Source organism: Siniperca chuatsi, linkage group LG23 (genome assembly GCF_020085105.1).
Source record: "Siniperca chuatsi isolate FFG_IHB_CAS linkage group LG23, ASM2008510v1, whole genome shotgun sequence".
Classification (NCBI taxonomy): domain Eukaryota; kingdom Metazoa; phylum Chordata; class Actinopteri; order Centrarchiformes; family Sinipercidae; genus Siniperca; species Siniperca chuatsi.
The window spans coordinates 1,743,717-1,814,702 of record NC_058064.1 but is presented as its reverse complement, the minus strand read 5'-3'; the positions used below and the strand labels follow the sequence as shown (position 1 = coordinate 1,814,702).

General features: G+C 40.6%; 7 protein-coding genes and 1 pseudogene across 9 annotated transcripts in view; 2 read left to right on the top strand and 6 right to left on the bottom strand.

Moving 5' to 3' along the window:
• The window catches only part of LOC122870944 (calcium-activated potassium channel subunit beta-4-like), a 37,327-nt gene extending 24,251 nt beyond the window's left edge, over window positions 1–13,076 (bottom strand). The window contains exons 1-2 of the mRNA XM_044185378.1: window positions 12,510–13,076; window positions 6,510–6,680 (exon numbers count right to left, since the gene is read on the bottom strand). Of these exons, the coding sequence (XP_044041313.1) occupies window positions 6,510–6,680; window positions 12,510–12,884 (546 nt within the window). The 5' untranslated portion in view covers window positions 12,885–13,076. The remainder of the gene's footprint in view (window positions 1–6,509; window positions 6,681–12,509) is intronic.
• Window positions 13,077–24,905: 11,829 nt separating this feature from the next.
• LOC122870943 (CCR4-NOT transcription complex subunit 2-like) lies at window positions 24,906–41,118 on the bottom strand. 3 transcript variants are annotated; one of them, XM_044185375.1, is made up of 16 exons: window positions 40,865–41,118; window positions 38,310–38,441; window positions 37,484–37,556; window positions 37,189–37,281; window positions 36,191–36,338; window positions 33,651–33,875; window positions 31,815–31,894; window positions 31,438–31,563; window positions 30,318–30,448; window positions 29,938–30,058; window positions 29,651–29,807; window positions 28,931–28,992; window positions 28,555–28,604; window positions 28,176–28,276; window positions 26,533–26,677; window positions 24,906–25,687 (listed from the first exon to the last, which is right to left on the bottom strand). In XM_044185375.1, the coding sequence occupies exons 2-16, from the start codon at window positions 38,427–38,429 to the stop codon at window positions 25,601–25,603; spliced, it is 1,719 nt and encodes a 572-aa protein (XP_044041310.1). In that variant the 5' UTR covers window positions 38,430–38,441; window positions 40,865–41,118; the 3' UTR covers window positions 24,906–25,600. The 3 variants fall into 3 exon arrangements, with proteins under 3 accessions (XP_044041310.1, XP_044041311.1, XP_044041312.1); XM_044185376.1 differs by lacking the exon at window positions 40,865–41,118 and adding an exon at window positions 40,116–40,809; XM_044185377.1 differs by lacking the exon at window positions 37,189–37,281 and having other exon boundaries at window positions 40,865–41,116.
• A 5,920-nt stretch (window positions 41,119–47,038) lies between these two features.
• LOC122871254 (histone H2A-like) lies at window positions 47,039–48,046 on the top strand. The gene has a single exon (XM_044186152.1). It carries the CDS (start codon window positions 47,058–47,060, stop codon window positions 47,445–47,447), a length of 390 nt encoding a protein of 129 aa, XP_044042087.1. The 5' UTR covers window positions 47,039–47,057; the 3' UTR covers window positions 47,448–48,046.
• Window positions 48,047–48,345: 299 nt separating this feature from the next.
• LOC122871422 (histone H4) lies at window positions 48,346–50,629 on the top strand. The gene has a single exon (XM_044186524.1). The coding sequence runs from the start codon at window positions 50,069–50,071 to the stop codon at window positions 50,378–50,380; it is 312 nt and encodes a 103-aa protein (XP_044042459.1). The 5' UTR covers window positions 48,346–50,068; the 3' UTR covers window positions 50,381–50,629.
• A 149-nt stretch (window positions 50,630–50,778) lies between these two features.
• On the bottom strand, window positions 50,779–59,257 carry LOC122871603. The gene is made up of 5 exons (XM_044186920.1): window positions 58,864–59,257; window positions 57,547–57,614; window positions 53,390–53,775; window positions 52,406–52,409; window positions 50,779–52,206 (listed from the first exon to the last, which is right to left on the bottom strand). The coding sequence occupies exons 1-5, from the start codon at window positions 59,168–59,170 to the stop codon at window positions 51,787–51,789; spliced, it is 1,185 nt and encodes a 394-aa protein (XP_044042855.1). The 5' UTR covers window positions 59,171–59,257; the 3' UTR covers window positions 50,779–51,786.
• LOC122871421 (histone H2B 1/2-like) lies at window positions 53,299–53,789 on the bottom strand. The gene has a single exon (XM_044186523.1). The coding sequence runs from the start codon at window positions 53,761–53,763 to the stop codon at window positions 53,386–53,388; it is 378 nt and encodes a 125-aa protein (XP_044042458.1). The 5' UTR covers window positions 53,764–53,789; the 3' UTR covers window positions 53,299–53,385.
• A 9,350-nt stretch (window positions 59,258–68,607) lies between the features above and the next one.
• On the bottom strand, window positions 68,608–69,744 carry LOC122871463 (histone H2A). Its single transcript, XM_044186624.1, has one exon. It carries the CDS (start codon window positions 69,722–69,724, stop codon window positions 69,335–69,337), a length of 390 nt encoding a protein of 129 aa, XP_044042559.1. The 5' UTR covers window positions 69,725–69,744; the 3' UTR covers window positions 68,608–69,334.
• Window positions 69,745–70,771: 1,027 nt separating this feature from the next.
• The window catches only part of LOC122871462, a 3,194-nt pseudogene continuing 2,979 nt past the window's right edge, over window positions 70,772–70,986 (bottom strand).

Below are 70,986 nucleotides of genomic sequence, written 5' to 3'. Positions count from 1 at the left end.
CCTTCAGAGATCCAAAAGAGACAAAACAGACAGCATGTCCAGTCAGACGCTCGGATATTTGTTTTCACACCTACTGATTCCAATGAACATGGTGCTTCATTTACGTAGTGTGTGCATGAACACACACACACATTGCTGTACTTCTATCTTTGTGAGGACCGTCATTGACATACTGCCTTCCCAACCCTCTTACCCTAAACCTAACCTTAACCTAACTGTAACCTAACCCTTAAAACCAAGTCTTGACCTTCAAAACAGCCCTTTGACGTTGTGAGGACCGGCCAAAAATGTCCTCACTCTGTAGGTAAAAAAAAAAAAAAACGTGTTTCACTATGTAGCAAGTACAAACACACACATTAGTTTGATGCGTTTGTCACGTTTTAATTAAAGCAGCAGATTTGAGTCGTTATCTGATCTGTTCATGTTTAGAGACCAGCAGAGTGCGAGGTAGCTCGATGGATGTCTGACACACACACACACACACACACACACACACACACACACACACACACACACACACACACACACACACAGCAGCTCAGCCGTGTGTAAAAGCTCTGGTGGTCCATTTATTTGTTCTTCTCTCCGCTCTCGTCTCCACAGTTCATTTTTGTTCTTACAGAAATGAAATGAACTCCGACCCCAATATCTAGGTGGTTCAGGAGGTGTGTGTTACTGTGTGTATATTTGTGTGTGTGTGTCTCTTCCACAATAACTTTCTGGGAGTTTATCACACCGACGCATCGATGTGGCTCATCTGCTCAGATCCACCCGTCTCTAAAGAGACATTTTGGTAATATGTCGTTTATTAAAGGACTATCAGGCTTTTTAAATCATGATTTACTGAAATCCCGGCGCCGTCTCTTAATGCTAACGCTAATGGCACGCAGGTAGTTCTGTGTTTTTATTACTGCTTACTGCAGAATGATGCAGGGACAGAAAATTATTAAAACACACCCGACAAAGTTTCCTTGCATGATGTATTCGACAGTTTATGTCAAAAGAAAGCTCTATTACATGGAACATAACTCAAATCAGAGGTATACAAAGCAGCCGGAGTGGCCTCAGAACGACAATATGGTAAAAACAGCCAAAAAACGTGTGAACCCTGGTGTAGCTTCGCAGTGTTCACATGTACCACAACACCCTGATGGAGCGTGAAAAAGTAGTTTCCATACATTTGATTAAAAACTATTTCTGTGACATTACAGCTCTGTTTCAGTCGATGTTTGTTGCAAACTGTTGGCTTTTTCCTAATCAAAGTTGCTTAATAATCATCTTTTAAAAAAAATAAGTATTTATTTTATTTTATTATTTTTAAATTTTATTTCTCTTTTTAAAATTTAATACAAAATTTTTTTTAATTACTTAAAAAAATCTTCTTCATTTTTATTTAATTTAAAAAAATATTTTTTATTATTTATTTTATTTCTATTTTTTTATTTTATTTTTATTATTTAAAGTTTTAAAACAATTCTTATTTATATATATATATATATATATATATAAAAATAAATAACCCTACAGTAAGTACAGCAGATGATCTTTAAACCGTAATGGATGTTTTTACGACGGACATTTTGGAAAATCATTTTAACGCTTGTCTTTGTTTTCTCTTCTTCATAAGTTTGTCTGACCTGTTGGTTTGCTCCACAGACGTCGGCTGTTAACTCGATGAGCACAGAGTTATTATAACTGACAGAAATGGACAAAAGGACAAAACTACCAAAATACGACCCCAGAATTACCCTTTAGCACCCGCACATATAAACGCAGAGACAGTCGGGGTCCCTCCTGCTGCTGTTGATCTTAATGTCATGTCAGTCATCTGGTCTACAGGCGGCTCCATTAACTAATCGCCCCCTATAGACACAACACCAATTAACTCCAGGTCTCTCTCTCTTCATCTGTCTCTCAGCTGTTCTACAGGCAGGACGTCCATTTTAGACACAACTGCAATTAACTCTCCCTGTCTGTCTGTCTGTCTGTCTGTCTGTCTGTCTGTCTGTCTTTAGTTGAAGGTAAGTTTGACCAGAGGATCTCCTGAAAGGAAAATTACATGTTTCCCTTACCTGAGTCTTTCATTATTCGTACCAGCTACGATAACATTTTTATTAACGATGGATTTAGCAGTGGTGGAAGAAGTACTTTAAGTAAAAGTAGCAATACTAAAGTGTAGAAATACAATTACAAGTAAAAGTCCTGCATTCAAAATCTTACTTAAGTAAAAGTATCAACTTAAAGTACCAAAAGTAAAAGTACTCATTACGCAGAACGGCCTGTTTCAGAATAATATATATTATATTACTGGATTGTAATTATTGATGTATTAATGTGTTCATCACTTTAATGTTGCAGCTGCTGAAGGTGGAGCTCATTTTAATGACTTTATATACTGTCTGGGCAGTTTAATCTATAAAAATATATACTGTAATTAGATGATTTATATTTTGTAATCTGAATCTGCAAAGTAACTAGTTACTAAAGTTATCAAATAAATGTAGCGGAGTAAAAAGTACAATATTGGCTATTGTAAGTGCTGGAAGTAGCGATGAAACAATTATTACAATTTTGATGATTTATTGATTTATCAGGCACAAATAGTCTTTGGTTCTAGCTTTTAGTATTATTTGCTGCTTTTCTCAGTTTTCTATCTTTGAAAACTGAATGTTTTGCTGGTCGGACAGAAAAAGACATCTGAAGACGTCACGTGTTCATTTCATATTGCGATGACACGATCTTATCATGTTATTGATCTACAAATGTCTGACGTCCAAATTAATCCTTTATTTATTTATTTATCTAAAGTTATTTAAGCATTTGCTCTAAACATACGAGCGGTTTGGTCTCGTGTAATAAACAGTGGGATACATCAGAGCTTTCAAACAAATATTTGATTTTTAATTGTATTTACCACAAACGTAAACGTGCGTATAAGTCAGAAAATGTTCTTACAGTAACTTTCACAATATGAACACGGACCACGTATCTATACGTAGGTATTCACACCTGTGTGACACTAAAGACCAATGGAAACACAGCTTTGTCCTTTTGCCAACATGTTAATGTTTTCATTCTTAAAATTCAGACCTCATTAAAGGCCCTCTGTGTGACGCGTGACCCCCTCCCTCGCCCCCTCCCCCTCATTATTTATATATAAAAGGTCACATGAGTGAGACAGTGTGACATCCATCCTAATATTCCACCTCTCTCTCTCTCTCTATTAGACATTAAAGGATTTCTGAATGAAGCGTGACTTGTCTCTCTCTCGCTCTGTCTCTACACATCATCTCAGCTGCGGTCGCCATGGCGACTGAGCGGCATCGATGACGCGCCGTCTCTCCCCTCTATATTTACCCTGTTGCTGTAGCGACGACCCAGACGTGCACTAAAGAAGAGGAAGATTAGAGGAGGAAGACGTCCCTCAGAGCGACAGACACACGGACACCGACTGTACCCGCCCATCTCCTCCTCCCAGTCTCTCTTATGAGGGGTATTCCCTACACTACATGGCCAAAAGTATGTGGACACCCGAACATTTATGTGATAGTTGAACATGTCATTCTGAAACCATGTTCATTAACATGCTGCTTTCCACTCCTCTGGTTTCAGACTTCCCTCCGGATTCTGCAGAGATTTGCTCCCATTCAGACACCAGAGCATCAGACTGAAAACAGCCCTGCGTTAAAACGGTGCAAGGGTTGGTGGGGGCGTGTTGCTTCAGGTACTGCAGAGACAATGAAATATAATCCATAAAGTCCAGTTTGAGTAACAGATCCATGAGTTAGGCCTAATACTCTGAGACAGGATTTTACACCTCTGACTGACTGGAAAGTTATCACAGCGGAAATGATTTTTCTTTTTGTGGCGACACTTGTGAGGTAGAAACATGGCGTTCACTTTACTGTGTAATGTGTACCTGCACTTATTTGGCTAACGCAGTTCCTTGCCGGGTGATGTCGCGTTGCGTTGCTGGACGGCACTGCGTTTTTTTTTGTGTCAACGGACTGGTCCTACTCAAATGAATGAGGAGGCTGCGGTTTTTGTGGGGTGACTACTGCGAGTTGGGCGGTGCTTGGTTTTGGCTCGTTGGTTTTCAAGCAGGAAAAAATGGCGGCCTGGTCACAAACTTTCCCGTATTACAGCTAAAGAATACACTAAAATATGTTTCGGAAAACATTTGAGGCGAGAAATAAGCAATGCAGTAACAGAATCTTGATTCATATTTCATCAGCGCTGTCTAGTTTGATAGTTTGATCTGAGTTTCCCGAGCCTGGTGCGGAAATAACACTTCCACATAACTGTCGAAAGATTTACTCTGATCTTATATTGATTATTATACAGAAATCTAACTAAATAAATGTAACCTGCAGCTGTTTTTTCCTGTTACTTTTCATGCTAAAATGGCAGTTTACAGTTCAGGTGTGTATTAGATTAAGTGAACCAAACAAAGTGCCAAATCTATAATCGAAACTATGCAGACGTCCATCCTGATTCAGAGCAGTAGGGTCGATTCAACAGGTGGAGCACAGAGTGCAGAAGATCACCCAAACTAAAAGAACGATGCTCACAATCCTCAAACCACCGAAATAACACACCGAAACGGCTGCATGGGACGAATATACCTCCCCATCCTCTGCACACTGTAAACACCTCAGGTTTGCCCTAAAAGATGGCTCCCGTAAAACAGCTCGGATGTGAAACAGAAAAGAGGACATGTTGAAAAACAGGATACTACTACTACTGTGCACTGTGTGCTACTTTTATTGTTGTTCTGCTAAAAATATGCACCACATAATCTAATGACTATGAAAGAATATATATACTGTATATATATTTATGAAAACATTTATAAACAAAGAAACAAAATTAAAAAAAACACCACCATTTTATGAGACGTTATCCTGTTTTTGGCTCACAGTCGGTGCTCCAGTTCATCCCAAAGGTGTTGGATGGGGTTGAGGTCAGGTTCTTCCACACTAAAGCATTTATAAACAGGAAGTGGACAAACACAAACTGCTGCCACAAAGCATTAAGATTTCCCAAACCAAGAAAAACTGACCCAGACAAAAATATGACGGTGTCCATATACTTTTGGCCATAGTTGTGGTTTTGCTGGCGGTTAAACAGAGACTACACACACACACGTATGATCACACATGGCGTCAGCTGCGATGTGTTTACTTACTGTCAGCTGTTTGTTAATGGTGCGTCATTCACAGACTCTTAATGGTCTTAATGGTGTCTCTCTGCTTCATTCTCACTCCATCTATTTCTGTTCAGCTCATGACTTCAGGCAGCTGCGATACAAAAACCATTCAGCCTGAAACTCTCCTGATGCTCACACAAACAAACAACAGCATGTAATTCACAAGATTGCTGCTGCGCTTCCGTTTTCATCTTTGCATGGTTTCAACATTCAGACATTTAGCTTCTGATTCACCCGATTTCACATTTTGATGCTTCGTACTGAACCCTCATCCTCAAAACACAATGATTCAACCAGTCTAACCAGTTCAACAGCATGTTTATCTGACCTATAACCAGTATGAATTACTCAAGTTCAACTGCCCGACATTAAACATATATAAATAAATTCATTAATCAACTAAAATGTAATATTCTCAGGTTATTTTTGTAGGGAAATCCATTTACTCTCCAGCTAATTCTCCAGTCGTTGCCATTAAACCACCACAGAAGAAGAGGACACAACGTGATGACGTCATCGAAAGAGCTCAGACGGTGGAAAACATGACGTTTCTGTTAGTTTCATGTGTTAATGTGAGGAAGGTTACAGCCTCCTCATCGCTCCATCTGATGTTTTCAAAATGCAGGACTTTTACTTGTAACAAAGTATTTCTACTCTGTGGTATTAGTACTTTATGTATTTATACTGGGGACATCGTGGTTTCATAGTAAGCCTCTTAGCAACCAGGACGCCATATATATTAAATTATTAGATTATAATTATTGATGCATTCACGTGTTCAACACTTCAATGTTGCAGCTGGTAAAGATGGAGATAATTTTAACTACTTTATATACTGCTAGCTTGTGAATTTCCCCCTTATCTTATATAATAATACATCATATTTTATTTGTTGATGATATTTTAATTAACATTTTATAAATAAACGTAGTAAAACAAAGTAGCAGAAAATGGAAACACACAAGTAAAGTACAATTACCTCAAAATTGTACCTAAGTACAGTACTTGAGTAAATGTACTTAGTTACTTTCCACAGCTGGATTTAGCTAATATTAAACATACCAACGCTTAGCTAACATTTGCAAGGTGTACTATCTACTTTGCACCAATGTTTACAAATATCCCGTGAAACTTTTGTTTAGAGTAAAATCTCAATATGGAACTTTTGAAACACACAAAAAAAACATATTTGTTGATGTTGTAGTTTCCTACAGCTGCCACTGGATTTTACTAAATAGCCACATTTCGCTGATAACACTAAGTTTAACATGCCGAACAATACAAAGCTGTTTTATTGTACCTTTGGGTTGAGGACCAGTTGTTGCTCATCAAAGTGCAGCAGAGCCACAGAGTTTGACTCCGAGTTGTTGACGAAGATCTGCAGGCAGGGATAAAGGGACGTCCCCTTACAGTCTGTACCGCACGTAAACACGCACTCGAACATCTCCTCCGGACGCAACACCGACACCACCTGGAGGAAGAGAGGATGGCATTTTTAACTACATTTAATTTAGTGTTTTTTTCACCTTGAACACACTGCTTACTGTTCAAAAACATGTAATCAGTTTTGTACATATATTCATTATTATTTTGTTTGAAATCACTCAATTGCTAAAACCCTCCCCCGAACTGCAATTGTCCAATATTAGCTTAGCAACCATTAGCAAGGCACAGCAGATCTGTCATGAGAATGCTATTTACCATTTTTAACTATACTTAATTTACATTTTTTTCACTGTGAACACACTATGTACTCTTATATTTAGTTGGTAATCGATTGATTGCTAAATCCCACCACAAAATTAGCTTAGCAACCATTAGCAAGGCACGGCAGGTCTGTCACATGTTGAAGTGGTGTAGGCAACATGGAGCTGTAGTCAGAGAGAAACTCTATTTATAGAGTTTGGAAGGTGGTGTCTTTTTTAGCCTTTCCAAAACCAAAACAAACAAGAGCAAAAGTGTAAGGAGTGGATTACACAGTGTGTTTATCTGCTCTAATGTATGCTGCTAGCGTGTCTGGCTAACTAGCTTACTACCTACAGTAGCAACTGGGAGGTACTTCCAAGGCCAAGGAGCATTCATTAGCTAACTACATTAGTTTGTGGAGGTTAAGTTCAAAAAAGCATGTAGTATTTCCCCTTTGCATGGAAAGTGGTCCTGTATGCTATCAGAGTTTAGGCTAACATTAGCTCTGCCCTGCTCTTTATTGGATTTTGGAGAAGTTTACACTCCAGCAATAGCGTTACATTTGCCAAACACATAGGTTAGTCCTCATCCTAAAAGCCTGTTTGAAAATGCGAAAAAGTATGTAAGCTAAGCTAAGCTAAGCTAAGCAGCCAAACAAGGTCACGCTAACAATCTGATACTTATAATACTAGGTCTAACTAGCTCACTGCAGTACAAGAAAAATGCTCTTTAATGTCTTCTACATGGATCAGGGACCTGTTAGCTTTAGCCTCAGTCATTTAGCACGATATCACGTTTGTAGCCATCAAGTGCATATTTAAGCTCTTTTATAGTGTTTCTAGTTTTAAAATAAGTAAGTCTAAAACATTAGTTGGCTGGAGATAGCGGTTTGAACCAACTCATGGAGCTATTGTTAGCTTAATTAGCTAGCTAGCTACAGCTGAAGAAAATCTGCCAGCCAGTTGTTTAGAAATGAGAAGCTGCTTTAGTCTACTTATGTCTCAAATCGCTATCAGTTTTGATGGTAAATCTGCTGCGTTATCACTGTAAACTAAACTGCATATGTGCCGTGTGAAAACAGAAATCTTGACATATTAGCAACAGTAACTAGGCTCAGCGAATAGTCAATTTACTGGAAACATTTGCTCAGACATGTAACTAATCAAAATGTGTGTGGACACAGAATAAGTCCAGGTAATAAGTTTGGATATCGAGCTTGAATATGTGAGCGAACGTGACCCTGAGGGATTTAGATCTCAGATGGCTGCATTTCTTTTACCTGCTCATTAACAGACTGAAATAACAGCTGCAGGCATGAGAATAAATATCAATACATGGTAAATACACAATCACTCTGTGATTTCATAAAAGTCAGACATTTCTTCATCACTCAAGAGGTCAGGGAACTGCAATAAAGTCCAAGTATTATGATTTATATTACATTAAGCCGTGGATTAGTGAATGACAGAGTGGACTCTCTCACTGCCACATGACTTTCGATTGCGTGATTTAAAAGCAAAAAAAACCCCTAAAAACAAAAGTCTTCCACTCTCTGTAATGCACGAACATTATTTAGGACGACGCAATAAGCTAACAGCCAAATAAATCAAGTTCATCGTCCACAGTGAACAGCCAGGAGCGCAGGCTGTAATTTATATAGTGAAGTGGCTCTCAGTGGCTTTAAAATGCTGTGCAGCTTCAATAATCCGCAGTGGAAAGCATGAAGGAACCAAATGACCTGAAGGACAAACCCACTTATATTTACAACAAAAAAGATAAAAATAAAGCACTCAATAAATTAAGGTTTGTTGAGCTGTAATTTCAAACAACATTTCATGTTTTTCTTCTGCTACGTAGGGAAAGGAGATGACTGGAATATATACCAAAATATAACAATTAAATTTAAGATTAAAATAATTTAGTACTTATGACAAGGATTCACAACATTTATTGGTCTGTGACCCTGTTTTTAGCTTCCAAACTTCTCTGCTCTTAAGAGAGTGGAAGGAACTCCGGATATGTTGTGATATATTTCAAACCTACGAAATGTATTAACTTTGGTTTTAAAGATATAAAAACCAAGCCTGTTAATCAGACTGCGGTGCAGGTTGCATAATAATGTAATTATAATAATAATGGAAAAAAAATCACAGATGTTGGCAACAATTCAGAGGCTTACAGAAACCTTCTGCAAGCTCATTTGCAAATAAAGAAACCTCCATGTGGACTATCTGACTTAACGCCCTCCCAAAGGAGAACAGACACCTGAGAGGTGTAGATGAGGCTGCATTTTTACACTAATTAGATGTCAATGCAACCTTGTAGCACTGTTATGAAAAGCAGGAATGTCGCTTTTCATCGCATGCGATATGAAAAGAAATGTCAGCATATTTGGGCTCAAGGAAGAGAATCAGAAACCGTCTACAGCCAGTCATGGAAACTTTAACCTGCTGGTGGCACTACATGAAAAATCAGGGGATCACTTGGCCTCATTTGGTCCCAAAAGCTCAGCGAAGACGCTGTTCGCAGCTCTTTATCAGAGGTGGGGAGGTTAACCAGACGTACGTTTGCTCAACCGACCAGTTAGTCTTCATCCTTGAAGTCTTTTCTCTTGTAAAACAAGAAACATCCTGTTTGAAAAACACCTCCAATAAAGCATAAATCTCAATAAATCTTTGTGTCGCTTGTCACTGTTGAAGCCATTTTATTTAATGAGCATATTTTTGGCTGTAGTTGACTGGCTGAGACTGATGCCAGCTGATGACGATGAAGAGACGCCGCAGAGAAACAGTTTTTCGTCCGCACGCTCTTAAGTTTGTTGATTATCTTTTATTACCGTTTGTTGTACCGTTTGAATTCATGTGAATAATTTTCTTTAACTTGATTTAAACTGGACGTAAGGCTGCCATAGATATACACATTTGCACAACATATGTAAACATTCATTCACCTCATCTGTACAACGAGACCCACAAGCAAATTCATCTCATAGTAAGAGGATAACGCAAATGTGCGAGTGGGAAGTCTCGTAAGGCGTCTGACTGGCTTCGTTTGAAGAAGAGCATAGAAAGCCAGCACACTCGCCAACCGTCAAGTCCCAGCGGGTGTTTTCAGGCCTCTGGCCTCAGGAGGCAGTAATGAGCCCATTAAAGCTTGGCACACCGCAATGAGGCGAAGAAGACGCTACTTCGGAAACTTGGACAAGCGACAGAAAGGTGAGATTTATACTTTATCTGAAGCGTTTTCACTGTATTTTTCAGATGAAGACTAACTGGTTGGTTTGGTAACTGTACGTCTGGTTAACCTCCATCCATCCATCCACCCATTTTCTACCTCTGATCCGGGGCCAGGTCACGGAGGCAGCAGACTAAGCAAGGTAGTCCAGACGTCCGTCTCCCAAGCAACGTTTCCCAGCTCCTCCTGGGGGATCCCGAGGCGTTCCCAAGCCAGACGAGATATATAATCTCTCCAGCGTGTTCTGGGTCTACCCCGGGTTTCCTACTATTGGATGTGATCAGGAAAACCTCCAAAGGAAGGCGCCCAGGAGGATCTTGATCAGATCACATACTGATAAAGAGCAACGCTTCCCTGAGCTTCTCTATTGGAACCATCCGGAGCTGGGGAGTTATTGAGCTTCATCCTCTGGGGACCGTGAACGTCTGAACAAACTTTCATGACAATCCATCCGACATTTGCCGAAATATTTCAGTCTGGACCAAAGTGACGCTGCCCTTCCTTTGAGTCACGCGGCTAAAAAACAGCAAGAAAATAAAAGAAATGACACTAGACGCTAAAACCAACAGTGACGTTTCACTGACAGTGTGACTGATGATCGATGGCTCAGTGTGAGCGATCCTGTCAGACCAGAGGACAGACCGATCACCTTCACTGTCCATCAGCCCCACTGATGCGACTGATCTGTATTAGCTTTTATGAACACTTTACTCTGTCCAAGGAGGGAGATTAGCACAGATTATCTCAACCTAAATCACAGAAATCATGCAATTTTGATTTTAACATCATTTTCTAAATGAGAAGAATCATAAAGTACCAGTACCTCAACAGTATGCTTATCACCAGTATCTAAAGTATAATTAAATGCACTCTTTAATAAGGATCTATCTTCCAATATTGATAAATATCACGGTAAGGCACGTATATGCAAAATCACATCTAAAATAATCAAACTGATGTTCAGAGCAATTAGTTGTATTCAATGCAACTTTAGATAAATAAATAAAGAGCTTCCTAGGAAGGATTCATTTGGACGTCAGACATTTGTAGATCAATAACATGATAAGATCGTGTCATCACAATATGAAATGAACACGTGACGTCTTCAGATGTCTTGTTCTGTCCGAACAACAAAACATTCAGTTTTCAAAGATATAAAACTGAGAAAAGCTGCAAATAATACTAAAAGCTAGAACCAAAGACTATTTGTGCCTGATAAATGAATAAATCATCAAAAAAATCAGAGATTAATTATCTGTTTATTAACTAATTGTTTCAGCACTAATCACTACTTCTAGTACTGCTAATAAACTCATAAAAATCCAAATAGTATGCCGTCCTAGTACCTCCTAAAGGTAAAACTGATAACACTACTATTACTACTTAAAAGTTAGTCTTAATATTATAAACATAAATACATCCAAGATTTAATATAGCTGCAACAACTACTAATAATAGACTTAATAATACTGATAATAAATATCACAACAAATACTCATTTGGACAGCAGTAACAACACAACAATGATGCTACATTACGAGTGGTGGAAAGTAGCTCAGTACATTCAGTACTGTACAGTTTTGAGGTACCTGAGTAAATGTAATGTGATCCTACTTTATACTTCTACTCCAGAGAGAAACCTGTACTTTTTACTTCATTTGTCTGACAGCTTTAGCTTTTCAGATTCAGATTATTATCCTAAAAATATAACCGACAAATAAATAATTGTACATTATTATGAATTAAGCTACCCAGCAGTATATAAAGTAGCTCCACCTTCACCGGCTGCAACATTAAAGTGATGAACACACTAATGCATCAATAATTATAATCAACTAATATATATTATTCTGAAATTCTGCATAATGAGTACTTATTTTGTATATTTTGATGCTGATGCTTTTGTACTTTTACTTAAGATTTTGAATGCAGGACTTTTACTTGTAACAGAGTATTTCTACACTGTGGTTTTACTACTTTTACTTAAGATCTGAGTTCTTCCACCACTGCACATTACCAATACTGCAGCTGCTCTGAATAACAACAGTACCACCAGTACAAATTATACACTATATTAATTTTAAACTAGAGGCTAGCCCACTAATAATAACAGTAATAAAAATACTTCTAGGCTATTACTAGCCTACCAGAAGCACAAGTACTGTAATAAGTTACACCACTATTAATGTGAATGACACTGCTAATAATAACAATAAAGTTGTGCTTCTGTTTTAACTAATTCTGCCTCCACTAACCCTCCAACTACTACAACAACAACAACTTCCACTACACCATCAACTACTACTACAACTAGTGCGTAGTACGGATCTGAGGCTCCGGCAGGCGGCAGCGGCTGCTCGGAGCTCGGAGCCGGGCTCACCGTGCAGTTGGCCGGCTTGCTCTGGAGGCTCTGCAGGGTCGGGCTGAGCCAGCAGAAGCCCAGGATGAAGAGGCTGAGGATCCCGCAGGCGATCAGGAACAACCCCAGCCGGATGCTCTTGTCCTCGGCCTCGGAGTACTCGTACGACACCCGCATCTTCGCCATGGCAGCCCCGCGGAGACCTCCGCCGGCATGGAGAGGAAGACCAGAGGAGGAGGAGGAGGAGGAGGAGGAGGAGAGGAAGAGGAGGATGGATGGATGGAGGATGAAGGAGAAGGTGGAGGCGACGCTGTTCGACTGCTGCTGAGAAACTGTTGAGTTTAAACACCAGCTGCTTTCTTTCTCTAAACCAGTTTCATCTCCCTCTGGCTTCATTTATCCTCCCTCCCTCCTTCACTCTCTCTCCACTTCTATCTCTCTCAGTCTATTTTATACTCTACTGTCTCTATTCATCCTCCTTCCGTCCTCCCTCCTTCCCAGTTCTTGTCCTTTATCAGTCTCTTTACTTGAGTTTTTCCATTTTCTGCTGCTCCACTACATTTTGGAAGCCAATATTGTACTTTTAACTCCACTACATTTATTTGATAACTTTAGTTACTTTGCAGATTCAGATTAATAATACAAAATATAATCATATATATACACACACGTATATATACACATATATATAAATTCTTTAACACATCGACCTGATGGTGGCGCTATATGAAGCGTCAGAGGATCAGCAGAGTTATTACAGTTCATCCTGAGGGGAGCATGAACGATGAAGCACGTCTCATCACAGTCCGTCCAATAGTTATTCTGGTATATGAGATGTTTCAGTCTGAACCAAAGTGGTGGACCGACCATCAGACATGGTGCATGGCGAAACTAATTCCAGCGTACAGGTCGGTTTTTAAGAGCTTTTTAAAATGTGTCTCAGACTCAGCTGAGGGGATTTTGTTCCACGCTGTTGGAGCTAAAACACTAAAAGCATAACAACCCCCCCCCCCAGTCTTGAGCCTGCAACATGGAGCTTTTAACATTTGGTTATCAGACTTCAGGGGTCTTGGTGCAGAATTAGGAGTTAAAAGATCAGAAATATCCAAGCTAGACTGGAGAGAGATGTTCTCTGTATCCAAGGGGCCAGTGTTCCCAGTCAATTCAGTTCAATGGGGCTTTATTGGCATGGGAAGCATTAACGTTAACATGGCCAAAGCAAGTGTGAAATTGTTGTGAGCAGTTTCATGTAGGAGCCATCTGTAGAAAGAAAACAGTTCCTCCATGAAACTGCTCACAACAAACCTGTGGATTATCTTCAGTAACCGGGTCCTGATTTGTGCTTTGAGCTCCACAAGCCGAGCGCCATCTTTTCCCGTTATATTAAAAAAGATGCAGACATCTCTACGGCCGATATCTCCAAAACTCAGCAGCTCGCACCAAAACAATCTAGATGGATAAACAGCTCTACAGGTGAGAGGAAACACGTGTTTTTTGATTTTGGGGTGAACTGCCCCTTTAATGGCTGTGCAAATAACAACCCTTTTCTGTCAGGAACAAAGGAGCAAGTAGTGTGACATTGATATAGACACACAAAAACCTCTGGACGGCTGGATCAACAACATGTGCGACTTTGAGGCCACATTGGTTTCTTTTAACCACGACAACAAAAATTCCCTAATATCAACAAAGTAGTTATTTGAACCCAAACTATTGTTTTTCTCGAACGCTAACCTTCTCACCACTGAGGTGTCAGATTAGAAACAAACGTCATCCTGCCGCCAGATCAGACAATTCTGTTAAAAGCGATTAAAATGTTTTGTCCTGTAGTTTGGAAGACTTGTTTACTGTCCAGCAAAAACTAAAAACACGTATCTCCAAATTTGGTGAATTTTTCAGACATCAGGATTAAGTATTCTTCTATGGGTGGAGAAAATCCTATTTCTTAAGATTAAAATCCATAAAAACCCATTGGATTATCTGAAAAATGCAAGTTTTTTTTTTTTTCAGGAAAAGTTGACTTTTTGGAGATACGTGGTTTTCACAGGACAGCAACATAATACTGGGAGCAAATTCCTGCAGCCAGGTACGAACACCTGGTGGAAGGCCTGAAACCAGAAGGTTGAAAGGTGTTCTAGCAGCACATTAATGAACATGGCGTCACATATGGCTGCAACGTTCAGGTGTCCACATACTTTTGTCCATGTAGTGCAGCCTGCAGCTATCTGGGATGTTTCTATGGTTTCATCTCCCGCTCGCTCTCTCTCTCTCTCTGCAGGTTGAGTGATGCTCGGTCGCCCCGGTGGCCTGATGATTCAATCCAGATTTGTGTTTTGTTTCGCCGGCGGCCGCTTGTTGCTCGCTCACTGTTACAGGCTGGATGAGATAAGCCTCTTAGCCGAGGGAGCGCACATACATCAGCCTCTCTCAGGAACATCCTCTGTTTCTCAGGACAAACATATTATAATTCATAGCAGTTATAGTTATATCAAGCAGGCACCGATTAAACAAATACTAAAAAGGTAATGAAGTGAATATCATCTACACTTTGAATCATTAAAATCAACATATTTAATGTCAAATTGTGACAAATATGTGCCGATATCTACAGTAACTTTCTCTACACTGAGGACAGATTTTTAGATATTTATTTAAATAAGTTGACAAAACAATCTCCATTTAGAAAACTGGAGCTTTCGATCGTATGTCACATGATCTCCATCGACAGATGGAGCATTTTAAGGATTTCTTCTCATCCATTTTGGCTTCAAAGTTGAGTAATAAATAGTAATAAAATTGTGAATGTAAATTCTACTGTTTACTGCTGTTTCCAAGGCCAAGAATGAACATAATGAAATAAGTTTTCCACTGAGGTGATGGTGTACTTCAGCACACATTTTGAGGTACTTTACTTGTATTTTCATTTCATGCTACTTTATACTTCTACATTTCAGAGGGAAATATTGTACTTTTTACTTCACTACATTTAATTAACAGCAGTAGTTACTTTGCAGATCAAGTTATTATAAACAAAACCTATGATGGACTAATAAATAAATACAATGCACTGCTATATTATTCTACCCAACAGTATATTAGTTAAAACATAAAATGCTAATAACACTGACAAGAACCACTTTTCTGCATAACAAGTACTTTTACTTTTGATACTATAAGTACATTTTACTGCCAATACTTATGTACTTTTACAACACAATGATGCAAAAATAAAATCCAGTATTGTGCACAATGACCTAATACACCAAGTATTAGCTACCACGGTATGAACGATAATGTAAAACGGTAAACACTACATTGCCTCACAGTATCATATCGCCAAACCCTAATGGTGTATAATTCATGTGCTATGATAATTATTCAGTCTTAGAAATCTAATGTGCTGTTGTCTTTATTGCATTATGTTTTTAAAATCCTCCCCGTTCGCTGTCTTCTCATCTATAGGGTCTATTTTCTTTACTGTACTTCATTACTTGCTGCTGCGATGACACAGTTTCTCTACATGGATCAATAGAGTTTAATTTCATCACATGTGAGTGTGGACTGTCAGAGTCTGATTGCTGTTAAAAATGCAACCAGCCGTCCAAAATGGCCTCCAGGGACTAAATGATCAATGAGCTGACTGAAACGTATTGATTTCTCTCCCTCTCAACCTGCAGTGAAGAGTCCAGTGAGTGGAACAAAAGGCACCTGTTGACAAGCCAAAGACCATATCTAACAACTGTTGCCAGAGGTGGAAGAACTCAGATCTTTTACTCAAGTAAAAGTAGCTTTTACAGAGTAACACTCTGTAAAAAATACTCCGTTACAAGTAAAAGTCCTGCATTCAAGATTTCACTAAAAGTAAAAGAAGCGGTGGAAAGTAACTAAATACATTTACTCCAGTACTGTAACTTTATACCAGTACTCCACCACATCGAGGCAAATATTGAACTTTTTACTTCACTACATTTATCTGACGGCTTCAGTTACTTTACAGATCACAGTGTTTCATCCCCTTCCTGTCCAGTGAAAACCTCGTATCTCCAGGTGTTTGTGACGAGCTGAAGGATGAAGAGTTTCCTTCATGTGCTGAGGAAACTCTCCTCCTCCTGAAGCTGAATAAACTCTTTAACCCCCCCTCGGATCAGCTGGGAAACGCATCGTCACAGAGCTGAAAACAGGCTGTTTCTCTGAGCTCAGGGAGACTTTTTAGAGATACGTGGTTCTCACAGGACAGCGACGCTGCAAACACGTGATGATCTTATAGACCATGATGCATTGCTGCAGATTAAACTACCCAACAGTATGTAAAGCAGTTAAAATGAGCTCAACCTGAAACATCTGCAGCAGGAATATGCAACATACACATTAATGCAGCAGGGATATGAATCCAGAAACATCAGATATAATAAAACACTGACAGGAGCGTTTTACTGCACTATGAGTACATTTTGCTGATTATACTTACATACTTTTACTTAAATAAGAGTTTGAATGCAGGACTTTTACTTGTTGTGGAGTGTTTTCACAGAGTGGTATACTTTTACTTAAGTAAAGGATCTGAATACTTCTTCCAAAACTGTGGGCAGGTAGAGTCCACTTGGATTGTCCGAGCTCGTTTCCTGTAAAAAGCTCCTTATAGTTTTATATTGGGGTGGGTGAGAGCTTAAGGGACTCAACTATACAGTCTATGTGCTGCCAGATAACCAAAACAATGAGCTAAAGGAGGCTAAAGGCTAAAACTTGGCTGTTCATTCTCAGTGGGATCAGCACTATGACCAACACTTTCATATTACGGAGGACACAAGAGCTGAAATGATTACCCAATAAATCTGCAACAATTTTGATAATCACTCATTCTTTAAAATCATTTTCCAAGCAAAAACACCTCAAAAACATTCTCAAATATGAAGATTTGGTGCTTTTCTTTGTCTTATATGAGAGTAAAAGGAATAAAACTGGATTTTTGATTGTTTGCTGGACAAAGTGTCACCTAAGGCTTTGAGAAATGGGGATGGACTAACAAACAATTAGTGCATTAATCGAAAAAAATAATCTGCAGACTAATCAATAATGAAAATAATTGCTAGTTGCTGCCCTACAGGATACAATTTAAAGCATCAAAATACAAATATAATTTAATTGATAAGACCCCAGAGGAAAAACCCAAAAAACCCATTTCCCAAATTGTTTAGTTTCATCATCTAAAAGCTGTTTAAGAGTTCAAGAAGCTTTTTCACCCTGAAATAAAGCGAAGCAGCTCAGTAAACGCTGAATACTGGAAGTGTTGTTTTGAATTAAAATGGTCAAATAAAGACATTCAAAGACACTGAATATCAGCGATAACGTCAGCTTTCTGTAGCCGCACAGTAAAAATATCACTCTTTAAACAATGATATCCTTCAGCCTCTAGTACAGTCCAGCACCAACTCTCTCTGCCTGTTGTATAAATGTCAAGCGCTGAAAGGCTCCAGAATAAAGCCTCAGCATTATGCATTGGTAATCAGGGAGGCATGTGGCAGGATTATTATCATCTCTGCAGATCAAAAGATTACAAATAATAACGGACATCAGCGTGGAAGAACACGGGGCCATGTGTCTCTGCAGAGCGCTCGCAAACAGACAAACACCAGCTTTAGAAACAGCAGTTTGAAGGCCAATGCACAGAAAATATCACAATCTTTGAACGATTTTGATTGTTTTGACTCCTGAGATTAAAACTCCTGAGCTCAGATGTAAAAGCAAATAAAATCGAGGAGATATATTTCTGGAAACGCATTAGAAAGACAAAACGTATGAATAACAGGAAACATTTTGAAAGGCACGCTGTGCTGACAGTTGGTATCCTCTGTGGACGGGATTTGGGCTTTCAGGAAATAAAATGGATAGAAAAGGGCATCATCTGACTCAAACCAACATTCAGATGATGCGATTAGGCTGCACAGTATTTGCTCCTGCTGTTCTGAAAAAAACAGAAGTAGTGCTGGTACAAAGAGCTGCTGCAGAGGCAACATTTGGCTGAAAATCCCACCATCAACAGTGAACTACTGCCTGGTAATATCCCCCATTATGGAGATGATGACTTTCTCTCTGAAAGCACTGTGGTGGGAAAATGCAATGGAGTGATACTGCAGCCCTGTTCTGCAGCATATCTGGGTTTCAGTCTGTAGATTTAAGGCAACGTATCATTTTTTAACACAGTATTTCGTCTCCAAGCAGCTTCACGACTGGATGCCAAACACAAAACGACAGGCTGCTTTGTTACAGTGAAAGTCCTGTTGTTAAAATGGGACACGTCGAGATTACAACATATTTCAGCAGCATTTGAACATAAATACGACCTCTTTTACACAGGTTCTTCATTAAAGTATGTCTTGTGATCCATAAGTAAAGTTGTTACTTTTCTGAATCAACGGTCTACTACAATTTTCATGATTTACGTCATTTAAATCTTTTTTTTAAGCATTCAGTTTCCCCTCGCTTCTTCTCTTGTACATCCATTCATACAAATTTTTTGCGGCGCTGTAACTTTGCATTATTGTTGCGTAAAGTTGGCACTAAAATGCAATAAAAACTTCTTAACAAAAATGGAAAAAACACAAAGAAAACAAAACCACACCCCTCCAATTACAAAACCCCACAATTGATTAATTTGCTTGTAATTAAATACTGTTTTTAGAGTATTATTCTATTTTCCTTCCTTTTACCATTTGTTATCATACTTTTATTCCTTCATTGATTTCATGTCCTTATTTTTTTATATTAATGTACATTTTATTGTAATTTTATTTTCAACTCAACATTTCAACGTCAGCTGCAGTCCGATACAAACAGCAGCAACATCCTGCTTTACATTAATGCACGAGGAATAATAACCTGATGATAGAATATATAACAGCACAGCAGCCACAGGGACGCTGCACTGCTTTAATACTTTAAGCACTTTTTCCTGATCACACTCTCACACTTTCACTGCAGCAGAGTGTTTTCACAGTGTGTGTTAGTACTTTTACTGCAGTAACGGATCTGAGTACTTCCTCCACCAGTGGTTGCAGCCCAAGTTAAATCTAATGACCACAAACTGATTGACACACAGAGAACCTGGGGCCATGTGTTGTCTGCTGTTTGAACTGTATTTGATGGGAACTCGGAGGCAACAATAAACACAATGCACCGTGGGCTGGAGGTGAGTCAATTAACCAATTAGTCAATAAAAATCTTAAAGACAGAGTATTTTTTTTATGTGTTGATGTTTCCACTGCATCTAAAGAACTGTGAAGGCATATTTCCGTTGTTTATTGCATGGGGCAAGACAATGACACGGTAAACACGGAGTCACAATGTTGTTCTCAGTTAATGTTGTGCGACTGTGATGTTTAAAAGGAGTTTGATGTTTTTTGCGGCTCTCCTCCTTTTTCTGCTCTAATAAGACAGCACGACGCGCTAATGGAACAAATAAAGTGAAGTTTCAGTTTAATTTCGCACCTTCGCCCACTCACTCTCACACTCTTTGTTACACTTTTAGATTAGTTCAGTTACATAACTGTTGTTTAAACATTAAAAAAAGACTGTATATTAACTAAATAAAAGGAAGCATGAAAAGACAAAACTTTGCATATACAGAACATATGCAAAAGGTTTGTTAGTTCAGGTAAATGTCTGTTTAGATTTGATGTTGGTTCTTTTGTCCTCACTTCTTGTCGTTTCCTCTCCTAAATTGAATAGCTTTTAATCACTGTCTCTACTGCAGCAGTGAAATCTGCCTTTTATCACCACATTAAGTCTTTATTACTCTCACATTACTGCTTAGTGTTCAGATAGAGACTCTGAGCGTCTGTCGGTGTATTTGTGTTTTAGAGCTGTGAGTGTGTGTGTTTACCTCCAGGCTATAAACTAGTCCTCGTCCTGTCTCCATTAAACTTCATTTTATTAATTTTCTTCGGTTGTCACTCTGTCATCACACACTCAGCTGCTGAGGCGTGGAGAATTGCTGTAATGAAACGTCAATACATTGATTTATCGATAGCAGAGATATGGAAGCTTTTAGTGCACTTTCAAAACAAAAATACAAAAGCAAATACTAAAATTACTGTTTCGCCTTCATATTATTTTACACGAATCATCTGAATAGATTTGGCTGCTAAAAAAAGAGAGGATCTGGGAACAATCAGATCATTATTATTGATTACTTATCAATGAAGTGATTGATTTATTTTTAAAAAAATCACTTTGTTAATTGATGGTGAAATTCGGCAATAACAACTTTATTTATAGACATCAACATGTCTTAATACCAATTTATTATGTCCAGTTTACCTGCCTTCCTGTATGTTGATCTTCCTTTGTCACATGGCGCCCTCCTGTGTACAAACATCTGAAATACAGTTGACAAGACACCCATCTCAAGGTCCATTTAGTAGCTGTTCTGGAGCTCTCGATCTCACCTTTGACCTTGCGGTGAGATTGATTTGTAAACAGTTTTTCCAAAGGTCATGAATGAGCTTTTAATCTCAACCTTTTAAGCCAAAATGGGTGAGAAGAAGTCCTAAAAGTGCTTAGAAAAAAAACATGGGAGCACTGCAAGCTTTCAAGCATATCACATGGTCTTCATCAGCACGAAGACCATGTGAGATGCTTGAAAGCTCGTGAACAGCTACTAGACCGAATGAGCCGCTGACTGTTCCTTTACAAGTTATTAATCTTCTCATATATTCTCACGACCTCTTCTTCATGTATTTGATTGGACAAAATTAAACTTAGCGTTTCCCATTTAATTGACAATGTGCCTAACATTAGATTTAAAAAATATATATATCAATTTATGTCTTTTAAAAGTCAAATTGATTGTCTGTCTACAGTAACTTCTTGTGGTGTTCTTAATCCAAACAATATTATACTTCCACTCCGCCACATCTCAGAGGCAAATATTGGACTTTTTACTTCACTACATTTGTCTGACGGCTTCAGTTACTTTACAGATCACAGATCTTCATCCCTTTCCTGTCCAGTGAAAACCTTGTATCTCCAGGTGTTTGTGATGAGCTGAAGGATGAAGAGTTTCCTTCATGTGCTGAGGAAACTCTCCTCCTCCTGAAGCTGAATAAACTCTTTAACCCCCCCTCGGATCAGCTGGAAAACGCATCGTCACAGAGCTGAAAACAGGCTGTTTCTCTGAGCTCAGGAAGACTTTTTAGAGATACGTGGTTCTCACAGGACGGCGACGCTGCAAACACGTGATGATCTTATAGACCATGATGCATTGCTGCAGGTTAAACTACCCAACAGTATATAAAGCAGGTAAAATGAGCTCAACCTTAAACATCTGCAGCAGTAAAATGCAACACACACATGAATGCAGCAGGAATATGAATCCAGAAACATCAGATATAATAAAACACTGACAGGAAGCGTTTTACTGCACTATGAGTACATTTTGCTGATTATACTTACGTACTTAAGGTTTTGAATGCAGGACTTTTACTTGTAGTGGAGTATTTTCAGTGTGGTGTTAGTACTTTTACTGAAGTAAAGGATCTGAATACTTCTTCCAACAGTGCACATAGTTAAATGTGCCAAAAGTTGATTTCAGATGTACTTGTGTGTTGTAGTGCAGTTACCAGGTAATTGTCTTCTTGAGAAGTGATGTGGACAAAAAGAAGAAAACCCGTCACATGAATGAAAACAGGGATCTTCACAGGATCTCCGGTAACTTTTCAGCCCTGAAAAACAAAACTGCATTTTGCACAAAAAAAACCCACCCAGGACTCCTCCTTCAGTTTCATTACCAGAATATTTATTTTATTCTTTTTCCTATTAAAACACTAGCTGCCATATTTAATAAAACAGCCAACGGCCAAGTGCCTCAGTCCTCATCTTCCAATCAAATCTTCTCAAACAGGTCACATGGGTCTGTGGGCGTGTCCTTGGCTTTGCTGCTGCAATGTGAACGCGCTGGGCCCTGTAGTCATGGCAACCGATGTCGCCGCTGTCACGTCGTTGCGAAAAGGTGGTTGGTGTCGGGCGGAGTCGGGCGTGGTCCCCTGTAAACCGTCACCATGGTGGTTTCCGTGGTAACGGGAAGTCTAGTATTGCATCGTTTACTGGCGGCCAGCAGAGGGAGGGTCTCCTCATTTAAGACAAGTTTCTCTTTTTTGTTTTCCCCTTTTTCTTAAAAATACTGCCTTGTCTGTATGTATATGTATTTAAATATATATAACTGTACATTGGCGCCTCCTGGAGGAAATTTAAAAATAACGTAATGAAAAGCAGATTTAGCCTAAAAATGGGGACTTGATTTTGCCATTTGGTGGAGTGGCAATGACCTTAAAAGGAAAGGTTCCACATTTTGGGAAACATATGAATTCGCTTTCTTGCAGAGAGTCAGATGAGAAGATTGATACCACTCTCATGTCCGTACGATAAATATGAAGCTAACACCAACTAACTTAGCTTAGCGTAAAGAATGGAAACAGGGGGAAAGAGTTAGCTTGGCTCTGTCCAAAGGTAACAAAATCCACCTACTAGCACCTCTAAGGCTAACTAACATGTTACTGTAAATCTCATGTTGTTTAATCTGTACAAAAACTTAAATGTAAAAATGACAAGTCATCTTCATGCTAAGCTAAGCTAACAGACTCCTGGCTGTGGCTTCATATTTAGTGTGAAGACTCTCGGCTAGAAAGCGAATAAGCGTTAAATCTCAAAATGTCGAACTTTTCCCTTCGTGATCCTGAGAGAGGTCACTCCAACAGTCCGACTGGTTTGACTGTTGCCGGGCAGAAAATAGAGACTGCCAATAAATGTGGGAGGTGATAGAAAAGTAGAAGAACTAAAAAAAAAACAAAAACAAAAAAACAAACAAAAAAAGAAATGAAATATTAAAAAGTGAAGAAACAGGGAGCTCCACTGGCAGAAAGACGGAGCTGTAATGTTGGAATAAACAACTGAAAGCAACGATGAAAAATAATACGGTGAAAACTGTGTCAATGTGAAAGGGATGTGCTAACATTTTTAATCTTAGTCTGTTACTTTAATCCACCAAACTGTGACAATGTCTTTCTGTTACTCTTATCTCGACATGTTAGCGGTTGTTAATTTGTGGCTATCAAATTATTGTTTTGTTGTGCCATTTAATTTAGTTTTTGGTGTTATTCTGCTATTTTCCTTCTTCTTATTAAATCTCATGTGCAGACTCAAACCATCATGAACGTATCTGCTAACAGGTGTGTGTGTGTGTGTGTGAATCACAGCCTGATGGATCTTCTTCCTCCATCCTTACTCCATCGAAACTATTAAAACTCATCAGTGAGCCGCTCTGTTGCACTGGGCGACATGTTCCTTCATCACCATGAACACACACACTGTAGTTTCATTAACTCTAGAGCAGCAACCAGCTGTTTTCTTTCTCGTTTTGAAACTAATTTTGTCACAAATTACTAGAAAATTCCTTAAACTATGTCGAGATTTCTATTGGAACCAGATTGAAACTTAAAACTTGTTTTAAGAAAACAAGGTTTGTAGGATTTTTGAGTTTGTTCATGCTTTATATCACAGTAAATTAAATATCTGCTGCTGTTGGCCGAACAAAACTGGACATTTGATGTCGTCAACTTGGGTTTTAGGAAATTGTAACGGCATTTTAAATTAATTTCTTAGACCAATTAATTAATTAATTGAGAAATAAGATTTATCAATAATGAAAATAATTTGGTGCAGCCCTATAAGATTTGATTATAGAATGAAATGACTTGTTAAGATGGAGATTTTTGACTGTGATGATCAAAAGGGATACGAAAGAAAAACACAAGATTATGTTGATTTTTTTCCTGACTTTTTTCTTGGATACTTTCACCTCTTCGAGCCTCTAAAAATCCTTCAAATGGATAAATCTGAGAAGGAAAACTGCTCACAGCTCGTGTCCACACTGAGGAGGGGTCGCATGTGGGCATCGCTTCAATTTAAGGGGTCATAAGACAAAAAGGTTGGGAAACACTCACTAGAGCACCAAATGTGGATTAATCCGCCGCTGAAAATAGTCCCCGACAAATGCACTATTTCCTCCTGTTTGTCTGATTAAAAACTACAGCGAGCAGCTGTTTTAGGAAATGACTGAAAGTACTGAGAGGTCTGCACATGGGATTTGTTGACTACAAGAAACGTTTCCTTTAAGAGGTGAATCACTGAGAGAAACTGCTTGGTGGAAAAACAGTAACAAGCGATTCAAAATGACAAACACGCTCTTACACGCGTGACCTTTCTGGGTTATTATCTGTCTGTTCAACAAGTTGGTGTATCTGGCTGCTAAACTTCACCTCATTAAGTTAAAAACAGAAAAAGAAGGAGCCTTAAAATTAAAGCCGCTTACGTCTCTTTGCTGCTTCGGGTATCGCCACATAACATCAACAAACCAAAAAAAGATATTTTTCTTTTTCTTTTATTATGAAATAGTGCTACAATGTACATTGCATTTCCTCTCCTGACTCTCCGCTGCCGATGTGTGTGTGTGTGTGCGATTGTATGTGTGTTCTGATTTAATGCTGGAAAAACCTGGTAAAAACAAAGAGAAATGATAAATACTTTCAGTTCCTGCCAAAGGTCAGAGAGGTGCGACACAGTGTTTGAAATAATTATCCATCCTGACAGGTGATTTAATTCTGTGTTAAAATCTGGTTCTTCTTAAAAGCTTCTCTAGACAAAAATAGTCAATTCTTAAGACTGAATAGAAACATGAATCACTCGATCAGATGGACAGTTATTTACAGTGCTTGTGTCAGTGTGTGTGTTGTACTGTGCTGTCTGTTGACATTAAGTCTGTGCTCCACATAACAGACCAACCAAACCAAACTCATGGAGGAGGGGTGGGAAATAAAATTTAAAAAAAAAAAAAAAAGAAAGAAAGAAAATGAGGTACAAAATATCAGAAAAGTTAAAACCAAAAAGTCTGTTCAGAAAAGTGTTTGGGAGAGCAGGAACCAGGACGTCCTCTCCCCGTCCTGAGTCCTTATTGGCCAGATTCACTTTGAGTGTGTGGAGGTGGAAAAACCTAGAGGGGTGATGACTGATGAGCCAGGAGGGCCAATGGCAGGCAGGCAGGCAGGAGGAGGTAGAGCCAATCAGAAGGCCTGCTGGGCAGGATTGTAGTTGAATGTGGAGGGAACGTGAGGTCGCTCTTCTAGTTTGTCATACTCCAGATGAAACTCCTGAAAACAAAGAGACAGGAAGTCAGATTTACTTGTGTGTGAGTACGTTATAACTTTAACAACGGGCTCATCATGTTCTGTGTTCAAAATATAGCTTTAACTGTTTATAGTTTATTTATAGTTCTAATAACTGTTTACCGATAAAAAAAAAAAAAAAAACACTAATAAAACTGAAGCTGTGTTTGCCGTTAAGTTGTGTGGTGCCAATTAGTCGATTGAAAGAAATTTAATGAGCAACTATTTTGATAAATGATTAATTGTTTAAGTAATTTTTATTGCAAAAATGCCAAAATGTGCAACTGCAATCTGACTCATAATAATCTTAAATGATTTATGTTTTTATTGGCCGGAACTGCTTTGAATGAAAAAGATTAAACACTCTTACATGAAAAGTTAATGAATACAATTTAATATTTAATATATTTATAGTTAATATCTAGTTAGTGCCTGGACAAAATTAAGAAAGGAATAACAAAATCCTCCACATCAACTCTTCATTTGATAAACAGAGTTCCTAAATAATCAAGCGAATCATTTGATGGTTCCAGCCGCTCAAATTGTGAGAATTTGCTGCTTTTTCTTGTCTCGATATGATGATAAACTGAATATCTTTGGGTTTTGGACTGTTGGTCGGACAAAAAGACATTTGAAGACGTCTCCTTGGGCTTTAGGAAATTGTGACAGGCATTATTAATCGAGAAAATAACCTGCAGATGAATCAATTATGAAAATAATTATCAGTTGCAGCCCCACTTACATACAGAGGAGTTTTGACATCATCTTATGTTAACAAAGCCGTATGAACGGGTATAAAACAGGTATAAAATGTGTGTGTGTGTGTTTACCTTTGCCACCTTCCTCCAGTTGAGGCAGTCGAAGAAGTAGTAGGTCCCTCTCTCGTAGGCGTTGGTCTTCAGCGTGGGCTCCATACCTGGGGCCCGGGTGATCCAAACCCGCTCCTCTTTATGGTACCTCCAGTCCCTGTTAAACCTGGACGCACACACACACACAACAGTTCACTCTTACTTCTGACTACTCTAATGTTGTTACTAATTAAAAGTCACGGAGGGAGGACTGTTGTAAATCGCTTACTGGGACACTTGAATAGAACAGAGACGTCGTTAATGTTATTAGCAGCAACTGTGCTTTTCCTACTATAACAAGTCAAAACGTCTGCTGGTTTTTTGCTTTATTTAAAGTGGGTGAAACAAGGTGAAAAACAACACATTTAATTATTTTTTTTATTGATTTATAGAAAACACCTGCACAGGTTTCATCCGACCTTCTGGTGCCATTTTAAATTTGACAAGCTTTTGGGAAAGACACACATCTTAAAATGGGAAAACGCGTCATGAGATGAAAATGAGAAACGCAACCAAGAGCTACATCATCAGACTTAGAGGTCAGTCAGCCATGCCCTCCCTCCCGGCATATTTTACAAATGAGGAGTGAGGTAGCAGCGACTGTAGGAAGCCTCGTGGCTATGCAGTATGTGCTATGGAGGGGGAGACTGACTGCCCAGCGCTCAGTGCAGCGTGGACCGAAACGTAGAGCTGGTAGTCGGAGCTAACCTGCCATGAGCAGGACGTCTGCTGGAGCTTTGACCGTCGCTAGAAGCACATTTATGTCCCTTTGAGAGTCACTGTGTGGGCACCTGTGTTGTAGCTGAGCTAGTGGCGCTACTACGAGAGGCTCTCCGGTGTGAGTCTGTGGGGAAGTGTCAGTACATAGCCGTAGCCCTGCTGTTTATAGCCGTTACTGTTTGTTAGGGCTGCAACTAACGATTATTTTCATTATCGATCATTATTTCTTTAAAAAATGACTCGAAACGATAAATCGATTATCCAAATAGTTGGCGATTAATTTAATAGTTGACAAGTAATCGATAAATCGTTGCAGCTCTACTGTTCGTCAGCCCTAAATATCTTGTTAAGCTCCGAATACAGCACAGTTAACAGCGGGCTCATGTGTTTACTGACACTGCAGAGGAATAAATCTCGTTCATGTGCGATGTCGTGTTTCCGTCAGCGCTTATCAGGCTTGCTAATGCTAACGTTACAAGCAGCTCTGTACGAGAGGCTCCAACAGTGGCCACAGTTAGCCAGTGTTCTGCTTTTTACACCGCAGCAGTAGCTGCTACCACAGTCAGACGGTCAACATACGTTATAGACCTCAGACTTCGACTTTAAAATCCTCGTAGACACATACAAGCTAATTTCAAGCAGAAAAAGCAGTGTGTTTTACTGGAAAAAAATCACCTGTATTATCATCATATGCCAACAAGAATCTATGAGATTATGTGTACAGCGCATAAAACTAATTTAGTGTGTAGTTCCTCTTTAAATACCTTCCTTTAATTAAGATGAGAAGAATAAAGTGATGTCAGATCAAATAAATCGATACAGAAATCGTCTTTTTCCCCCATTTTAAGCCAATTTGTTGTGCAGTTTGAGTTTACATGTATGAGTTGTGTGTGTGTTGTTCTTACAGTTCTACTGCAGCCAGAAGCTGTAGTAGGTCTCCTCCGTTCATATAGTAGAGATAAAACAGCAGATCTTCACCATACCGAGACAACTTGATAGCTGCTAACTGGAGACATGAAAGGGTGGAGGGGAACAGATCAGTTAAAGATTTATATAATTTAAGACATCTACCACTTCATTAAAACATTATTTTTCCTGAGCCAAATCACTGATGGGAGAAATAAAAAAATGTTACAGCCGAATGTGTGTTTAATTAACTAAAACGCCCAGACATGAAAGCATAAAATCAGTTATGTGTGTAAGTGATTTTATGCTTTCATGATTTCCCCCCCCAATCTTTACCAAGAAAAAAAAGGATCCTTCTGGTGTTTTTGAAGTACATACCTTGTCCCTTATGTGGATGTTGGTTAAATACTCTGAGGGGACGTGGAAGTCTGTAGGAAGAGGAGGCAGAGAGAGCTGAAAACACTGTAAAACCTGCGCATACTCTTCTTCCACCCAACAATTTATCAAGGAGGGACTGGTAGAGGAAAACTGATAAAGATTAGCTGTCAATTTGAGCCTTTTTTGTGTTTGTTATGCCTCTTAGTTGCTAACTATTAGCAAACAGTTGCCAAGTTACACATCCAGCAGACAACATGATCGTCCCACTGAGTTGTGTTTGTGTCCACCAGGTGAAAGTAAGTCCGATGTTCCCTCCATAAATATCCAGAATAAACCTGAAATAATCACACATTTGGTGTCAAGAGTCTAAACTCACCTATGTCCTGCGGTCGACACGGAGCCGATGCCCAGGGAGACGCAAACTTCGGATACAGATTCCTGATAGAGAGAAGAGAGAGAGACAATGAGATTCACACAAAGTTTAAAACAGATATGAGAAATGTGTCATGATGTGATTATATGAGGAGACAATTGGTCAAACTGAGTTATGCTGCACCAAACGCCATAGTCTGGTGTTTCTGAATGTTTAGTCTACTTAAAGTAAGTAAGTAAAACGAAAAAAGTACCCGCACACTGCTATCTTCTTCCCAGTTCTTCTTTAATATTGCATGGACTTGACAACGCCAGTTCCTCAGGCCTGATGAAGGCCACTTGTGGTCGAAACGTTGTCAGGTCCACGCAGAATTAAAGAAGAACTGGGAACAAGACAGCATATATAGGTTTGTTAGTGCAGCTTATTGTTACCCAGAACCTGCAAGACTGTATGCATGTGCCTCCTGAGAATTATTCAAAGCGCATCATCAGTTTTTATTCCAGGCAGCTTTGAGTTTCACTTGGGTCCAACATTAACAGGTGGGCTCAGGTCCAGATTCAATTCAGTGACAGTTGCAGGAAGCGGGCGGGTACGGGTTTATCAAACTGGACCTGTGCATGACTCTGTCCCAAACTTCAAAGATGCTGATGGTCTGCTGATCCTAGGTACGTGCTGGCTCTGTTATCTCCACATGAGTCTAAACTGAGTGTGTGTTTGTCGTACTCAGGTGAGTTGAGGTTGAGGCCTAGCGTGGTGAGGTCAGAGCCCAGCGCCAGGTGGACCATGCCGGGGTCCGTCTCTGCTGCCCGGATGAACGTCAACAAGCCGATCATCCCGAACTGGTCCGTTACCATGCCGATCGGGATGTTGGTCACACGCCCTGGGAAACAGAGACAACACGTGAAATCTGTCCTCGCTTATTCCCCAGTTTTATTATAATTTCTATGTGGATGCATCATGATCTACAGACAAAACCCTGGAGTGTGAATGAATGTGTGTGTGTGTCTCACCGTCAGGAAGCACCTGAATCCCTTTCTTCTGCTGGTTGTTGTTGCTAGGTGCAGAGCTCTTATCACCGGGGAACTTTGGACCATCTGAGTTAGAGGTGGGCTTTCCTGATGAGTTCAGATTCTGATTGGACAAAAATGGAGGGAAAAAACAGTCCTAAGACGATGCAGGACATGAAAGCACTGCATAAGCAAGGAAAGGACAAAAGTAAACAAGTATATAACGGACAGGAAAATTGGACAGGAGAGAACGGCAAAAACAAGTCAAAGACAGAAGAAAGACGGGAGAGCAGGTGAGAGAAAAGTAAAAGGAAATGGACAGAATGAGAAAGGAAAGAAGAGGACAAGAAAAGGAAGAAGATTAAAAAAAGAGGGGATCTAACCGTTTTGCTGTCTTCGTTGGTGCTGGTGGGGTCTTTTGTTTGGTAGTTTGGCCCAGGGAGAGCTGGGAAATCTTCGTTATGGATGGAGAAGTCCTGCGACTGTTCACTGGACGGCTTGGTTACCATGCCAACTGGAAAAATGAAGGGGAGAGTAGTTAGCAATGCACTGATTAAAGCGTAATAATGCAATACAAAATAAATCAACAGCTAAACAACAAAAGAAATAAATAGCAGAATTCATTGGGATAAATTTAACACCTTAAGGGCTGCAACTAACTATTAGTTTCATTATCGACTGATCTGCCAGTTATTTTCTGTATTAGCTAATTAATCATTTCATTAATAAAATGTCAGAAAATAGTGAAAATTTCCAGTCACAGTTTCCTGAAGCCAAATTTGACGTCTTCAAAATGCTCGTTTTGTTAGACCAACAGTCCAAAACCCTATCACATAAGACAAATAAAAGCTGGAAATCCTCACAAATGAGAAGCTGGAACAAGAAAATATTTGGCATTTTTGCTTGAAAATGACTCAAACGATTAATCAGTTATCAAAATTGTTGCTGACTAATTTTCTGTTGATCGACTAATGGATTAACTGACTAACTGTTTCAGCTCTAGTCAAGTACTCTGCTTATTTACTGTCATGAGAAAATAAATAAATATTGTGGCTTGTATCTCTGAAATCCATCTGCCACATTAACTGCAGAGGCACAAAACTAATTTCAAAAACTGATGCCTGCTTTTCTCTTTACACCCTGAAAGTGCTCAGAAGAAATGGTCATTTTAACATCTACATTTACCTGCGAACTGGGAAAACTCCATCTGCTGAGGAGGATCACATCATTTGACTGAAAGCTCCAGAACAACTACTGAGTGGGCTTTGAGGCGAGATTGTTCTTGTTTATAAAAAAAAAAAAAAGTGGTTCTGGCTTAGTTTGGACAGAAATAAAAAATGTTTTAATCTGTTTTCAATATCTGACCTAAACTGCTGTATGTAATGAAACTAAAGAACGTTTATGTCATTTATGGTAGTTTAACACACACACACACACACACACACACACACACACACACACACACACACACACACACACACACACACACACAGTTTCTCTTACCGTACGGAGCCCGACCGGCCAGCGGGTTGAGCAGTGGGGTGGGATTTGAGCCTCCATCCCTCCGACTCCTGTCTGCTAACGCTGGGAAATCTGAGAGGTCCAACCCCGTCACATTCTCACTGCCATCTGCACGAAAACACAGAAAAATTAATAAAACTAAAATGACAACCTATTTGGGCTTCTAGCAATGTTTAAAAGAATAAATAAAACATCAATTACTGCAACTACAAAAGCTTTAAACCTCTGAAAAGTTACTGAAGTTGAAATCTCTGAACTGAAACATCAGCAACTAACAAATTGAAGACAACATCACGTTTGAGCGATTTTTTTTTAATAATAATGACAAAATGTGTGTTTTTTGTTTTGTTTTGTTGTACCTGTGCCGTTGAAGATGTTGTTGGATAGGGAGTTGTTCATGTTGAAGCCTGGATTCCTGTTCACCCCAAACCCTGACATACTGACACACAAACAGACTGGATTATTCTCAGAACTGTGTTTTAAAAAAATGTGTTGTGACCCTAAAAACCACAACTGGAATGAAAACAGACAGGGATGCTGAACAGACGGCTGCAGAGTGATGCTACAAATAACAGGTGTTTTACCTGTTTATTGCTTTGAGACTGATATAGGATTTTTTGGGCAGGGAGATGAGCTGTTTATAGCTAATAATCAATATTTATATTGAACCGTTTTTAAATAGGAGTGCCTGACTTGAGAGCAAAACACATTTTGTACATTAAATTTACATGAAGTCAGATGTTTTTTAGATGAGATGAGATGTTGTTATTGAATATTAGTCTCACGACACATTTCTGTGACCACTGTAACACTCAGACTTCATATATTTTACTTTATATTGCTGCCTCGGCTGGTAGGAAGCATTTATGAGTAGCGATCAAATCGGTATTTTATAATTGTACAACCAGAAACACAAAGATGATTCAGTGACATACAAACACCTGAACTGTGTGAAACGCTAAAATGGAAATCACAAATTTAACCAAATGAAACCAAGAGGAGGAACCGGCCAAGTTTGTCAAACTTCTTGTATCGATCTAACCACACTCACGCGGTCGCACCGATGTAATATTTCGTTTTTAGTGAGCTTACGTGAAAGTAAAAGAGGGACAGGGAGTGATTTAATAGTGATGCGATGGCATTGCAAGCAGTGAAAATGTAGATATTGATCAGGTTTATTAGGCATCATGCAGACATAATGTTACAGAGAGCTGAAACGATTAGTCCATTAATTGTTTAGCCGATCGACAGAACATAAATCTGCAACAATTTTGACAATCAATTAACTATTTAAGTATTTTTTCAGGGTTTCTGTAGTGTTCACCAAATTACATTTAAGACTTTTTTAATACCACATGGAATGCAATTTAATACTTTTTTCACGTAGGTCAAAGAATGATGGAAAACCAGTAGGCCTACAATTATTTATTAAGTACACACATTTCTATCACATTTCTGTCTGTACTTCCCAGCTGTATGTAACAATAATTCTTAGTAATATAATTAATCAATTAACATGTCCTGCACCAAGAAAAGTGGCAGAAAACTGATGGATGGATTAACCAAGTGAAACATTTTTGCTAAAATTGACACATTATGAGTCGATAAGCTTCTTAGCTACTGTGGCTAGCAATAATAACAATAACAACAAATAATAATAATAGATTATAACTCCACTGTCGCTCCTGTCTCACTTGAAGTTTATAGATTATAATGTCTCCTGACATTCCGCAATATGGTTAAAATATTTAAGATATGTGAAATTTAACCCAAACCCTTTTTAATACCTTCTGCCTGTCCTTAAGACTTTTCAAGACCCTGAGTTACGCTGTTTTTAAGCAAAAGTGCCATAAATTCTGTGTTATCAGCTTCTCAAATGTGAATACTTGTTGGCTTCTTTTCTCTTCTATGACAGTAAACGGGATATCTTTGGGTTTGGGACTGTTGGTCGGACAAAACAGGCAATTTGAAGACTGACTGAGGATAAATATGATGGACATCTTTCACTATTTTCTGACATTTTATAGACCAAGAAAATAATCTGCAGATTAATCTGTAATTTAAATAACTGTTAGTTGCAGCCGTACAGCGAGTATTAAAGAGCAGAACAAGCTTTTACTCCCAAATAACTAAATATCCAAAGTAACCAAAGGTCAGAAAAAAAAGGTCAAATGTGGACCACAAAATAGTGTTACCTGTTAATAGTGAAAGGCTGCCGTGCTTGCTGCTGTTTGGGCATGCCGATGATGCTGGGTGACGATCGGCTGGGACTCCCCATGCTGCTGCTCCTCCCTGCTCCTACGCCGCCGCCACCTACCCTCTCTCCTCCTACCCCTACCATCCCACCCGACTGCCCCGTCGGACCCCCCACCTGCTGGCTGTGGTTCATCACGCTCCGGCTGCTCATTGGCAAAATACCCCTGCAGAGAGAAGGAGAGACAAGAACGGAGAGAGAGATTAAAGCCGGAGGAGGTGGTTTTGTTGCTCCAAGCACAATCTGGAGTTTGTAGAGAGAAAGAGGAACATGAGCAGCTCAATTTGAAACAGGAACATTGAGGGCATGTGGACCGTGTCTGACTGAGCGTTCAGAAGAAAACTGAGGGGTGTTTACTGAATAGTGGCGAGACAATGAAATATGATCCAGGAAGTTCAGTTTGAGTAATATATCCATGAGTTTCAAGACTTATCAGACGGCAAAACACTACACAGACGGTTATATTGCTAAGATACAAGTTTACAACTCTGGCAAGTTTTCAGACAGTTAGCCGCTGTCCTGACGATCATCATATCAACAATAAAAATACGCTGCTCTCCTTGCAAAGTAATTCACCTGTATCACAGTGATTATGGAAAAAGATGAAATGGGTTTCTATTGGAAATCTAATGAAAGTCTCTGAGAATTAACAGTGAAAAGCTACAACATTCATCAAAATTTAAAATTTAGATTATGGTGGACACAAATGGTGTCAAATACTTTCATGAAGTTTGAATAATACTAATAATTATAATAAACCGTATTTATGTAACACCTCTCATTCACACTTTATGAAATCTTTTGGCAAGTGAACTCGTACACGATCTAAAAGTGAAGCCGTCTTCGTCTCGAAAATGTCAGTAAATTTTAAAGCATTTAGATTAAATCAATTCAGAATTCTTAAATAAATAAATCACGATGTTTTAAGCGCCCACAGTTACATCCCAGGATTCATCCTCAGCCATTAAGTGTACCCCCCCTCAGGCTACACCCACACTACTACGTTTTCATTTTAAAAGAGCGTTTTTTTGCTTGTACCGACGACGAGGCACAGACAACAAGGTCCGCAACGACTAATTCGTTTCCCATGTTGACCTAGTGGTCGAGGCTGATGTCTTTGTTTTTCTTCCCACGTGATAGGGGCGTGACGAATCAGCGTAGGACACGTAGTGACTGACAAGACCCAATCAAGAAGCGAACGTGGGTGTCTGTGTTATCGTTTCTAAAAGACTCCGCTTTTGCCCTCTCGCACCCGAGAACACTGGGACCACTGTGAGGGTCATGTTTTTTGACTTCTCTGGTGCCTTCGATAAAATACAGACATCACTGCTCAGGGGGAAGCCAGAAGGAGTGGGAGTAGACCGCCACCTGGCTGCGTGGACCATCGAATACCTCACCAACAGACCACAGCATGTGAGGCTTCATGACTGTGTCTGATGTGGTGGTTTGCAGCACGGGGGCCCCACAGGGTACGGTGCTCTGTCCTGTTCTGTTCACCCCGTACACATCGGACTTCAGATATAACTCGGGCAACTGTCACCTCCAGAAGGTCTCTGATGATACAGCCATCGTTGGACGTGTATCAGAAGGGAATGAACAGGAATACCGGGAAGTCATCAAGGACTTTGTCGAATGGTGTGAGCTCAACCACCTTCACATAAACGCCAGCAAGACAAAAGAGATGGTGACAGACTTCCGCAGGAAGATGCCCCAGACTACACCGGTGAACATCCAGGGATTGGATACTGAGATGGCGGGAGCGTACAAACACCTGGGTGTTCACCTCAGCAACAAACTGGACTGGTCGGACAACACGGAGGGGCCAAAGTTGTCTTCATTTGCTGAGGAGACTGAGGTCCTTTGGGGTGTGCAGGACACTGTTAAGAACATTTTATGACACTGTGGAGGCATCTGCCATCTTCTACGCAGGTCTGCTGGGGAGGTGGGCGTACGGAGAGGGACAGAAAAAGACTCAATAAACAAGTTAAGAGGGCTAGCTCTGTCTTGGACTGCCCTCTGGACTCCATAGAGGAGGTGGGTGAGAGACGGATGTCAGCCACCCCCCTGCGTGAGACTGTGAGGGCCTTAAGCAGCTCCTTCAGCAACAGACTGCTACACCCACAGTGTAAGAAGGAGCGCTACCGCAGGTCCTTCACTCTGACGGCAGTCAGACTTTTTAACACTAACATAAGATAACGTAACACTGTTGTTGTCTCTGTCACTATCACCCACCACTTACAACATCACAGCTACTTTGCACCATTTATCACTATTTTTTCATATTTATACATATTATTATATTACTTATACATAATATCATATTATACGCATTATTCATGTGTATACTGTGTATATGTATATTTTTATTTTGCACTCAAATCACTATTTTCCTCTACTTTTGACTCTTGAGCTGCTGTAACAAGCGAATTTCCCGGTGTGGGATCAATAAAGTTAATCGTATCTTATGTGTGTGTGTTGTACCTGCTCGGTGAGGGAGGCGTGTGCATTGTGCCAGTGTTGGGTGTACTGGCATGACTGGGGAGCTGGCTGCCAGATTGGTTCAACCCACTTCGACTTAACTGAGGTGCCGCGCTGCTGTTCAAACCACGCATGGGAAACCCCAATGCACCTACACCAAGAGAGAGAGGGAGTGAAAACATGTTTATTCTCAAGACGCATATTTCAGCAACATTTCTATCAGTCTGTTTTCAACCAATGAAGCTCTCTACAGCAGAAATGTAATGGCTTGTATCTATTCCATATGTGCATAACAGCATGGATAGGTATTGGGATGTGAGCTCTGTCTAATGGTTCAGATTACACTGGAGATCCAGTGCGCACACACTTGGAGAGCTACTGAAACTCAGGTATCGAACTGGCACCAGTATCCAAACATTTCAAACAATACTGAACCCTGTAAGGGGGATGGTGGTAGGATTATTGTTGTGCAATTCAAATAAAATAATTACTGGGAATATTAACATCATATCTTTAAATTGTAACTAATATTGTTGAAATTGACCACACTTATTCCTAAGCTTTATTTATACTTCCGCGTTAAGGGATTACACTGTATCTATCATGCGTAGGCTCCTGAGAGCTGTAGGCTGTAGCTGACATTTGCCTACTCAAAAATCTGACTCCACATCGGGGCTAAAGCGGCTACAGAGATACCACATGGAGACAACAAGAACTGTGATTGGTCAGCTTGGGATGCCTGTGTTTTCGCCTACAAGTTTAGATTGTTGAGAGCGAAGACAACAAGCTGAAAAAAAGACTTCTTCTGCTCTTCATTAACGAACATCTATCAAAAGACATCTCCACTGCAGACCTTCTGCTCAATGTGGTCACCGTGAATCTATCACAGCGAATGAATTAACGAAAACACAACGACTGCACATTCAGTAATGAAACAAGGCAAAACCTTTCCACCATCGCTCTGCATCACAAAGTAAATAAAAGAATATAAACATACTTACTGTGGGGAATATAATTAAAACACGGTACAGCCTGATCATGTATGATACATCCGTCTAGTGTTCCGGTGGTGATATCAACTGGAGAAATCCGAACTATAAATCAAAACCTACATGTAAGCATCTGCAGCGAGACTCCATTTAAGCCCTCACATCGACCATAAATTGAGCTTTAGAATTCTTATCAATGGGAAAAGTAATAACATGACTGTAACACATGTACACATTATTCCCCAAAACTAGCTCCTGAAACTTAAAAGTAGAAACAGGTGAGTGTGTGTGTGTGGGTTCATCTTACTCTGCGGGCCATATAAGCTGGCTCCTAGCTGTGACAGTTGACCCGTTGAGGAAGCAGAGGAAGACGCCAACATCTGAAGACACAAGAAACACAAACACATCCTTTAATTTTCCTGACAACATCTTTTGCTAAAAATAAATAGGTGCTTAAAGTATGACTCTCCAGTGGGAGAAGCTCCTTGCTGGCAGATGAAAAGAGGTGGCTGGCTTCACACTGTGTCACGGAGGTAATACATGTCTGTCTGCAGAGCGGTGGGTATCATTTCTAAATTTACAATACTAGTGTCGGTACAATACCAGAGTTTCAGTACAAACGCCAAAACCTTTTTTCTATTCTTTACTTTGACAAATATAAACATGTTTACCTACAAAACTTTGCTAAAATAAAATACAGTCTAAAATTTTGCCAAAACTTTTATTCATATCAGGACACATTTTGGTTTGTACCAAAAAGGTTTTGAGGTTTGATATCCAGCCCTAGTCCACACCCTTCCCGTGATGACAGTGGAGTTAAAAGTGACAAGAATTGGAAGAATAAGGGGAAAAAATGACGAGACATGAGAGAAACTTCTAATGTTAAAACTAAAATTGACAGATGACAGAGTACAGTCTGCAGTCTCGCTTTGCAACACCTTTCTCCCGCAGGAAAAACAATTACGTTGGTACTTTTCCGGTTTATAAAATCCCAGCAGTTATAGTGTGAAACTAAAATTAAAATATGAAATAGTTACAGTCCTGAACAACTTATAAGAAAAGTATTACCATGACCTTAAATCATGACTTTTCTCTACACTGTAAAGCCCTGAAGAGTTTAATAGACAACTTACGTCTTTGTCAGCGCGGTGTGGGGGGAACATGGACTGTTGGGTGTAGTAGAGGCTGGAGTCGTCCGTGTAGTCGCTCTCTACCCCTCCCTCCATAAACTTCTTCCGGTTAGCACCAAACATGCCGCGTGTCACCTGAGAAACCAGACACAGGAAATGGTCAGATTGACTAACAGATAACACTGCAGCGAGGTGAACCAGCTACTTCCTGTCACACCTGCAGCATTTTGCTAAAAACGCGAATCATGAAACTGTCTTGAAATCCATTTAAAGACGCTGTGAATAAAACTTCTATCAGCAGCAACTGCTAAACTCTGCATACGTGTAACATAAGCCTTTTTAACAACTCAAATGCTGTACCTATTTTGTAAACCCTAAACATGCCTCTGCATCTCTGAGTCTGCAAACACAAGCAGGCATTATGCTCAGAAAACACAGAAAAGAAGTTAGATTAAATAATACAGAAAAAAAACAATTATACACATATCTGTGAATTTTAACAGATTTGTTCTTTTTGTTTTAGTTTCATGTTGTGTGTTGGCCCATCCCAAATACTGCTGGATATCCTTTCCTACCTTACTTTGACGCACAAACTAAAGCTTCACAATTATGCAAATATATTTAGAATAGGTTTGGAATAATTTTAAATTGTAAGTGGAGCTAGAGCTACAGACTCTTATCTGAACAGCACTGACGACAGATTAACCTGCAACATCAGACCCGTATGAGCAAATAAACAAAGTGACAAATGCAGCAAGAACATGGGTTCATCACCGTGTTTAAACAATGGTGTTTGTGTGAAAGTAGCACCGCAAACCTGCATGACAACACAGAAATGTTTCAGCTTTACCGGTGTTATATAGTAGATAATAGTGTATGAGCTGTGCAACATGTTTGGAGTGAAATAACACTTAAAGAAAGCAGACACTGCAATTACAACGTCTTAAATAGGGTCTGTCATCATGTCGTCACCACAACATAGTAGAGGTGAAGCGATTAATCGCTTAGTCGATCGATAGGAAATTAACCCCCTACTTTGATAACTGATTATAGTTGGTCACTGTGCACATTTTCTGGTTTTCTTAGTCTTCGATGAGAATAAAAGGATTTTGGGTGGTTTTGGTTCTGTTGGTTGGACAAAACAACTAATGTGAATTTCCAAGTTGGGCTCTAGGAACTTGTGATGAACAGTTTTCACTATTTTCTGCAGTGTTTAGAATAAACAATTAAACCACGAGTTATTTCCAGACTAACCAAAAATAAAAATAATCGTTAAAAGCAGACCTACGGCAGAAACTATGCCGTTGGTGCTGACGACCCGAGACTTTTCTTAAGCACATATTCATAAAAAGGATCTTTATGTAGAGATTAGTTCATTTCAAACTTATGTGTGAAAGAGTGACTTCAAAAAGGTGGCTACAACCCTAAAGTCACAGGTATGACTGCTATGGAGTATCTGAGCAAAGACTGAACACTAGTCAGTTTGCACATTAAAAGCCACTGCACAAGAATATCACATCATATCATAATACAAAGGACTGCATAACTTTTGCCTGTAATCCCTGCAGAACACACGTTGATGTAAGCATATAGATCCACGGCTGTGTTTAAAAAGTTAGCTCTCAGGAATACTTTTGTTTACTATAGTAGGTTAGCCATCTACAGTCCCTGTTAGCAGTAGCCCACGGTGTAGCAGCGATGCACAGCGAACAACGGCTAATTGAGCGCTTAAACGTTTGTAATATTGTATAACGTGTGTATTATTGCTTGCAAACCAGTGTTTCAGGTTAGAAAGCCCCCCAAACCTACCTTTAAACAACAGACGAGTGGTTTGTAAACGTGACTGTTCTTGTTTCAAAGCTACGTTAAATGAGCAGCAGTGTCGCAAAAGACTAGTTAATGTTAGCCATTTAAGCTAATGCTAGCTCAGACAATCAGTCTGACTGACGTGAATTACACCATTAACACTACCCGTTGGTTTCTTGACAGCATAAATGCACCGGCTTGTCCCGTTTTGTGCTCTATTTGTGAGCCCCATACAAATAATAGCTATTAGCTGGTGTTACTTTGTTAGCTGTAATGTGTCAGGAGCTACTGCTAGCCGAGTAGCGCACGTAAGATAACAGCTAATTCCATTGGAATACATGGGGGCGTTAGCAGGAGAGCTAACGCTCACTACCAAGCGAGCTATTCGGCTAACAGCAACGTAAGAACGCCACGGCAGGGACAGTTATGAGCAGTTAAAACACTATCTAGCAAGCCGGTAACGCCGGTTTAAGTGCGGTTATGCAGACAGACCACCGGCAGAGAGGAAATTAAGGGGCAGGAGTGTTTTTGTTCGGGTTTGGGCCTGCTGCGCCTCCGTCGGTTAACGTTAGTTCCCCAAAACAACAACAGATAGCAACGAAACTGGCCTGCCGGGTTTAAAGGCGCATTTTCCACTCCCCTTCACGGCCTGATCCCGTGGTAACTACCACGCGAGCGGCGTTTTCTTTAAACGAGGTTTCGACAAGTCACTGCTGTGAAAAGAAATTAAACGAATAAAAGAAAGAGCTTACCGCATCAATCTTTCTTCCTCGCTACAATCCAAGATGGCCGTCATCTCTTCGCCAATCAGCGAGGATGCTGGGATGCCTTTCGCCTCTGACCCCTGAGCCTCCATCAGTCCACTGTCCTGTACTGAACTGTACTCTAATCTAATCTGCACTGTACTCTAATCTACTATATTCTGCTGTCTGACCTCTGGACGTCCATCACTCTACTCTGTACTGTACTCTCTAACCTCTGAGGCCTCCATCTCTCTACTTTCCTCCACTCTGAACCTCTGAACCTCCCTCCAGTCTGCACTTTACTCCGAGCATCCATAACTCTACTCTGACCTCTGACCTCTGAGCTGTAATTACAACTCTGCACCAGTCCCTCTACTCAAGGCTGACTGGGCAAAGTGGGCAGCTTCCCCTGAGGCCCATTGTTTAGCTAATTTAATTGAAATTTCGTTCGTCTTCTTTAAAGACACATTTAATGGTGTTTAAATGCACATATTTAACCCTTAAATGAAATACATCGGGTCTATATTACACCCTGTCTAATTAATTAATTAAATTCAATTAAGCACTCAACTCCCTGGTACTCCTCAAACTATGTGTTTTTAACAATATCCTGGTGTCAAAATGTCAAAAATGATAAAAAGCATTGTTTTTCTAATGTTTTTTCCTCTAAAAAGTATAAAGTTGCTAGAGGCCTGAGGTATGTAATCATGTTACATTATTATTCACTGTATACTGCCTCTTGGTGGCGCTGTTGTCTCACTGTTACTATGAATAAATGCAGATGTTTAGTTCAGGGCTGCAGTGCTCCGTCCGGTCTTAAATCAGGTTCATCCAGTAATCGCCAGGACTTGCTATTCGAAATAATGACAACACATTGAAGAGCAATATTCAACGTGATATCAAAATAATTAACCGTATTGGCTGATAATATAATCAAACTAACAGACTTCAATGTGTCTCTAATATTTTTTAATATAATTTAAATATTATAATAATTTAATATTTTTTTTTTCTTATTCCTTAACAGGTCTATACTACAAACTTCTCTCAAACCTCACTGCTCTAGCTTTTTTTTAAAAACAAATATCGTTATTGAAGTAGTAGCATTGTGTAATTCAATATATTCAATATACCTGTATTTTATTAGTTTATTGAGGATAGTTTATTTTCACACTAATATATGGATACAGTGGAAAAACAGCTAAATATACTAAAAGTTGGGCTTGTACACACGGTGTTTTACAGAATTTGATGTATTTTCATGTCTGTCTTGTGACTGTAAAGTAATCCTCAGTGTCCATACTGTAATTTTACTAATACAGATTTGTGATTATTGGGCTATATCAATAAATATGAATTGATCTGAAAAAAGAAAGAAAGAAGAGCAATAACACAAGGAGCAGAGGGAGAGGGCAGCAGGATCAGGAGATAAGACATTCACATTCAGTTCAAAACAGAGAGATTATCGTGAGGAATAAAGGTAATTATGAGTAGATTAAGAATAAGACACAGTAATTCACATTATAGAGAAGCATGCAACCGTGTGTTTGTGGACATTGTCAGGTCCCAGAAACTGTAGAACATGTGGCAGGAAGTATATGTCGGAGAGAAAGGGCATGATGGGAGAAATGAAAAGATCAGGATTAAACAGCAGACTGGAGCGTGGTGGACGTGGACTGATGGGAAAAACCAGACAAACCGGACACTGTAGGAGTTAACTCACTCCAGAAGGTGGCGGTGCCGTTACACCTCGAAGAAGAAGGTCTTCCATTCATAATCTAACTTACAGTTTTGTCTGAATGCGTAAACACTTCCTGTGGTTCTTGAAGCTATGAAGGTTTTATTGAATTTTATTTTATATTGAAGCTTGAAGCTAAGTTCTATCTCTGCCAAACTGTTTTTTAATAATAAAGCAATTTATTTGCCAAATAAGAATGCCAATACAATATATATACAGTACATACGACAGCCTGAATACTACCAGGAAAACGAGAAACAAAAGTAGATGGACTCCCAGACTGCGTGGAAAGTGAACAATAATAACCCAACATGTCCCACAATATGTCTATAGTATGTACATGTCTGCGAAGGAGGAAAAGTTCTCCCTTGTTAACCAGTGAACACATGAAAGTGGTTAATACACCCGCTGATGCAAAACTACAAGAACTGTTGAGAAGGTCGTGACACAAAGGTATTTACACTGATGAATGAACATGTGGAGGTGCATGGCCTTCTTTACAGTGTGCGTTTTAATGGTGTGTAGGTCGACATGATGGAGACCTTCAGTCTGTCGAGAGAACCTCTGAAACCAAACCATACTCAGGTCCTCTTTCCTCTCCAGCACTGTAACACTCGGCGGTCTCTTCTTCAGCAAAGTTCCACATGGAGGTCGGCTTTACCTCCCTGAGTCTGATGCAGTTATTTTACAATGTGGGTCTCCTGCTCTGGGTCGACCTCTTCCACCAGATACTGGTTTTCTTGCAGTTCTGTAAAAAAAAAAACGTTTGTTCCAGTGACAGATCCCTCCCTTGTGAAAAGTACGGTACATATTATTACTAGTATATCATACTTGCAGTTTCTCATTTCCAAATATCCTGATGACACCTGCAACAGTACAGCGGTTCAGATTTGGTTGAACCTAGACTCCCTCATGCTCATCCTATGGATAACAACTTCACACTTATTTTATTTTATACTTATACCCACCTGGTACTTAATTTATTATCTGACCTGTATTATAGTGTATTGTATTGTTTGCTAGTACTTTCTCCTGTGTGCACTGACGTAAAGGCGAGCTGCTGTAACAAAGAGTTTCCCTTCGGGGATCAATAAAGTATTTCTGATTCTGACAACATGGTCAACCAGAGCCGCTCTGATTTCTTGAGTTCCTCTCCGCCGTCCGACTTCACCCCTCTTACTCTCTGTCCAATATTGGCCTCCATTGTAGAAAAGGTTTCAGTCGTAGTCATCTGGACACTGTTTTCAGAATCAAGATGTTTCGAAGTCATTCTCAATTGTGAAAAAATGGAACGGGATCTCAGAAATTGATGGATTAATGGAAACTATTAGGTCAGTTTCAGGTGAAACTAGCTAATCAACAGATACTCAGGTAGACTCCTCCCTGAGGGCGGGGCTTATGTAACACAGAGTAGCTTAAATTTCTGAGTTCTCAGACCATTTTCACAATTGAGAATGACTTCCGGATGGGAGCCGAAACGTCTTGATTCTGAAAACAGCGTCCAGATGACTACGACTGAAACCTTTTCTACGATACAACACTCCTGGACGAATGAGAGACTACACCGTCTTACATTGGCCTCCATTGTCGCTGTCATAGTTCACTCCCGTTCCTCCTCCTCCTCCTGGACCTCTTCAATGGCGTCCATCTGAGTCCTGGAGCACACCCCGCTCATCGGGGCAGAGTCCTCGCCCTCCACCACCAGCTCATTGGACATCTCATTGTTTTTCTGTCGACGATAAACACAGCAGTCACTGTCGACTCCCCTATGAAACTGGCCAGGAGGGATCCAACCCTGAGTGTGGCCCCGTGAACCCCCATATAAGCCAGCACAACCAGGCTGGTGATGAGGACAATGATGCGGAGAACCGAGCTGAGGGCCAGCACAAAGGTCTTTTTCAGGGTCATGGGCATCAACTGCCTTTCCACACTGACACATGTGGAAACACTTTTAGACACTGAGTTCACTCTACGAATAGGCCGTAAATATTTGGTTTGGCCGACAATGGAGGCCAATGTAAGACGGTGTAGTCTCTCATTCGTCCAGGAGTGTTGTATCGTAGAAAAGGTTTCAGTCGTAGTCATCTGGACGCTGTTTTCAGAATCAAGACGTTTCGGCTCCCATCCGGAAGTCATTCTCAATTGTGAAAATGGTCTGAGAACTCAGAAATTTAAGCTACTCTGTGTTACATAAGCCCCGCCCTCAGGGAGGAGTCTACCTGAGTATCTGTTGATTAGCTAGTTTCACCTGAAACTGACCTAATAGTTTCCATTAATCCATCAATTTCTGAGATCCCGTTCCATTTTTTCACAATTGAGAATGACTTCCGAAACATCTTGATTCTGAAAACAGTGTCCAGATGACTACGACTGAAACCTTTTCTACAATGGAGGCCAATATTGGACAGAGAGTAAGAGGGGTGAAGTCGGACGGCGGAGAGGAACTCAAGAAATCAGAGCGGCTCTGGTTGACCATGTTGTCAGAATCAGAAATACTTTATTGATCCCCGAAGGGAAACTCTTTGTTACAGCAGCTCGCCTTTACGTCAGTGCACACAGGAGAAAGTACTAGCAAACAATACAATACACTATAATACAGGTCAGATAATAAATTAAGTACCAGGTGGGTATAAGTATAAAATAAAATAAGTGTGAAGTTGTTATCCATAGGATGAGCATGAGGGAGTCTAGGTTCAACCAAATCTGAACCGCTGTACTGTTGCAGGTGTCATCAGGATATTTGGAAATGAGAAACTGCAAGTATGATATACTAGTAATAATATGTACCGTACTTTCACAAGGGAGGGATCTGTCACTGGAACAAACGTTTTTTTTTTTACAGAACTGCAAGAAAACCAGTATCTGGTGGAAGAGGTCGACCCAGAGCAGGAGACCCACATTGTAAAATAACTGCATCAGACTCAGAGAGCTGCAGGACCAAAGAACGGCTTTGAGATGTGAATTTGTGCAGGTGCTACATCATATTGACTGATCCCTGTTTTGTCTCTTTCAGAGATGTCGTGGAGCTGGAAGCAGAAATATCATCAACGTCCCGGGACAACGTGGTGGCAACTTAACACCTCATGCAACCCTAGGCCCATACAACACTGCACACATCACGTTTCTGCTACTGCTACGCTTTTGTTGTTCGAGGAGTGTTAGAACATTTTGTACTGATAGTGTGTTATGTTCAGAATACATACTTTACACATGTGGATACCTGTGTGTGTGTGTGCGTTTACTACATGTTTGACACAACTTCATTGCAAACTGCAATGCCCTGCACACAGAAAAAGCGGATTTCATTTATATTATCAATGCGTAGTTGGTGCCTTGTGTGCTTATTCGAACGATGTATTGATGCAAAAACACATTTTATTAAAAAGAGTTTGAAGAGTTTTGCAAGAGATGCGTCATGTTTTGCTGGTTTGGTGGTTAGTGTGTAGAGTTTTGCTATAGTTTCAAAGCTAAAGGTCAGTTTTATTTTGCAGTGGTTGGGAATCAGAGTTTATATACACGTCAGTCCTTTTCAGTCTAAGCTCAAGTAAAACGGTGTGGTCACTCATTCGTCTAGGCCAATATTGGACAGAGAGTAAGAGGGGTGAAGACGGACGGGGGAGAGGAACTCAAGAAAGTGTGAAGTTGTTATCCATAGGATGAGCATGAGGGAGTCTGGGTAGCGGGTTCAACCAAATCTGAGCCGCTGTACTGTTGCAGGTGTCGAAACAGATTTGTTTCCCCATTTGAGGGCACCAAAGAGGAATAAATCAGTTAGTTATTTGAATGCATCACATGAGTCAAGTTGAAACTGTCCAGATGTAAGTCAGTTAAAATTATCTACAGCTAACCAAATAATAAAATAAAATTAATATACCAACCAGTCATCCTTTAAGATTGTGCAGGAACTGTTCACCTTCTGATGACGTACTGACAAAATCAATAGACATGAGAAACAGAAAATAAAGAGCAGCCTACTGTTTCAAAGCTAAGTGGATATTTCTTTTGTCTGTGCTGAGAAAAGTTAAATGTTCAGTGAAAATGTGAAAACCTGTTTTGTGACGGACTTTAGCTGCTGTAGAAATGAAATAATTATCAAGAGAGAAGCATGAAATCACACATCATTTTTTGTTAATGGCATAATAAAAACAATACTTCAATAAATAAACCTGGCCGTCTTTATAGATACTGTTTTTGATGGAGTGTTAGCTTTTTTAATTTCTACTTTTTCTTACTTTGATCATTTAAACGTTTCTGCGATGTCTTATTGTGGAAATCGCACAAACTGCGGGCGGAAGCCGTGTAATCGCGCTAGTTTCTTTACACGTCGTTTCTGATTGGACGATCAGACTGACGATCCATCCGACCAATGAACGAGCAGCTAGAAGCCGCTAGTAGCTATATAAGGAGGGATTCGGCCGTACTTTAGCATTTTACTTCTACTCAACGAAGCAAGCTGACTTAAAGATGTCTGGAAGAGGAAAGACCGGCGCCGGCAAGGCCAGAGCAAAGGCCAAGACCCGCTCATCCAGAGCTGGACTCCAGTTCCCGGTGGGTCGTGTCCACAGGCTGCTCCGGAAAGGCAATTACGCTCAGCGCGTTGGTGCCGGAGCTCCGGTGTACCTGGCGGCGGTGCTCGAGTACCTGACCGCTGAGATCCTGGAGCTGGCCGGAAACGCCGCCCGCGACAACAAGAAGACCAGGATCATCCCCCGTCACCTGCAGCTCGCCGTCCGCAACGACGAGGAGCTCAACAAGCTGCTCGGCGGAGTCACCATTGCTCAGGGCGGCGTGCTGCCCAACATCCAGGCGGTGCTGCTGCCCAAGAAGACCGAGAAGGCGGTCAAGAGCAAGTAAAGCTCCCCGACAAACAAACACCCCAACGGCTCTTTTAAGAGCCACCCACTTCTTCTCAAGCTGCAACTTCCTACAGTCTCACTCACTAATTAGTTTAATGAATACCTACTTAAATGAGGCCATTTATTCATTAACTAATACTATTTACATTGTACCCTAGTCCAGTGAGGTACTAAGACAATTACACACTAACACTCAATTGACTACTACACATTAAAATAAAATTTTAGCTTAACAATGACCACAAATTAGATTAGTGTTGACTAATGTACTTGAGAGGGAAAGACTCTTATAGGTCTCTCTCATACTTACCATACTATAGTTACTTTACTGACAGTGTGTCCACATAAACATCTGTTTTAAGCTGCTCTAAATAATACACAATTAATGGAAGCTGAACAGAGACAGGTAAACTATTATGTACATTATATATCTATATATTTATCTCTCACTGTGATACCTCATGACTTAACAGATCAGAATCAAAAATACTTTATTGATCCCCGAGGGGAAACTCTTTTGTTGCAGTAGGTCAGTGCACACAGGAAGAGAAGTACTAAGCAAAACATAATACAGGTCAGAAAATAAATTAAGTACCAAGTGGGTTTACCAGTTGATGATAATAAGGTAGTAGTGCATGAACTGCCAAGTTAAGTGCAGCTTATTAAGATTATAATGAGACGGAGGATATTGCACAGCAGTGATAGAAGTATGAATAAATATCAATAAATAGGGAATTTTAAACTGAAAAGAGTATATTGCAGTACATGTCAAGTATTGCAGAGATGTTAATGATCAATGTCCAGTTTAGTGACTTCGGGTCATACAGACTGACACTTAGAGGGAGGAGTTAAAGAGTCTGATGGCCACAGGCAGGAGTGACTTCCTGTGGCGCTCTGTGGTGCATTGTGGGGGGATGAGTCTTCCGCTGAAGGCGCTCCTTTGTTTGACCAGCACGTCATGGAGCGGGTGGGAGACGCTGTCCAAGATGGCGTGTAGTTTAATTATCAGTGTAGGCGTGTAGCTGCACCCCCACAATGTCACCGGCCTTACGGATCGGTTTGTTGAGTCTGTTAGCGCCCGCTACCCTCAGCCTGCTGCCCCAGCATGCAACAGCACTGGCCACCATGACGTGTCAGAAGTGCACCGCAGACAATAATGCGTTGGGTTTAAATATTAAGGATGTTCATCTGCTCTGTGGCTGGTGTTGACTACACAGAACTACACCTCCCAATATATCAGGATTGGAGTTTTATAACAGTTTGTTCATAAGAGGTCTAAAAAGGTGTTTGATCCCAAACATCAGTAATGTGTGAATGTCTTTTTGGCAAACAAAATTTATACATACAATATGAATTGTTTCCTTAGTGTAATGACATTATTTTATGGTAATTTCTGTATTAATCTCCATCAAAAGTCCAGTTAAGGGATTAATAATACTTTAAAACATGTTGGCCAGAAGAAAAGAACATTTGTTTGAAGCTGAATTGAAATGAAAACTGGATGTGGCCTTACACAGCAAGAAGCTTCACAATGGATTTGCAATAAAAATGTCTAAATTGTAAATGTAGTAGGTGGACAGTGACTTAAGTATCTTTTCAGATATACTGGTGCTTTACTTAAGTACTTCTACATTTATATCTACACATTAATGCATTCATTTAGGAAACATCAGTTTTGTCTAAAGGTACGTACACTTCCTGGATCACTTCTCTAAACTTCATTTCATTGTATTTTTAATGGTCTTTTTTTTTATTTGCCTCATGAAATGTTTTAATCCTGGTTCAACCATGTTAAGCACTTTGTATGAGCAGCACCAATTTCTATTTACACACATGCTAAAATCACAATGTTGTTTACATTTAAACACCAGCGTCATGGACAGAATCAGGTACATTTTGCATATGAGCTCCTCTCTGGTGAATCAGCTCATGGCAGGACAGGAAATAAAACAAGTTTGTGTTCAGTTCATGTTTTTTCACCTGTTTAACCACCTACCAATGGCTGTGCACTTACTTACTGTTGAGCAGCACACACCTTATTCTGTTTTTCAGAACAACCAAACTGTAAAATATTCAATCAGCACCACCCATTAAATGAATCTGTCGCACAGGCTTCAATTTAATCTTCAGTTAATATGGATTTCACGTCCACAAATCCAAATGAACTGGCTCCAAACCCTGTTATTAATATAGAACTGCACAACCCAAAACAACATGGCACCATACAGAAGTAAAACTGTCAATATTCTAGTTGAATTTGGTGAAATAGACTTGAACTAAATGAACAAAAACACAAAGTAGAAGCTGTGATGTTGAATATTTGAGAATCAGACAATTATAGTCCATGTTGGTGCCCATGTAAGGACTTTAGAGGCCAATAGAAATGCGTGTCAATGTTTTTGCTTTTATTTTAAAGGATTTTTTCTTATCCGGAAATGCAGCTGCTCGCAGTCTCTAGCTTGGAGAAGAACAGTCAGGTCTGCGGGCTGAGCTTGAGCTGTCTGTCTTCAACTACGTCCGCAGAATGACTTTAAGTACCGACGCTCTGGACCCGTTAGCCACCAGTTACTTTCCTAGATTTGCTTTCGGTTTTTCAACGGAACAAACGAGACTGAGAAAATGAGTGGGCGGGGAAAAGGCGGCAAAGGGCTCGGTAAAGGCGGCGCCAAGCGGCACCGCAAAGTGCTCCGCGACAACATCCAGGGCATCACCAAGCCCGCCATCCGCCGCCTGGCTCGCCGCGGCGGCGTGAAGCGCATCTCCGGCCTGATCTACGAGGAGACCCGCGGGGTGCTCAAGGTCTTCCTGGAGAACGTAATCCGCGACGCCGTCACCTACACCGAGCACGCTAAGAGGAAGACCGTCACCGCCATGGACGTGGTGTACGCGCTCAAGAGGCAGGGCCGCACCCTGTACGGCTTCGGAGGCTGAACCAACACCACCTCCTCATCCGGCTGCAACACAACGGCTCTTTTAAGAGCCACCCAACTCTCCACAAGGGCTGACTTCCTGTTTATTATATGAATGATAATATCTCGTATCTGTGCAGTTCCACTGTAACTGTAAACTGCCTCTGCTTCACCTGAGAAACAAGCTTTTAACCCCAAACATCTTGTGTTGAAACTGGCTTCAGAAATTAGAGGTTTGTCTCCCATGCCAATAAAGCTCATTTGAATTTAATAACTAGTATTGTCTGTGTGCACGTGCATGATGTCCATTCAGTGCAGTTCCAAATCACAATTACTTACAATATGATCACACAACATATTGGAAAACAGCACATTTTGCTGCTACAATGTCCAAGTGATTAAAAATCCCTGACATGACAACTGAGAGCTTAGCTATTTTTTAGTTAATTTAATCACAAATTCAATGCATTTGAAGTTTCAGAGAGAAATATAAGGGATCTGCAAATGAGGTGACAGTGTATATGTACTGTATACTTCGTGTTGATTTGATCAGTTGCCAGTTTAACATTTAACTAAAACTAATGCAGCAGCAATACAACACTCCTGCAATAAACTTTTATTACAGTCCTGTAATAAAGGACTAAGTGATGCATTGTTTATATTATATAATATAGTTGTAGACTTCTATTTATCCTCTCGGTACTCTGACATTAGTTTGGTCGGCTAAATCTCATCACCTGTGTCTCAAAAACTGACATTAAACTTTAAAGCAGATAAATATTGGCGTTTCTTCTTAGGACATTAATGACAGATGAGCTGCCTCTCTAAAATGGTTTCACTGAACTTTTACCTAAGAGGCGGTGTAGTCCTTCATTCGTCCAGGAGTGTTCTATCATTGAAAAGGTTTCAGTCGTAGTCATCTGGACAGTTTTTCGTCGTTACAATAAATCATTGGACAGACTTCAGCAGTGACAAAACAACTCCATGAAACCAGCGCTCTCACAGGGAGTCTGCCGACAGACGAGCCACCGGACGCCTCGAATGCTCTGAGGGGTTTTAGTTTATCACTTCTGTACCTTCACGTACATTTTTATATTTAATGAACCCACCATATTTATAATCGTTAATTTTGCTAGTAAAATCACCAGTTTATCTTTGAGTGCTGGTAGTTCACACACTGAGATCATTTTGTTTGATTGGGGGGGAAATGTTTGACAATGTTAATTCTTGATTTCTAATCAAGATGTGTTTCTTTCACCACATTTTGTTACATGGTCAAGCCTAGTGTTTTTAGTTTAACAAGCACATTAATATCACATCTGTCACTCTTTTTGGTTGTGTTTACAGGATGAGAGCTCTTTGAAGAGGTAGGTGGCTCTTAAAAGAGCCGTTGGGGGGGGCAGGGCAGGTGTGTGTGTTTGTGTGTTTCTAAGCCCTCTCTCCGCGGATGCGCCGGGCCAGCTGGATGTCTTTGGGCATGATGGTGACCCTCTTGGCGTGGATGGCGCACAGGTTGGTGTCCTCGAAGAGTCCGACCAGGTAGGCCTCGCTGGCCTCCTGCAGCGCCATGACGGCGGAGCTCTGGAAGCGCAGGTCGGTCTTGAAGTCCTGCGCGATCTCGCGGACCAGGCGCTGGAAGGGCAGCTTGCGGATCAGCAGCTCGGTGGACTTCTGGTAGCGGCGGATCTCCCGCAGAGCCACGGTGCCGGGCCTGTAGCGGTGGGGCTTCTTCACGCCGCCGGTGGCCGGGGCGCTCTTGCGGGCCGCTTTGGTGGCCAGCTGCTTCCTGGGAGCCTTGCCTCCGGTGGACTTACGGGCGGTCTGCTTGGTTCGGGCCATTGTTGCCGACTAGCTGCTTGATTTTCAACTCAACTCAACGAGTACTCGCTCCGGACGCGCTCTGCCCGCGTTATATAGCGAGAGCCGGGGCGCGGGCAACGCTGATTGGTCCAATGGATGCACGTGATACAGCCGCTCATCTATTGGACAAAAGATATTCAAATTACCCGCTCCCAGGGCAGCCGTTAAGTAAACTATTGTTTGGTACATTTCTAAAGGTTAATAACAATAATTAAACACATAACACAGATTAACGTTAACGTTAATTAACGTTGATAACGTTAATTAATTAATTAATAATTCATACAATTTTATTTATATAGCGCCTTTTATCTCATTGCACTTTTTCTATAGAGCAGTTTGAGACCGTACTCTTGTAATATAACATAATTATAAACATAATTCAGGTCAGAACTGCAGTGAAATGACTAAAATATTATCAATAAATTTACTGGTAGGTAGATAAGATGACAGCTGCATGTGTCTGAAATTTAATGTGAACATTTACATACAAAAATATCAGGAGTATCTTGTATGCAGATTTTGTGCTTTTGTCCACAGCTGCTTTGGTCCCATTAATGTCAGATATATAACTTCATATACAGAAAATCACAGGTGTAGATATTTGACTGATATTGCAACTCAAAAAAAAAAATGTTAGGTTGGTTATAAAAGGTTAGGTTCTCCAGTTCTGGAGTAGCAGCTGTAACTGACAGTAGTGCTGCTTATAATGTGACAAAGAAAAAGGTCTTTATGCTCAGAGTTGAGTTGGTGGTGAAATACATATAAAATCAGATATTAGATCATTTGTTTATGTTTATAAAATGCAGTGAGACTTTAATCTGTAGCGCCCGCTCTTTCTGGCAGGAGACATTAATTATATATATTTATTTATATTAAGATCTGAACACTTTCCCCCACTGCCGAGTTACTGATAAAAGTAACACGTTAACCAGCAAACCGATGCCACTGTATGTAAGTAAATAATATAACATGTATTAAACAAAAGTTTAATTAGAATCATGAATACATTTGACATGGATATTGTCCTTTTATATAAGCAGCATGTATAATGGTGTTAATTTTATAAGTGTTTGCTGGAACTTGGCTCTTTCAGGGAAAGTGTGTGGCTCTTAAAAGAGCCTTTGGTGGGTTTAAGATGGAGGCAGTAAGGAGGAAGGTCGTCGTCTACTTGGAGCTGGTGTACTTGGTGACGGCCTTGGTGCCCTCGGACACGGCGTGCTTGGCCAGCTCCCCGGGCAGCAGCAGGCGGACGGCGGTCTGGATCTCTCTGGAGGTGATGGTGGAGCGCTTGTTGTAGTGAGCCAGGCGGGAGGCCTCACCGGCGATGCGCTCGAAGATGTCGTTCACGAAGGAGTTCATGATGCCCATGGCCTTGGAGGAGATGCCGGTGTCGGGGTGGACCTGCTTCATCACCTTGTAGACGTAGATGGCGTAGCTCTCCTTCCTGGTCTTCCTCCTCTTCTTGTCCTTCTTGCCGGCGGTCTTGGTCACGGCTTTCTTGGAGCCCTTCTTGGGCGCTGGCTTCTGCTGTGGTTCAGGCATGGTAACAATTCGCTGTTCGCAGTGAAATGTATGAATAATGATCGCGCTGGTTCTTCTTAAATCCAATACATGCAAACGTTCCTGTGCTGTCCCCGCTCTGCCATTGGCTGATGTTCGGTGCGTCATGGTAACTATGCGGAAGTCTCAGAACGCCACACGGCTCTGGTGTGTGTGTGCTTATTATTTGGCTGGTTAGAGTGCATTCTCTCTCTCTCAGTCAGTTTAAGAAAGACAAGGTAATGTGTTATTAACTGTTTACCTTAATCATTTCAGTATTTTATATCTTAATATATTTGTATATTAAATAATAATAATAAAGTGTGAAAAAACTACAACAACAAAAAAAAGACATCAGAGATGACAGTCAGTCTGTGAGTATGTAAACAAATAAGTTTTGGCATCGGCGTTGTAAAAAAAAAAGCAAAGGAGGCCATTAATGTCTGTTTCCTTGTCTTCTGCTCCCTTTGTTGTGCTGTCATGGCCCCCCAAAAATAAATATGAATAGATTAAACAACATATTAGATTAATTTATAGCTAAAGAGCAGACGTGTGCTGGACTTTTAAAGATCTTTTCTCTCTGCGCACTTTATCGCTTGGCTCCTCGTATTGTTAGCAAGCACTTTTATCACTTTGTAGGATGTAGACTATGTGTAAAAGTGTTGATGTTGTATATTTTTTGTATTGAACTTGTTGAAACTTCATAAAGATTTATAAAAAATAAAAGCTAAAGGCGGGACATAGTTACACAGTGTCCCCGTCGCCGCACAGCGCCCGGCTGGGCAGCAAGCCACCACGGTCCCCTTCGGCAGTTCACCACAATACGCCTCCAAATTTTGCCAGTATTGGGTTTGTATGAAATACACCGGCAACGGTGACCCTCCAAACCGTGATCGCATTGGCGAGGTTCTCACTTCACCACTGATGTGTACTCTTTCATAGCTCTGCCAAACAAAAGAGACTTTGAGCTGTGTTTCTTTCAGGAAGCTCCTCTGCGACGCTTCTTGGAAGTTCAAGCGTCTAAAAACGGAGATCCTAAGTGGAAGGACTGGTCTATTGAGTCATCCATTCAAATGGATGTCACCACTCTGGTTGTTAAATTTTGGACCAGTAGAGTCCTGGATCATGATCTTGAGCTATACCTGCGCAGATTCTGTGACATCCTGCATACAATCCAACCCGTCGATAAATTTGGCATATGGTACAGGGACAGGAAGTACAAAGTTAAGATGCGTAAAGACTCTAATGGCTCTATATCACAAATCCCCAACTCCATCTCCCTCGGCCCCTACAATGGGCGAATCATCTACTCAGGACAGTCCATCAGCTGCTTCATCTGTCAGTCTGCCGACCACCAGGTGAGGCAGCGTCCCAGCGTGAAGCGCTGGAGATGTGGCAGCCTGGGCCACCTCCAGCCGCCAAGCAGCAGCCTGGTTCTCCGTCAGCATCCCAGCAACAGCAGGGAACCCGCCTGTCCTCCCCACAAACAATGATGATGGCGAGCAGTGTTACGAGTGCGAGCCAGTCACTGAGCTCCGACTTCAGCCCCCCCAGTTTACAGGTCAGTGGGCCAGCAGCGCTCCGCTCTCTCCGCCCTCAGAGTCACTTTTGTCTGACAGTAATTCAGTTTCTGCCCCCACTGAGTCTCAGAGTGAAATACCTTTCGAAGTAGCTACAAAAAGAGACGAGCGAAGCACACATCTAATAAAAAGGAAAAACGTCTCGATAATAAACCTTCACCGTAGAGTTGACATCCCTCCTCCTTATGATGGGCTCCCTGAAAATTGCCTGAAGTGTTCGTGGTGTTCAGTCGAGTGTTTTGTCAGCGCGTTTGTTTATTTGTGGAAGAACAGTCCGGAGAAAGTCTATTTCTCAATTTGTCGTTTATTAAAGCATTGGAGGATTCAGTAAACCACAACAACATCCTAGAAAAGAGTACTCTTCTTCACATTACACAGGGTTTAATAATAGAACCCCACTTCCTGTTAGTGAGTTGTTTACTGACTCTGCGTCGCTCCCCATAACTGCTACTTCTCCTTGTGGTCATAACGTAATGTCCTCAGTAGATGATGTTCTTTCTGATATTCCTGTTTCTTTGTATAAGTGCAAGTTTGTTGCAACAGCTAGTCAAACTCTTTCCTGCAGACCTGCTGTCTGCAGAACAACGCCTTAAAGCGTTAAGCTTCATGGCCTGCTTGTGTGTACAAAAGTTTCAACACGGTATTATTATAATTGGCACGCAACCTTCGTTTAAGTTATTAATTCTCACAGTTTATAGACATCAGAAAATAAATAATTTATTAAATACTGACTTTGAGATTTTTGAGATTGAACTCAATATGATGCTGAAAAATTAGTGCATGCATTTGTTACTTCTAGGCTGGACTAGAAGTAACAAGAAATTCCTTATTATCCGTCTGCCCGAATAAGTCCCTTAAGACTCTCCAGTTGATCCAGATTGCTGCGGCACGTGAACTGTGTACTGACAAGAACTAGGGAAAGAGATCATATCTCTCTAATATTTGCTTCTCTTACTGGCTCGCTGTAAAATCCAGAATAGAATTTAAAATCCTTCTCCTGTCAGCGCGTTCGTTTATTTGCAAAAGAAAAGTCTGGAGAGAAGCTATTCCTTAATTTGGCATTTATTAAAGCATTGGAGGATCAAAAGCATCTTGTACAAGGATCATTTCTATTCAGTAAACCACAGTCAGCACGCTGTTAATCTGTAGCCATCATCCTAAAAAAGAATGCTATTCTTAACATTACACAGAGTTTTAAATGAAAATGTACAACTATCTGATAGGTTTCTACAGAGGTGGGGAGGAGCTGTGGTTTAGACTGAGCTCTCCCTCCGGTGGTGCACAGGCTGGTCCAGCCTCCACCCTTCGTGTGGAGACAGCGCCCTAGTGGAGGAATCCTACACTTCCTCTGTAAGTTGCTAAAGTCTCTGCTTCGTTCCCCAAAACTGATACTTTTCCTCTCATGGTCATTACAATACATACTGTCCTCAGTACATGATGTTCTTTCTGATATCCCTGTTTCTTTGTATAAATGTAAGCCTGTTTGGAACAGCTAATCAACTTTTCCCTGCAGTCAGCAGGACAACACTTTGAATTGTTAAACCTCATGCCCTGTGTGTGTGTGTGTGTAAAAAAGTTTCAACATGGTATTAATATAATAGGCAAGCAACCTTCATTAAAATTTTTAATTCTCACACTCCTCACCTACAAGGCTCTTAATGGTCAGGCACCATCGTATCTTAAACATCTCATGATACCTTATTACCACTGCGCTCCCAGGATGCAGGGTTACTTGTGGTTCCTAGAGTCTCCAAAAGTAGACTGGGAGCCAGAGCCTTCAGTCATCAAGCTCCTCTCCTGTGGAATCAGGTCCCAGTTTGGGTTCGGGAGGCAGACACCATCTCCACATTTAAGAGTAGGCTTAAGACTTTCCTCTTTAATAAAGCTTATAGTTAGGGCTGGCTCAGGTGAGCCCTGAACCATCACCATGGGAGACCTCCCACGATGCACCTCTTTCCTCTCTCCTCCTCTCCCTCTGTATGCATTTTTATCCCATTACTGCAAGTTACTAACTCGACATCTTCTCTCTCCCGTAGTTTTGTGCTTTCTCATCTCTCTCCTTTCTCTTCATCTATGTGTGTTTTAAAAGTGGCTTCCTGGAACGTGAGAGGTTTGCAGTCTTGTAAATGTAGAAGAGAAAAAGTCTATCAACACAGATCTTGACTTCCTGTATTTACAAGAGCTCCGTCTCCAAAGCAGCTCAGACGCGGCCGATGTCCGTCGCCTGTCTAAGATCTCTGTCGGAGAAGATGATGCCGACGGCGTGGGCATCTTCTTCAGAAACCACGAGGTGGTTAGAATCAAAACAGAGGGATATCATACCGGACCGAGACTCCTCATGATCAATCGTTTTTACAATGGACAAACATTTCATGTCTTATACTAAGAGAACAAAGAAAATGCAGTTATTTAAAAAGCTGAAATACATAATTAATGTTGGGTTTAATGTAATATGTGTAGATTATAATACTGTCACTGAGGATAATGATAGAACTACTGCCACTCCTTTCTGAAATCTATAAAAATGCTTCTCTTTCTGATCTGTAGAGTTTTAAATCCACTTTCGATCCAGTTGTTTCGATACTAAAAAAAAAATAAAAAAACAAAAAACTGGAATAGACAGAATATAAGTATCTTAGTATTCAGATCATTTTGTGGTTAAAGCCTCCGTCCTGTGCCCGGAAGGGCTTCTGGAAACTTACCGTTAAATGTCCGAATGTTGATCTGTTAAGTGAAGTTAAAAAAACCTTTTCGATTTCAAATGTCATGAATTAAATCAGATAAAAAAAACAGTACAACAACAACATCATGAGGAGATATGTAGAGCTGAGGTGTAATAAAGCTGTTTTAAGTGTCCATTTCAAATGCTGCATTTACATTTCAGAAAAACATGTTGCACGTTTATCGATTAGCTTCTAGGCTACAGTCTGGTTAATTGGTGAAATACAAGTTAGGTCATAATCAGACATGGACTATCACAGAAATAAAGTCTTATTCTTTAGGACACCTTTAAAAACAGTACATACACATTGTGTTCATTGCTGTATAACCTCCATGATGCTTATTAATCACGCCTTCCTTTATAGAAGCAGCTTACTGCATATTAACGCTGTACAACTGATTGTGATCACTGCATACCTGATGAGCCAAGTTTAAAAACTCGCACAAGTTAAAGCTTTACTGAATAATGTGTAGTTTCTTTTCACATTCATCAATTTGGGTTCACCTGAAATATGAGAACAACAGATGAACGCACTAGTAGGTTTCTGTGATATCACAGTTAGTTTGGAGTCAAATGTTATATTTTTTAACATGACTTTACATTTGTTTAAAACCTGTATAAAACTTTGTGTAAACCCCATCCTGTCCATCTCTGCTCAAATTATAGTTACACTGAAAACTAAAAGGTTTCATTATAAAAAGCAGCGTTTTACAACAGAGAAGTCAGCCCTTGTGGAGAGTTGGGTGGCTCTTAAAAGAGCCGTTGTGTTGCAGCCGGATGAGGAGGTGGTGTTGGTTCAGCCTCCGAAGCCGTACAGGGTGCGGCCCTGCCTCTTGAGCGCGTACACCACGTCCATGGCGGTGACGGTCTTCCTCTTGGCGTGCTCGGTGTAGGTGACGGCGTCGCGGATTACGTTCTCCAGGAAGACCTTGAGCACCCCGCGGGTCTCCTCGTAGATCAGGCCGGAGATGCGCTTCACGCCGCCGCGGCGAGCCAGGCGGCGGATGGCGGGCTTGGTGATGCCCTGGATGTTGTCGCGGAGCACTTTACGGTGCCGCTTGGCGCCGCCTTTACCGAGCCCTTTGCCGCCTTTTCCCCGCCCACTCATTTTCTCAGTCTCGTTTGTTCCGTTGAAAAACCGAAAGCAAATCTAAGAAAGTAACTGATGGCTAACGGGTCCAGAGCGTCGGTACTTAAAGTCATTCCGCGGACGTAGTTGAAGACAGACAGCTCAAGCTCAGCCCCACAATTATCTTTTTTTTTTACAGATCTTTATTGAGTTTAACATTACAACACATTTCAGTGTATTTTTATTAATACAACTTGTATTTCAGTTTATAAAATACCCTCCGACCGTCCTGTTCTTCAGACTGCGAGCAGCAGCATTTAGGGTTAAGAAACATTTATTTTAAAATAAAAGCAAAAACATTGACACGCATTTCTATTGGCCTCTAAAGTCCTTACATGGGCACCAACATGGACTATAATTGTCTGATTCTCAAATATTCAACATCACAGCTTCTACTTTGTGTTTTTGTTCATTTAGTTCAAGTCTATTTCACCAAATTCAACTAGAATATTGACAGTTTTACTTCTGTATGGTGCCATGTTGTTTTGGGTTGTGCAGTTCTATATTAATAACAGGGTTTGGAGCCAGTTCATTTGGATTTGTGGACGTGAAATCCATATTAACTGAAGATTAAATTGAAGCCTGTGCGACAGATTCATTTAATGGGTGGTGCTGTTTGAATATTTTACAGTTTGGTTGTTCTGTAAAACAGAATAAGGTGCGTGCTGCTCAACAGTAAGTAAGTGCACAGCCATTGGTAGGTGGTTATGATGATAAATTATTTGATTCTGTCCATGACGCTGGTGTTTCAGCATACTCGGTTTATCTAGAAGTCAAAAGCACTCGCAAAGATTTGGTATTAATATATATATAACTAATATTTTGTAATTGTAAATGGTACAGTTAACATGTTAAACTCACCAGTAAAGAGCTAATGGCTCCTCTAAGAGCCACACACTTTTTACGTTTTGTTAGAATCACAAAGATCAAATTCTTGCACCTCATCAGCTCATTTGATTATTTAAAAAACCTCAGCTTCTTACAATTTATGATACTGATGTTTACCAGACATGTACCACACACAACATTAACAGATTTCCTCTTACCCATCCAGCTGGTCATCTAGTGGTCACAAATACCTGATACCTGGTTAAAATTAAAGTGTAAAAATATCTGTGTGTGTGTAAATAAAACTCAAACTTAAACAGTGTTTTGTGAAGACAGTTAAAGATGTTTGTTATATATGTGAATAAAAAAATGATTTTAGCACCATAACTTACCTATACGTAAAGGCGAGCTACTGTAACAAAGAGTTTCCCTACGGGGATCAATAAAGTATTTCTGATTCTGATTCTGATTCTGATGTGTACAAATGACTTAGTGCTGCAGTGTGGAAGAGTAAAAGTATAAAAGTACTCAAGTAAAGCAACATTAGTTCCTTTCACCTACTACAGTTACCATTTAGAATCAGCTTTATTGGCCAGGTATGTGAACACATTCAAGGGATGTGACTCTGGTTTTTCGTTGCTCTCGGTGTACATACACAGAAATACATGTAAAAACAAGGACAACAAGCCCAGCAAGGTAAACAGACATTAAGCTAATATGTGCAAAGACATACTGCCTGATTTCTTTTTTTTTTTTGCATGTTCGTCACACTTAAATGTTTCAGATCATCAAACAAATTTAAATATTAGTCAAAGATAACACAAGTAAACACAAAACGCAGTTTTTAAATGAAGGTTGTTATTATTAAGGGAAAACTAAATCCAAACCTACATGGCCCTGTGTGAAAAAGAGATTGTCCCACCTGTTAAAACATAACTTAACTGTGGTTTATCACACCTGAGTTCAGTTTCTCTAGCCTCACCCAGGCCTGATTACTGCCACACCTGTTCTCAATCAAGAAATCACTTAAACAGGACCTGCCTGACAATGTGAAGTAGACCAGAAGATCTTCAAAAGCCAGACATCATGCTGAGATCCAAAGAAATTCAGGAACAAATGAGAAAGAAAGTAACTGAGATCTATCAGTCTGGAAAAGGTTATGAAGCCATTTCTAAAGCTTTGGGACTCCAGCGAACCACAGTGAGAGCCATTATCCACAAATGGCCTTCCCAGGAGTGGCCGGCCGACCAAAATGACCCCAAGAGCGCAGCGACGACTCATCCAAGAGGTCACAACAACATCCAAAGAGCTGCAGACCTCACTCGCCTCAGTTAAGGTCAGTGTTCATGACTCCACCATAAGAAAGAGACATGGCAGAGTCGAAAACCACTGCTGAGCAAAAAACAACATTAAGGCTCGTCTCATTTTTGCCAGAAAACATCTTGATGATCCCCAAGACCTTTGGGAAAATACTCTGCGGACTGACGAGACAAAAGTTTAACTTTTTGGAAGGTGTGCGTCCCGTTACATCTGGCGTAAAAGTACCACGACATTTCAGAAAAAGAACATCATACCAACAGTAAAATATGGGGGTGGTGGTGTGATGGTCTGGGGCTGTTTTGCTGCTTCAGGACCTGGAAGACCTGCTGTGATAAACGACTGCAACCGTTATCAAGCAAACATGAGTGGGCGGGGCAAGAATTAACATCGTCAAAACTTTCATCCTGTCCAAACTCCTCTTCCTGGCGAACATCTTCCCCCCCTTCACACAAGATGATGATCCAACTCAACAAGCAGTGTGTGAACTTGGTCTGGGGAACAACCAGGGAGGTCACTAAACGTGAACTACTGTTTAAAAGCAGGGACTTTGGGGGTCTGGGAGCTTTGGAGCTGGGGATCAGGTTGACTGTCGCCTTTGTTAAAATGGAAGTGCTGCCATCTCCAGGAATGCTCTCTGGGTCGGGGACGGCTAACTATGGCAGAAGAGACGGGGCAGGGACAGACGTGTCCCTTATTATAAACTCACTTACAGTGATTTCACTACACAATATCAGTACTTACAGATTAACTGGTGTGATTTTACAAGTAAAATCATTTTTAACAAAGATTAATGATTATAGATACGGTGGGTTAATTAAATATAGAAATGTGGGTGTTGGTGAATGCACAGAAATATTAAAAATATTAAAGAGCAAAAACCTCTCGGAGAGCATTCGAGACGTCCGGTGGCTCATCTCGGTCGGCAGACTCCCTGTCAGAGCTGTTGTCTCATGGAGTTGCTACGTCACCACTAAAATCTGTCCAATGATTTATTGTAACTCTGATGAGACACAACAGCACCTCCTCATAGACTGCGACAGGGCTCAGGAGGTCTGGACCACTTCGAAGGGTCTCGGCCTTTCCTTCACCGTTAACTACAGCTCAGTCATGTACGGCCTCCTTGAAGAGAAGTTACCTACAAAACAAAAAGAACTGTTTCAGCTGGTCATCAGCATCGTCTGTCTGAAGATCTGGAAGACTAGATGCTCCATGGTTATACAGCAGACTGTCATCGACAGCAACATGGTGGTGAAACACGTGCTGACTGACCTCCGGAGGAGGAGGACTTTAGATAAAAGACCATCACTTCCCTGGATCATACTGGACTTTTAATATCTCACCGCACTATGCACTTTATCACTTTTTCCACTTTGTATTTTGTGTAATATTCCTGTTTTGAATTATTTATGCTGTGTTTCTGGACAATTTTTGTATGTAACCTGTTGATATTTATTTAAAAAAAAAAAAAAAAGCAAAGGCGGAAACAAGACCGGAAGTTTGTGAAATCACCTTTTGGCGGTTGTTTGTATCGTCTCTCCTTTACATTGAACTTGTTTAAACATAAATAAAAAAAAACAAAAAAAAAAACAGTACACAGTCATACGGTGCCCTCGTGGCCGCTTAGCGCCCGGCCCCCCTTAACCACCGTGGCCCCCCCTTGGAAGTTTACCGCAATATGCCTAAAAATTGGGGAATTTTGGGTTCGTTTGAAATACACCGGTAATGGAGACCCTCCAAACCCAGATTATGTCGGTGAGGTCCTCCTTTTTGACTCCTGCTGGATTAACACCACTGACGTGTACTCCTTCATTGCCCTACCAAACAAGAGAGACTTCGAGCTGTGTTTCTTCCAGGAAGCTCCTCTGCGACGCTTCCTTGAAATACAGGCTTCAAAAAACAGAGATCCTAAATGGAAGGACTGGTCCATAGAGTCATCCATTCAAATGGACATTACCACTCTGGTAGTAAAATTTTGGACCAGTAGAATCCCGGATCATGACATCGAGCTTTACCTGCGCAGATTCTGTGACATCCTGCATCCAGTCAAACCCGTCGACAAATTCGGCATATGGTACAGGGACAGGAAGTACAAAGTGAAGATGCGTAAAAACTCTAATGGCTCGGTATTACAAATCCCCAACTCCATCTCCCTCGGTCCCTACAATGGGCGATTCATCTACTCAGGACAGTCCATCAGCTGCTTCATCTGTCAGTCTGCCGACCACCAGGTGAAGCAGCGTCCCAGCGTGAAGCGCTGGAGATGTGGCAGCCTGGGCCACAAAGCCAAAGAGTGCACCTTTGGAGAGTTTGTGCAGTTTGTGTGGCGAAAAAGGCCACACTTTCTTTAGCTGTCCTGCCTCCTACGTCAACAAAGCAAGAGCCCAGCAGCAGCCGGGTCCTCCTCCAGCCGCCCAGCGGCAGCCGGGTCCTCCTCCAGCCGCCCAGCGGCAGCCGGGAACCTTTCCCTCCTCCCTTCAGCCCGAAGTCCATCTGCTCGCCCCTCAGCGAGCCCAACAGCCACAGATTCAACCCATTTCGGAAGTGTCGTCTCCAGCAGCTCCTCTTCTTCACTTTTTAAAATTCTAAATATTAAGTTTTAACAAGTTAAATACAAAGTTTACAAAAACACAGCAAATCTACTTCACGACCCCACCTCTCTGCCAGGTGAGGAAAGTTCAAGTATCAGTAGCCAAGATGAAATCCACGATTATAAAGATTTTAGTGAACAAGGACGATGGTGAACAGTGTTATGAGAGTGCGAGCGAGTCTCCGAGCTCCGATTTCAGCCCCCCCAGGTTACTGGCAGGTCAGCCGGCCTGCAGCACTCCGCTCTCCGAAGCGGACTCTGGGTCGTCCGACAGTGAGTCAGGTCCTCCCCCCCTTCAGAGTTTTCTGCCCCCGTTGAGTCTCAGAGTGATTTACCTTTCGAGACAGTCACAAAAAAGAGACGAGCAAAGCACACAAATAAAAAAAAAAGACTTGACATCCCTCCTTCTCATCATGGGCTTCCTGAAAATCGCCACCTGGAGTGCTCGTGGTGTCCAGTCCAGCGCGTATAGACAACAAAAAAAATAAATTATTTATTGAAAACTGACTTTGTGCCCAGGAACTGAGACTTAAAACTAATGAAGATGTGGATAAAGTGTCAGATCTACGGCTAAAGGGGACGTGTGCAATATCAATAGGTGAAAGCAGTGCAGATGGGGCAGGAATATTTTTTTAAAACAAGGGAAGTTGTTCTTCTTAGAAGAGACATTATCCCAGGTAGACTGCTGATGCTAGATTGTTGTTATCGAGGGGAAAAATACCGAATTATAAATGTTTACACTGCCCCTGGTGCTCGAAAGAAAACCCGTTTATTTAAAAAAACTGGAACAACTGTTGTTGGTTGGCTACAGTATTGTTTTATGTGGAGATTTTAACACCGTGACAGAGGAGAACGACAGGTGCAGCTCCAGCGTATTTAAACTGAGTCCTGAGGGGAAACTCTGTTCAGAAGCCAAGCTGACGGACGTGTGTCGAGCTGTCAATCCCACTGCTGTTGAATTTACCAGATTTGACTCAAAAACAAAAACACGTATTGATAGAAGATATGTTTCCCAACACTTCACTGTGAATCACTACGGCACAGTGTTAAATGATTTCTCAGACCACCTCATAGTGAAATCAGTTGTTTCTGCTGGACCTTCAGAAAAAAGATGCTTCTGGAAATTAAACACTCAGTGCTTAAAAAACACAGATATAATATCCGAACTGAAGCAGGAAATCCACAAAATAGTACAATTAAAATGTCTGACCAAATCTGATATTAAATTATGGGAAATGCTAAAATTTAGAATACAAGACTTTTTTAAAATTTAAATGTAGAGAATTAAATAAAGTTAAAAACAGACAATAAAATATTTTAATGAAACAATATATTCTCTTAAAAGAAGAAACTGTCCTTAATAGAGGATGAAACTATGGCAGACTTAAAAACACAAATAGATAATTTAAATGACGAATTATTATACAGTATCTGTAAACAGAAATCAACAACAGAGGAAATATACCCCACGCCCTTAAAATTGGTCAAAAACAAATAAAGTAAATTCATTAAATCCATAAAAAATCAAGATGGTGTCGTTGTTCACAGTGAAGTTCAGAAAAGAGAGGTAATAAGAGCTTTATGTGCCAAAGCATATAAGAAAATAGAAATCGATACAGACTGTGTGGATATTTTGTTGGATAACGTGCCCTCGCACAGCTCTCTGGACTTCTCTCTCCTGACTGAGATCAGAACAGACGAGGTGATGCAGGCCATCCAACAGCTGAATGTAGGGAAGAGTCCGGGTCCAGACGGCCTCCCGTCTGAGTTTTACCAGCTTTACACCTCAGTGTGTGACGAAGGCTTGAACAGCGGCTGTATGGGGGACTCTTTTTATCAGGGTGTGTTGTGTCTGTTGTTCAAGAAAGGCGATGACACAGATCTGGACAATTACAGACATCTCACTATTATGAATACTGATTATAAAATTCTGGCTAAGATAATTAAATTACATTTTAGATGAAATTATTGCTAAAGAACAGACGTGTGCCATTAAAGGCCGGCTCATGTGGGACAACCTGTGTGTCCTCCGAGAAATCCTACACAAACCAGATAAAAAGGTTTTTTATTTTTTATTATTGGCCTTGATCAGATCACCTCTGGACTGTCAGGAAGTCATATGGCTTTCCTGATGCTTTTATTAATGTGGTCAAATGTCTGTATGTCAAATCGAGCGCGTGTGTAAATGTCAACGGGGTTTTAACTGAGTCTCTGGAAGCAGACAGAGGTGTGAAGCAGGGCTGTCCTCTGAGTCCTGCGTTATACATCCTGGCAATTAATCCTTTAATTAATGTAATTAACTCTGACCGTCTTATCTCGGGCACACGTGTAAGACATGCGTCGAACGTAACAGCTATGGCTTACGCCGATGACGTCACTGTTATTATTAAAAATCAGCTGGAGATGGATGTTTTAACCAGTCATTTAAGTTTGTATGAGCTGGCTGCCGGTGCAAATCTAAATCATGCCAAAACAGAGGGAGTTTGGATCGGAGCAGAGAGCGGCAGACGTGATATTAATATACTTGTTAAACAAGAAATGAAAACACTGGGTTTGACCATCTGTAACAAAGAATGCGGTGAAAGAAACTGGGAGACAAAACTGTGTGAAATTAAAGAAAAAATACAAATTATAAATCAAGAATTAACATCGTTAAAACTTTCGTCCTGTCCAAACTCCTCTTCCTGTCAAACATCTTCCCCCCTTCACACAAGATGATGATCCAACTCAACAAGCAGTGTGTGAACTTGGTCTGGGGAACAACCAGGGAGGTCACTAAACGTGAACTGTTTAAAAGCAGAGACTTTGGGGGTCTGGGAGCTTTGGAGCTGGGGATCAGGTTGACTGCTCTCTGGGTCGGGGACGGCTCACTATGGCAGAAGAGACGGGCCAGGGACAGACGTGTCCCCTATTACAAGTAAAATATTTTTTAACAAAGATTAATGATTATAGATACGGTGGGTTAATTAAATATAGAAATGTGGGTGATGGTGTATGCACAGAGATATTAAAATTATTAAAGAGCAAAAACCTCTCGGAGAGCATTCATGATGTCCAGTGGCTCATCTCGGTCGGCAGACTCCCTGTCAGAGCTGTTGTCTCATGGAGTTGCTACGTCACCACTAAAATCTGTCCAATGATTTATTGTAACTCCGATGAGACACAACAGCACCTCCTCATAGACTGCGACAGGGCTCAGGAGGTCTGGACCACTTCGAAGGGTCTTGGCCTTTCCTTCACCGTCAATTACAACTCAGTCATGTACGGCCTCCTTGAAGAGAATTTGCCTACAAAACAAAAAGAACTGTTTCAGCTGGTCATCAGCATCGTCTGTCTGAAGATCTGGAAGACTAGATGCTCCATGGTCTTTCAGCAGACTGTCATCGACAGCAACATGGTGGTGAAACATGTGCTGACTGACCTCCGGAGGAGGAGGACTTTAGATAAAAGACCATCACTTCCCTGGATCATACTGGACTTTTAAAGATCTTTTCTCTCTGCGCACTTTACCGCTTGGCTCCTCGTATTGTTAGCAAGCGTTATATCACTTTGTATTATGTAGAATATCCATATATAATAATGTATTGAAATATCTATGTTGTGCTTTTGTTTTTTTTTTGTGTTGAACTTGTTGAAACTTAAGAAAGATTTATTAAAAAAATAAAAATAAACCAGGGTTTACTGTGGCTGTATGTGCAGAAGGTTTTAGTCGGCACACAGACGTCCTCAGTGTGCGAGAGTTCATCCAGCCTCAAAACCTCCAGTCAGTGCAGTCAAAGCAGGCCTGTAATTCCAGCTACAGGCGTAGCACATTTTAGTTTCTGATTCACTGTGGTATTTTATTTCTCTTGGTGTGAAGCACTTTGTACTTTGTTTTGATAAGTGCTCTATAAATAAAGTTTTATTATTATTATTATGAACCAGACGGTCCAGAGTGTCTGAATCCCTGGTGGGACACCTACTGTGCTCTGTTAAAATCCCCCAGAACGACGAGCCAGGATGTTTCTTCTCCACGTTAGTTATCTGGTCAGCTTGGCGTTTACCGAGCCCACGTTATATTTTGGAAGTCAAAAATGATACTTTTCCATTTTCATACTAATAATAGAAAGTCCTCAACCTCAATCAAAAACTTTCAGTCGAGCCAAATCAAGGAAAAGTTAAATACTTTTGTGTTACTGAAACGGTTCGCACACATCTTAAAGCTTGGGACTGTGGACCCGAGAGGATCCGGGACCTGTTCCACACTTTAATTTGTTGGATGATTAAATGCGGGGATCTTACTGTATATATTACATTCTTAAAATGTTCAGTCAGCTGTAACCTGACAGGGACAAAATGTAGGTGACAGCAACTGAGCATGAAAATCCCAAAAAATTACTTCTAGACCCTTGATTGTAGTCCGATCCAGTAATAATGACTCTGGTGACTTGATTTTAAATATAAATCTTGGCTGGCTGACTATTTCAACATGTCACTGAAATGCTGTTATGTTATGGTGATGTGCATCAAATTAGGAAAACAAGTCTTTTTAGCTGCACAGAACCGCACTAATATACTTGAATATTCACCTATTATCTCCAGTATATGACAGCTATGATAGGAAAGATCAGTGCATGTAAATTTTGATATGAGTCTGTGGTTTCTTACATTTAAACATTTCCTCAGTAATGTTGAGTAAATATTTAATATATTAATACAAAGATTTTATTCTGAGCTGAGGGAGAATCCATGTGTAATATTTGAATGTGAGGGCAGAGGTCAAACGTCACTACAGCTAAACTCTGGTCAGCACATTAGTGGGATAAAGATTATAAAGCAAAATCACAAGTATGAGGACATTTCCTCCTGATACCAAGTAATGGGCTAGTTTACATTTTGTCTCAGTAACTATTACTATTTGATATCTAGCCTCTTATTTTTCTGTAACATATTGCAGATCTAAATTGAATGCAGCACGCCAAAAAAAAAAAATTGATTTAACAACAAGCAAGTTTTCGTCACTCAGGTGTTGAGTGTCAGCTGCTGGAAGTTTTGCAAACCACCAGATGTCACTGGGCTGCTGAGTTTGAAGCCCCAGAGACTCAAAAAGCTTCCACTCATCACAACTTTGCAGTTCACACACACACACAATTTCTCTAACATGACTAAGCTTTGATTTTGAATAAAGAGTTGAAGTTACCTTCTATAGTACACAATAGTGTTAGAGGAAAAGATAGATTAGGGGTTTACTTTCAGTGCCACTGACAACCAAGTTAAACAGCTGAAACTGTTAAACTGCTGAGGTTTAGTAGTGTTTGACTATTATACAAGTATAATAGTGATACTGGATTTTCTATAGGAAGTTGCAGCTTGAGAAGAAGTGGGTGGCTCTTAAAAGAGCCGTTGGGGTGTTTGTTTGTCGGGGAGCTTTACTTGCTCTTGACCGCCTTCTCGGTCTTCTTGGGCAGCAGCACCGCCTGGATGTTGGGCAGCACGCCGCCCTGAGCGATGGTGACTCCGCCGAGCAGCTTGTTGAGCTCCTCGTCGTTGCGGACGGCGAGCTGCAGGTGCCGGGGGATGATCCTGGTCTTCTTGTTGTCGCGGGCGGCGTTGCCGGCCAGCTCCAGGATCTCAGCGGTCAGGTACTCGAGCACCGCCGCCAGGTACACCGGAGCTCCGGCACCAACGCGTTCAGCGTAGTTGCCTTTCCGGAGCAGCCTGTGGACACGACCCACCGGGAACTGGAGTCCAGCTCTGGATGAGCGGGTCTTGGCTTTTGCTCTAGCCTTGCCGGCGCCGGTCTTTCCTCTTCCAGACATTCTCGCAAGATTACAACAGAGTTTCTGAAAACAGAATGACGTTACATTCGAGAAGGCCAGTTTTTATAGCTACGATCTGGTCGTTCATTGGTCAGGTACAGCTGCAGCGTAATCGCCCAATCAGAAAAGTCTACGTCACGTTACTATAGCAAGTATGAAACTTCCGGCCAACAGTAGCTGGGACTTAGAAAATAAGACGCCACAGATAAAAAAAAACAAACAAAAATAAAATACACTATTTATTTTTTTCATTTACATAACAAAAACAATGTAAATGAAATAAATAAATAGTGTATTTATTTATTTCATTTACATTTATATATATATATATATATATACACACAATCAGAACATGTATAGTGCAATAAAATAGAATAAAAGAATTAAGGGGAATTTAATGGATGCCATTTAAAGAAAATAATACAGTAAAGTAAAAATATTAATTAGCACATCATAAAAGTGTGAGCTAAAAATTATATAACAATGTTTTAAGCCTTCTAAGATGTATTTGATCATGTGCATTAACATTAAACAATTTAAATTACTATACCTGCACATGTTCATACTGTATCTTAGCATATCTACCCCTTACTGTTTGTGTGTGTTGTTTATGTACTTTACTGCTTGCCCTTCTGGTTAGATGCTAGACTTCGTTGTCAGTACATGTACTGAATTGATTCGATTAATGAATGAGATGAATCACAATTTAAGGTTAATAGATAAAGTGGCACAATAAGTGTAATGTACTGAGACAGGTTTTCTACCTGAGTTTTAAAGTGGCACTTGTAAAAAAGGGGGTGCTTGTGCTTTTTGGACTTTGATTTCTGGCCTCCTGCAGAGCTTTTAGTGGCATTTGTAGGAATCATTATGACTGTAATACATTTGCATTATGTACAACATAATATACCCATGCCCGCTTCACACAAACACGCTTATATTATATACACACATATAGCACAATAAGACGAGTGTATTGAGGAAAAGAGCTCTTTGGCTTTGGGTTGGGTGGCTCTTAAAAGAGCCGTTGGTGCTTGTTATGGGGTTTGGAGAGTTCACTTCTTGGCGGCTTTCTTGGCTGCTGGCTTCTTGGCTTTGGCAGCTTTGGCTTTAACAAGCTTCTTGGCAGCTTTCTTGGGAGTAGCCGCCGCCGCCGCCTTCTTGGGTGTAAGCGCCTTCTTGGCGGCCTTCTTCTTCGGGCTCTTGGTGAGCTTCTTGACGGACTGTTTCTTGGCTGCGGCAGCGGGCTTCTTCGCCTTCTTGGG

Excerpts from the sequence above, each read along its gene's own strand:
- LOC122871603 (XM_044186920.1), bottom strand. The coding sequence starts at position 59,170 with ATGAGTGGGCGGGGAAAAGGCGGCAAAGGGCTCGGTAAAGGCGGCGCC. Across the intron at positions 57,615-58,863 it reads CACCCTGTACGGCTTCGGAG|AAGATGCCCACGCCGTCGGC; the intron begins GCTGAACCAACA and ends TGGTTTCTGAAG. Across the intron at positions 53,776-57,546 it reads AGGCGACGGACATCGGCCGC|CGAATTGTTACCATGCCTGA; the intron begins GTCTGAGCTGCT and ends CACTGCGAACAG.
- LOC122870943 (XM_044185375.1), bottom strand. The coding sequence starts at position 38,429 with ATGTTTGGTGCTAACCGGAAGAAGTTTATGGAGGGAGGGGTAGAGAGC. Across the intron at positions 37,557-38,309 it reads CACACCGCGCTGACAAAGAC|ATGTTGGCGTCTTCCTCTGC; the intron begins GTAAGTTGTCTA and ends TTGTGTCTTCAG. Across the intron at positions 25,688-26,532 it reads ACTGGAGGAAGGTGGCAAAG|GAGTTTCATCTGGAGTATGA; the intron begins GTAAACACACAC and ends CTTTGTTTTCAG.
- LOC122871422 (XM_044186524.1), top strand. The coding sequence starts at position 50,069 with ATGAGTGGGCGGGGAAAAGGCGGCAAAGGGCTCGGTAAAGGCGGCGCC.
- LOC122871463 (XM_044186624.1), bottom strand. The coding sequence starts at position 69,724 with ATGTCTGGAAGAGGAAAGACCGGCGCCGGCAAGGCTAGAGCAAAAGCC.
- LOC122871421 (XM_044186523.1), bottom strand. The coding sequence starts at position 53,763 with ATGCCTGAACCACAGCAGAAGCCAGCGCCCAAGAAGGGCTCCAAGAAA.
- LOC122871254 (XM_044186152.1), top strand. The coding sequence starts at position 47,058 with ATGTCTGGAAGAGGAAAGACCGGCGCCGGCAAGGCCAGAGCAAAGGCC.